Source organism: Lissotriton helveticus, chromosome 5_1 (genome assembly GCF_964261635.1).
Source record: "Lissotriton helveticus chromosome 5_1, aLisHel1.1, whole genome shotgun sequence".
NCBI classification, from domain to species: domain Eukaryota; kingdom Metazoa; phylum Chordata; class Amphibia; order Caudata; family Salamandridae; genus Lissotriton; species Lissotriton helveticus.
In genome coordinates, this window is record NC_136065.1 from 1,734,517,843 (window position 1) to 1,734,589,931 (window position 72,089).

Sequence of the window (72,089 nt, forward strand, 5' to 3'; positions counted from 1 at the left end):
GGTATCTCACCAGCTCCACTGATCGGTTCAGGCTCCAGGAGTTAAACCAATGGCCGTTCGGGTGCATTTCCTCCGCATTAGCCCTTCCTCCTTGCGAGCCTCAACACCCATGATGCTTATTTTCATTAGGGGGTAATACAGATGACGGGGTGTCATCAACACTGTCTTGCTCCCCCCCCAGGTTCCTGACCTTTACGTGCAGGTCCCACTGGAGCAGACTGCGGGGCATCTCACGATCTCCCTTAGGGTAAGATCTCTTACATTGCCCCCCCTGCTTATGAATTTGAGTGTTCCTTAGCCACTCACTCTATATCTTCTTTGTGCGTGACATGTGACTGTGCGCCCAACCAGTAGACACAGCTTGATGTCAATGCAACCACTGTTCTAACCAATTGGTTGACTCTTTCTCTTTGTAAATACGAGTATGTCTTTTCTATGTGTGTCGTGTGAGATTACCAGAATAACAGTTAACGTTCACGATGTTCTGTTATGTTTTATCCCTCCAGGTCACTCATACTGAGCAGGATTTCCTTGCCTGCCCCTTTATGACCTGTTGGCATAAGGTTGTATGACTACAGATTTTTAACCTTTGCATTTATATTATTTTTCACTGTGTAGTACGTCCCACTTTGGGTCCTGATGAAATGCCGCGTAGGCATGAAACATGTTGACCACACCAGGGGGTTGTAGATATCTTGCCTAACATAATCAGTAGCAACTATCTCCCCTCCCACCTTTTTACTAAGGGCGCCAGCCACTCCAATAAATTCTATTGTGGACTGACCCACCTTTTTTATCTTCACCTCACCTCCTACGACTACACCCCTTTTCTTCCCCGCACACCCACATGCACCATATGGCAGGGATTAAAGATCTCCGTTAAAGAGCCCCCTTGAGGGTGCCCGCTGAACATTGCAGCGCCAGTTCAGCGAGGAGCAAACCCATATGATGAAGCATGACATCTAGCTTGCTAGGTGTGTGAGGGTTTTAGTCCCAACAAGGGGATTCCCCCCTCTTTGGCTTTTCTTTCTTTCTCTCTATACACACTACATATCGACATACTCTACCTCCTCTCTACCCAGTCTGGGGAACTTTGTACTTTACATTGTGGCTAATCTTTCGGACACGTACACTGGACCCCTTTAAATATTGTCCGTTCTGGTTCCCCCTTTTTGTTACATGGTCAGTGACATCACTGATGACATCACTGATGACATCTCAAATGACATCACTGATGACATCAATGATGACATCTCATTTGACATCATTCTTGTGCTAATACGATAAACCTCTTCAGACTCTAATATAACCTTAGATACACTCAGTGTATACAGACACTCACACACTGTCACTCATCCATGGAGTTACTCACACACCTAGTCAGTCATGCAAATAAACAATCTCACCTCCATTTCTTCAACTATACAGTTATACACACCTTACTTATTCAAACATATACTAACACATATTTACTCTCTTATACAATCCCTGATACAAGTTCACAATGATCCATACAACCACTCACACATTCAGTGGCTCTCATGCACAGTTATTTATATATGCCAACTCTCACATGTACTGTGTTTTACATATGTACTTACTATGACATGTAGCATTGAGATATCCATTCACTCATCAATACACTCATGCACACAGTCAACTGCCCATGTAGCTGTTTCCACATGCACTCTTGAACTCATACACCTAGTGAATCAACTGCTCACACATCTATGCACAGAGTCACACACCTCCCAGCCACCCCTACACAAACTCAATCTCCCATACAAATATTTGGGCAACCAATCAATAACACATATAGCCTCTCGTATAGCTAATGATCAACACATGCAGCAGTTTACATCACAACAGACATTATGATGCACAAATTAAGACAGTTTAGTCACTAACCCATGCATTCAGTGAGACACATTTAATCACTCACTCATACAGTCAGTCACGCACCTACTAAATCCTTCATCCAGACACTTATACATCCACTCATTCTTCAATATGTAAGACATATTTTAACTTTACAGAAACATACAGTCACTGGATGTTGTCATCAGTGATGTCATCAGTGATGTCATTTGAGATGTCATCAGTGATGTCATCAGTGATGTCACTGACCATGTCATGAATGATGTAATATGTGACATGATCAGCAGTGGATTGCGGGTGCGCGATATATAGTTAGTGCAACTAACTATATATGGAATTTCAATGGTTTTGTGTGAGTAAAATAAGGTTTTTTAAATGCTAATTCCTAACTATATATGGTCTATAACCTATGGTTTTTTCAGTGAATATATATATATATATTTCCACAGACGTCTCCCCCACAGGAAGAAGACTTGAGGCAGCACTCGAGGTCCGTTCAATCCTTTATTTTCAATTAACACCATGGGCATTAACGCGTTTCGGGGGTTTACTTTCCTTTGTCAAAATGCCCCCCTGGTGAGTAAGTCGCCACTGCTGCTTGCAATCCCTTCATCAAAGAAGTGTGTCCTTCCCACCACTTGAAGTAGCGTGGGTTGCCTCCAAAACACGGTATGGAGTCGCCTCTGTGTTCGCAGGTGAACCACATTTCCCAGCATGCAACATCATTCCCAGGCTGGCGGCGATCCCATCCATCGGTGCGTTTATTTGGTGAGTGACCGATGGGTTGTGTGAGCAGGCAGGGAGTGTAGCTAGTTTTCGGGGCATTTAAAAAGTCAATCACGGTCCTCTCCCCCTCCCATGCACTTCCATCCGTCGTGGCGCCGAGAACACCGTTAAAGTAAGGGTGTAGTCCCATAAAGTATGGACTGCGCATCCGCAGCCGTGTCCACTCCAGATTTCGTGCGGGGCAGTCAGGGGATCTTCCATATAGCGACCCCCTTAACACTTGCGGGGGGTGCCAGCCTTAGCGCGCAGCAACACTCCAAGTCGCGTCGCTAACCACGCCATATGTTTCCACAGACGTCTCCCCCACAGGAAGAAGACTTGAGGCAGCACTCGAGGTCCGTTCAATCCTTTATTTTCAATTAACACCATGGGCATTAACGCGTTTCGGGGGTTTACTTTCCTTTGTCAAAATGCCCCCCTGGTGAGTAAGTCGCCACTGCTGCTTGCAATCCCTTCATCAAAGAAGTGTGTCCTTCCCACCACTTGAAGTAGCGTGGGTTGCCTCCAAAACACGGTATGGAGTCGCCTCTGTGTTCGCAGGTGAACCACATTTCCCAGCATGCAACATCATTCCCAGGCTGGCGGCGATCCCATCCATCGGTGCGTTTATTTGGTGAGTGACCGATGGGTTGTGTGAGCAGGCAGGGAGTGTAGCTAGTTTTCGGGGCATTTAAAAAGTCAATCACGGTCCTCTCCCCCTCCCATGCACTTCCATCCGTCGTGGCGCCGAGAACACCGTTAAAGTAAGGGTGTAGTCCCATAAAGTATGGACTGCGCATCCGCAGCCGTGTCCACTCCAGATTTCGTGCGGGGCAGTCAGGGGATCTTCCATATAGCGACCCCCTTAACACTTGCGGGGGGTGCCAGCCTTAGCGCGCAGCAACACTCCAAGTCGCGTCGCTAACCACGCCATATGTTTCCACAGACGTCTCCCCCACAGGAAGAAGACTTGAGGCAGCACTCGAGGTCCGTTCAATCCTTTATTTTCAATTAACACCATGGGCATTAACGCGTTTCGGGGGTTTACTTTCCTTTGTCAAAATGCCCCCCTGGTGAGTAAGTCGCCACTGCTGCTTGCAATCCCTTCATCAAAGAAGTGTGTCCTTCCCACCACTTGAAGTAGCGTGGGTTGCCTCCAAAACACGGTATGGAGTCGCCTCTGTGTTCGCAGGTGAACCACATTTCCCAGCATGCAACATCATTCCCAGGCTGGCGGCGATCCCATCCATCGGTGCGTTTATTTGGTGAGTGACCGATGGGTTGTGTGAGCAGGCAGGGAGTGTAGCTAGTTTTCGGGGCATTTAAAAAGTCAATCACGGTCCTCTCCCCCTCCCCTGCACTTCCATCCGTCGTGGCGCCGAGAACACCGTTAAAGTAAGGGTGTAGTCCCATAAAGTATGGACTGCGCATCCGCAGCCGTGTCCACTCCAGATTTCGTGCGGGGCAGTCAGGGGATCTTCCATATAGCGACCCCCTTAACACTTGCGGGGGGTGCCAGCCTTAGCGCGCAGCAACACTCCAAGTCGCGTCGCTAACCACGCCATATGTTTCCACAGACGTCTCCCCCACAGGAAGAAGACTTGAGGCAGCACTCGAGGTCCGTTCAATCCTTTATTTTCAATTAACACCATGGGCATTAACGCGTTTCGGGGGTTTACTTTCCTTTGTCAAAATGCCCCCCTGGTGAGTAAGTCGCCACTGCTGCTTGCAATCCCTTCATCAAAGAAGTGTGTCCTTCCCACCACTTGAAGTAGCGTGGGTTGCCTCCAAAACACGGTATGGAGTCGCCTCTGTGTTCGCAGGTGAACCACATTTCCCAGCATGCAACATCATTCCCAGGCTGGCGGCGATCCCATCCATCGGTGCGTTTATTTGGTGAGTGACCGATGGGTTGTGTGAGCAGGCAGGGAGTGTAGCTAGTTTTCGGGGCATTTAAAAAGTCAATCACGGTCCTCTCCCCCTCCCATGCACTTCCATCCGTCGTGGCGCCGAGAACACCGTTAAAGTAAGGGTGTAGTCCCATAAAGTATGGACTGCGCATCCGCAGCCGTGTCCACTCCAGATTTCGTGCGGGGCAGTCAGGGGATCTTCCATATAGCGACCCCCTTAACACTTGCGGGGGGTGCCAGCCTTAGCGCGCAGCAACACTCCAAGTCGCGTCGATTACCACGCCATATGTTTCCACAGACGTCTCCCCCACAGGAAGAAGACTTGAGGCAGCACTCGAGGTCCGTTCAATCCTTTATTTTCAATTAACACCATGGGCATTAACGCGTTTCGGGGGTTTACTTTCCTTTGTCAAAATGCCCCCCTGGTGAGTAAGTCGCCACTGCTGCTTGCAATCCCTTCATCAAAGAAGTGTGTCCTTCCCACCACTTGAAGTAGCGTGGGTTGCCTCCAAAACACGGTATGGAGTCGCCTCTGTGTTCGCAGGTGAACCACATTTCCCAGCATGCAACATCATTCCCAGGCTGGCGGCGATCCCATCCATCGGTGCGTTTATTTGGTGAGTGACCGATGGGTTGTGTGAGCAGGCAGGGAGTGTAGCTAGTTTTCGGGGCATTTAAAAAGTCAATCACGGTCCTCTCCCCCTCCCATGCACTTCCATCCGTCGTGGCGCCGAGAACACCGTTAAAGTAAGGGTGTAGTCCCATAAAGTATGGACTGCGCATCCGCAGCCGTGTCCACTCCAGATTTCGTGCGGGGCAGTCAGGGGATCTTCCATATAGCGACCCCCTTAACACTTGCGGGGGGTGCCAGCCTTAGCGCGCAGCAACACTCCAAGTCGCGTCGCTAACCACGCCATATGTTTCCACAGACGTCTCCCCCACAGGAAGAAGACTTGAGGCAGCACTCGAGGTCCGTTCAATCCTTTATTTTCAATTAACACCATGGGCATTAACGCGTTTCGGGGGTTTACTTTCCTTTGTCAAAATGCCCCCCTGGTGAGTAAGTCGCCACTGCTGCTTGCAATCCCTTCATCAAAGAAGTGTGTCCTTCCCACCACTTGAAGTAGCGTGGGTTGCCTCCAAAACACGGTATGGAGTCGCCTCTGTGTTCGCAGGTGAACCACATTTCCCAGCATGCAACATCATTCCCAGGCTGGCGGCGATCCCATCCATCGGTGCGTTTATTTGGTGAGTGACCGATGGGTTGTGTGAGCAGGCAGGGAGTGTAGCTAGTTTTCGGGGCATTTAAAAAGTCAATCACGGTCCTCTCCCCCTCCCATGCACTTCCATCCGTCGTGGCGCCGAGAACACCGTTAAAGTAAGGGTGTAGTCCCATAAAGTATGGACTGCGCATCCGCAGCCGTGTCCACTCCAGATTTCGTGCGGGGCAGTCAGGGGATCTTCCATATAGCGACCCCCTTAACACTTGCGGGGGGTGCCAGCCTTAGCGCGCAGCAACACTCCAAGTCGCGTCGCTAACCACGCCATATGTTTCCACAGACGTCTCCCCCACAGGAAGAAGACTTGAGGCAGCACTCAAGGTCCGTTCAATCCTTTATTTTCAATTAACACCATGGGCATTAACGCGTTTCGGGGGTTTACTTTCCTTTGTCAAAATGCCCCCCTGGTGAGTAAGTCGCCACTGCTGCTTGCAATCCCTTCATCAAAGAAGTGTGTCCTTCCCACCACTTGAAGTAGCGTGGGTTGCCTCCAAAACACGGTATGGAGTCGCCTCTGTGTTCGCAGGTGAACCACATTTCCCAGCATGCAACATCATTCCCAGGCTGGCGGCGATCCCATCCATCGGTGCGTTTATTTGGTGAGTGACCGATGGGTTGTGTGAGCAGGCAGGGAGTGTAGCTAGTTTTCGGGGCATTTAAAAAGTCAATCACGGTCCTCTCCCCCTCCCATGCACTTCCATCCGTCGTGGCGCCGAGAACACCGTTAAAGTAAGGGTGTAGTCCCATAAAGTATGGACTGCGCATCCGCAGCCGTGTCCACTCCATATATATCAAAACAAAGCGCTTTCAGGCACAGAGTGACGCATGAATTATGCAAAAAAAAAGGAGAGCCCCTTTGTCCTTTTCTATCTCGGCGTGGATAGCACTGTGCTAATCCTATGCTTAAAAACTTTGATAGAAAACCAGACATTTGAGGTGAGCAGATCTAGAGTATTGTTGGTGTTGAGAGTGCTCTAACAGGAGCTGCTTTCCACCTAAACTTGAGAACTAGTTCTCTGAAGAGCTCTAATTAGAGCGAAATACTGTGTCAGGGGTTATACTGGGTGCTTCCTTGTGTCTGGACAAAGCTATACCTCTCTGAAGAGCTCTAATTAGAGCACAACACTGTGTGTCGTGTGAACAAGAGCACTTGATGCTTGAAACGCGTCAACAAAGAAGGTTGGAATGAAATAAATATTTCCTTGCCTCAGTCGTGGGGTCCGCTTCTTCTTTTCGCCCATGTGGAGGTTCTGAAGAATATTGCGCTGATATATATATATATATATATATATATATATATATATATATATATATATATATATATATATTACCTACTGGCGGTCGCCAGTAGGTATATATAGTTAGGATTTTTTCTCTATGGGTTTTTTGAAAATTCTATGTCTAATAACTTTGGCGTTTGTGGACGGAATTGGCTGAAATTTTCAGGAAAATGGCACATTTTGTTTCTGAGCAGCCCCTAAAAATTTTGGGGGGGTTCGTCAAGGGGGGGCCGAGAAAAAAGGGGGGTCCCAAAACGCATTTTTCCAATGTTAATTTCCATAGGGCGGTTGGCCTCACTTTTAGCCCGAACGGCTGAATGGATTTGCACGAAACTTGGCAAAATTGTAGGGACTGGTAGCCCGATGTGCCTTTTGTAGGTCTCAATATATGTGCTCCAGTGGATTTTGAGAAATTAACGTTTAAAAAAAGATATATATCTGTAACAGCGGACCGGGCAGCGCTCTGGTTCGCGGACTTTTCGCGCAACGGAGCTTTGTGAAGCGAAGCTGATTGGTTCTCCGGCGTCTGTCAACATTCCAAACAGTCCGTAGCGGCCGCCATCTTGTCTCTCGGTAGGATCGAGAGACAAGAGGAGGTCAAAACAAAGGGGGAAATAACTATAAGGGGGCATAGTAGATCCTCGCTGACCCCCTAGGTTTGATGTGGAGGTTTTAAAAGGGCCCCGCGGGGCAAAAAATAATAATAATAATAATAATCGAACGGCTGAATGGATTTGCACGAAACTTGGCAAAATTGTAGGGACTGGTAGCCCGATGTGCCTTTGCTAGGTCTCAATATATGTGCTTCAGTGGATTTTGAGAAATTAACGTTCAAAAAAAGATATATATCTGTAACAGCGCCCCGCTTCGCGTACTTTTCGCGTTACGGAGCTTTGCGAAGCGAAGCTGATTGGCTCTCCGGTGTCTGTAAACATTCCAAACAGTACGTAGCGGCCGCCATCTTGTCTCTCGGTAGGATCGAGAGACAAGAGGAGGCCAAAGCAAAGGGGCAAATGACCATAAGGGGGCATATTAGATCCTCGCTGACCCCCTAGGTTTGATGTGGAGGTTTTAAAAGGGCCCCGCGGGGCAAAAAAAAAAAATAATAATAATAATCGAACGGCTGAATGGATTTGCACGAAACTTGGTAAAATATTAGGGACTGGTAGCCCGATGTGCCTTTGCTATGTCTCAATATATGTGCTTCAGTGCATTTTGAGAAATTAACGTTCAAAAACAAGATATATATCTGTAACAGCGCTCCGCTTCGCGGAGATAAAATTATATCTGTATTACCTAGCTGTTGCTAACACCAGTTAGCGACGGCTAGTAGGAGATAGCGACCATCTTGGGTCCCACTTTGCATGTGAGTGATATTTATCACTAATGACATGCAAAGTGGGCATGCCAAGATGTTAGCGACTGGAAACAGTCGCTAACATCGCTATCTCCTATTATCAACTTTTGGAAATATTCGAGATAAGCGCGAATATCTCCAAAAAGTAACAGCTGCCCTGAGCAGTTCTTAGCCATGTTATCCAATGGGAGGTGGATAACATGGCTAAGAGCATTAGCTCGGTAATGCATGAATATCGCGGAGTTTTCAGCGATATTAATGCATTGCGCTCGTTTTTTATCGTATTTGCGATAAACCTTGATAATAGCAAGGTTTATCTGCGATAATTTCTGACGGTAAAAAAATCTTTGCAATGCATCGTTAGGGATAAATATCGCTTAACTTTGGTAATATGCCCCAACGTCTGTTAACGTTCGATTCGAAGGAAATCAGGAATTGTTGAAAAACATTGTGTGCGCCATCTTGTCTTTTTTCAAATGCCACACTTTTGTCGTGCACGGCAGCCATTTTAGATGCCTTGACCAGACCCACTCTGTGCACGCTGTCGATCCTTAGCATGGCTCCCCACCCTCGCAAGCATCTCACCCAGGCAGTGGTCACCCCCGCTCTCTGTCTTATGCATGGGTAATAAACCTCCCCCCATCTGCGCTGCTCTTCCCTGAGAATCACACCCTGTGCCCGCCCGACACCTCCCTTTCGCCCTATTCACTACCGCACCCTCTGACACTCCTTTTCCTCTGTGTCCGATTGTCCAGGCCGGTCCTAGGCTATCAGCTAGCCCTGCAGATGTAGTTTATGGCCACAGCTGTAAAGAATCACCCCTCTTCAAAGGAGTTATAGTAGATCAAGGCCCACACTCGATGAGATCCGTCACAGCAGAAGCGTTGCTATTATCTGAAAACCATCCTGTATTGTGATTGGGGAGGGGACCGAGCGTGAAGCGGAAGATTCCAGGGATGACTCTTTGTACATCAAAGTTTTTACAATTATGTGTCACATTAAAAATATATAGCACTCCGACAAAGTAGTAAGATTATAAAACTTTAATAATTTATAAATATATACAAGAAAACAAAAATAGTAATAACATATAAACATTTTTAGAGAAAAACAACGAAGTAGCGGTCGGCTGTGCGAATAGTCCCAACGCAGCACAACGTCCAGATTTCCGGCGTGGGGCGTCGCGGGGGGTGGGTCATCAGTAGCAAACTGTTGTGCGAATAGTTCCAAGGCAGCAGAACGCGCCGAAATCTAGATGACACGAAAGTGATGTCTAGTAAGTTGCCACCCAGCAAATAACGGCGTGGGGCGTCGCGGGGGGTGGGTCATCAGTAGCAAACTGTTGTGCGAATAGTTCCAAGGCAGCAGAACGATGGCACCAAGGTGATGTCCAGTAAGTTGCCGCACTGGTTTTGGTATCCTACAATGCTGCTCCGAATAACGGCGTGGAGCGCCCCGGGGGAGGCGGCGTGAACGGGCCTCTCCAGGTGGAGTCTCATCTGTTTTAGTGGGGCGCCCCTTTACCGTTTCAGTTGCCATTCCGTCCGCTTTTGGTCCACTGTGTCAAAATCCGCCATTCAGCTGAGTTGCACCCACTCTTGCGGTGCAGCGATAGGCGGCTGCCACAGGACTCTCAAAATGGCGGCAGGCTCTTTCCTTTTTGGGCGTGGTCCACTGAAATGGCCCTGGGACACCTTGGAAATCGGACGCTTGTCTGCTAGGTCTTGGACCCCATTCTCAAAAGCGTCCCCTCCGCCTTGAGAATTCATCAAAAGTTTTGGGGGCCCCGACTCCTGCAGGCTTCTGGTGGGGAGCGGCTGCCATGATTGCTCGCGGAATGACCACGACGGAGCTACGAGATGGTGGTGCTCTCATGCTGACGCCAGTTTAGTCTGAAACATCCAGAAACAAGGTGGGGCTTTCATCGTTTGGGGGAAAAAAAAAGTTTTCATCCAATGAAAAGTGTTGTTTTTAGGTCATATGATCAAGCCTTCCATCATTCGGAAACCAAAAGTAAAATGAACCAATGAAAAGTTTTATAAACAAGTCACATGACCTGTTATGCGGCATAGGGTATAAAATGCGGAGAAAATACGTTGGCACGTGAGGCGGCGTCAGTAGCGGACCGATGTGCGAATAGGCCGAAGGCAATACAACGCGCCAAGATCCGGATGGCACCGAGGTGGTGTCATAGTTGAGAGTTCTGAGCAGCGGTTGTAACACTGTCTGAAGCTTATTTGCAGCTGCTGCAGCTTCACTACGCGCCAAGATCCGGATGGCACCGAGGTGGTGTGTAGCAAGTTGCCGCACTGGTGTGGCCATCCTACAATGCTGAAAGTCGGCGTGGGGCGCCCCGTTGGCCTGTGAGTTTGCGTCAGTAGCGGACCGATGTGCGAATAGGCCGAAGGCAGCACAACAATATTTTCTGACTGACACCACAAGGCGCTGAGATGCCAAGATCCGGATGGCACCGAGGTGATGTCTAAGTTGCGGACTGATGTGCGAATGGGGCCAAAGGCAGCGTAACAATATTTTTTGTATGGAAGATACCACTAGGCGTTGAGATGCCAAGATTCGGATGGCACTGAGGTGATGTCTAGCAAGTTGGTGTGGTCATCCTACAATGCTGAAACTCGGCGTGGGTCGCCCCATTAGCCTGTGAGATGGCGTCAGTAGCGGACCGATGTGCGAATAGGCCGAAGGCAGCACAACGCGCCAAGATCCGGATGTCACCGTGGTGGTTTCATAGTTGAGAGGCACTTCATCTGCAGTGGGGCGCCGAGATCCGGATGGCACCGAGGTGATGTCTAGCAAGTTGCTGTACTGGTGTGGTCATCCTACAATGCTGAAACTCGGCGTGGGTCGCCCCATTAGCCTGTGAGATGGCGTCAGTAGCGGACCGATGTGCGAATAGGCCGAAGGCAGCACAACGCGCCAAGATCCGGATGTCACCGTGGTGGTTTCATAGTTGAGAGGCACTTCATCTGCAGTGGGGCGCCGAGATCCGGATGGCACCGAGGTGATGTCTAGCAAGTTGCTGTACTGGTGTGGTCATCCTACAATGCTGAAACTCGGCGTGGGTCGCCCCATTAGCCTGTGAGATGGCGTCAGTAGCGGACCGATGTGCGAATAGGCCGAAGGCAGCACAACGCGCCAAGATCCGGATGTCACCGTGGTGGTTTCATAGTTGAGAGGCACTTCATCTGCAGTGGGGCGCCGAGATCCGGATGGCACCGAGGTGATGTCTAGCAAGTTGCTGTACTTGTGTGGTCATCCTACAATGCTGAAACTCGGCGTGGGTCGCCCCATTAGCCTGTGAGATGGCTGTTCTTTGGATTTGGGCCTGGTCCACCAAAATGGCCCTGGGACACCTTAGAACTCGGACGCTCGATTTTTTTTTCCTTTCCTGTACATGCAAAAAAAGGTAAATGCCCGGTACGTTACACGCTTCATCTGCCACGATGAACTCTCCAGAGGAACCGAAAAAAAATATAGTTGTGGTAACTATACCATGCATCGTCATATGGAGAGGTGGCACCAATTAATTATAGTGCTGCATAAAAGAGAGATTTGGAGGAGAACCCCTGACCTGCTAGTACATTCATCAAAGAAGTGGCACTGAGAGCTTCAGAGGCAAGGGAAACGGTCCCAAATATTTAGAAGAACTTTGGAAAGATTAAAATGACATGTTTAGATTGTGGCAAATTAATTTCATGTGGACAGATGAGTGTTACTCTAATAAATACAGCATATGAACATCATCATAGTCGATGGTTGGTAGAGACATTTTGACTATATCCTGGACCTGCCCGTCCTCGCCCAAAATGGCGCCGGAATAAATGGGACTCGTAACTCCTTGTTGTGTACTGGTTGCAGAACCTTGAAATCACGAGATACGTATGCAGTTTTGAAGCACATGGCGGGCGGGGACGAGAATTGATTGAATATTTCGACATCCCTATTGATATTAAGTTCTGATGCGTTATTGATTACTGTACTGTTGAAAGTTCGAATTAACGTCACCCATGGTACTTGCCCGCAAATGTATATCTAGATAATTTTATTGTAACTGGCCCTGTCGTATTTTAATTATAAAATGTACGTCCACCGATTCCGTAACTGTTAGACACCTTAGTTCTTGCAACCTAATGGCCCGCCCGTTACGTTCCTCTACAGTGTAAATGTCTATTCATCATATACGATTACAGTTTGCTCTGTGGCAGGCCCACGTGGTTATAGGCTCGTATTTGTATAATGAAATTTTCACAATAAAGGTTTTTAAAAGAAAACATGGTAGTAGTATATACATTGGTAAAGTTTTTAATAATAGTGACTGTTTTAGAATCATTAAAAGGCAAGTGAAATAAAGCAGACCAATTACATGAAGGGTAAAAGGTATAATACGAAGGAACGCAGTAAAGATAAATGGTCAAGGGCTGTTGTGTTTTCTATTCCTGCAACATAAAGTGATCGATAAGAATCTCATATTCAGGCGTATCGGCGACTAAGACAGCAGGTCGACCCTCTTTTGCTCAACGGCTCCGTCATGGGACGAAGAAACGCTCTTTTTCTCGAAAAAAGAATATATTTTACTTGCAGGACAGTTGTAAAATTTCCGGGAAAGTACATTAGCCTGGAACATTATAACATATATTTAAGAAAAAATAATGTTCGGAAGTAATGAAAAGCGTAATTTTTAGGTCATATGACCAAGCCTTTCATCATTACAATAAGAAAAGTAAAATGAACCAATGAAAAGTTTTATTAACAAGTCACATGACTTGTTATGCTTACGTTACGCGCTGCGCGCCCCGGATGACTTACGGATGCGCTAACGCGGCGCGTCATATGACGCATTACGCGACAACGCAGGTACAGAATATAGTCAAAATGTCTCCACCAACCAGCGGTCGGAACACAACCCCTTTCAGCAGGCTAAATAGTTCTGTTAAATGACAACAGAAGGGACAGGCAACAAGAACCATCAGTCAAAGAGGGGAGAGCTAGTTCTTCTCTACCGGGTTACATTGGGGCGCTACCGGAACTGATCGAATTGGTAGTCTACAGTGTTTCTGGATGTTTCAGACTGAAGCTGGGGTTAGCATGAGAGCAGCACCATTTCGTAGCTCCGTCGTGGTCATTCCGCAACCAATCATGGCAGCCGTTCTTTATCGTTATTTTGGGCGGGGTGGGTGGCGGAGCCGAGCTGTTTTGCAGCCATCATTGTGTGGAGTTCAGTTCATCTCACTAGTTTTGTATTTGTCATGAGGGGTTGTTCCTAATGTTTCTATTTTAGCGAGGTCAAAAAGAGATCCCATTAGTGGCCTACTGATTTTGCTCGATTCCTTTTCTTTTTTTTTTACACGATTTTTCGTTATCTGCAAAGACTAAACAGAGTATTGCGACTCTGTGTTTGTTTGTAAATAGAGAATGAACCAAAGAGAACTAATTCTAAAACAGTAAATACTTGGATAACAATCAATCAAATGGAGAGAGAAGCAGGCACGACGGATTACAATGGGGGCAAAGACCTGCGTTAACTACCTTTCACTATCTGCAAAGAGAGAGTACTCCTAATAGAAATGAGGGGGGGGGGGGCACCATTCAAAGCAGATCAGTGTGCATAAACACGAAAATGTTTTCACTTACCACGTACTTGACATTCGACAGCTTATGATATTTGCTATTAAAAAACCATTGAAATTCACTGAAAAAACCATAGGTTATAGACCATATATAGTTAGGAATTAGCATTTACAAAACCTTGAAAATTCACTGAAAAAACCATAGGTTATAGACCATATATAGTTAGGAATTAGCATTTAAAAAACCTTATTTTACTCACACAAAACCATTGAAATTCCATATATAGTTAGTTGCACTAACTATATATCGCGCACCTGCAATCCACTGCTGATCATGTCACATATTACATCATTCATGACATGGTCAGTGACATCACTGATGACATCACTGATGACATCTCAAATGACATCACTGATGACATCACTGATGACATCTCAAATGACATCACTGATGAGATCACTGATGACATCTCATTTGACATCAATGACCACATCACTGATGATATCATTCATGTGACAATACAATGCATCTCCTCACATTTTAATATAACCTCTGTTTCACCCAGTGTTAAATACAGAGTATAATTTTTGAAACCATTGACACACCAATACTAGTTACTACATACGTACTCACTGATTCCTACGTCTACACACACATTCACTCATTCACCCATACAATCATTCATACATACAATCACTCATCTTTACAACACTATCATATGCACTCATACACCTATACAGACACTCACACTCTGCCACTCATCCATGGAGTTACTCACACACCTAGTCAGTCCTGTAAAGAATCAATCACACTTCCATTTTTTTTGTCTATACAGTTAAACATAGAGCACCTTACATTTTCAAACATATACTAACACATACTTACTTTCTTATACAATCATTGATACAAGTACACATTGATCTGCACAGAGTCACACACCTCCCAGCCAGCCACACACACACTCAGTCTCCCATACAAATACTTAGACAATCAATCAATAACCCATATAGTTAATCATATAGCTACTGATCAACACATGCAGCAGTTTACAGAACAACAGACATAATGATGCACAAATTAAGACAGTTTAGTCACTAACCCATGCACTCAGTGAGACACATTTAATCACTCACTCATACATTCAGTCATGCACCTACTAAATCCTTCGTCCAGACACTTATACATCTACTCATTCTTCAATATGTAAAACATATTTAAACTTTACAGAAACACACAGTCACTGGATGATGTCATCAGTGATCTCATCAGTGATGTCATTTGAGATGTCATCAGTGATGTCATCAGTGATGTCATTTGAGATGTCATCAGTGATGTCATCAGTGATGTCACTGACCATGTCATGAATGATGTAATATGTGACATGATCAGCAGTGGATTGCAGGTGCGCGATATATAGTTAGTGCAACTAACTATATATGGAATTTCAATGGTTTTGTGTGAGTAAAATAAGGTTTTTTAAATGCTAATTCCTAACTATATATGGTCTATAACCTATGGTTTTTTCAGTGAATTTTCAAGGTTTTGTAAATGCTAATTCCTAACTATATATGGTCTATAACCTATGGTTTTTTCAGTGAATATATATATATATATATATATATATATATATATATATATATATATATATATATATATATATATATATATATATATATATATATATATATATCAAGGTCCACAAGTTACCCAAAGGGCGGGGCTCACTCCCTGATCAGCGCGTTCCACACTGGAGGAGAGAAAGGCATAACCAGCGTCAGCAGAGCCTGACGCGTTTCGGGATCCTCCCTTCTTCAAAGGCTTCTCTGCTACTGAATGGCAGCCGACAAAAAGACATCGGTGTTTGCCCCTCTTTTATTTCAACAATTGCACTCAGGTGAGTAAACATATTCATGCTGCATTGTGGGACCGGTAGTCTTTACACTCATACCCCAGTGGGCTGAAGGCTGCAATTCAGAAAAAATGTAATGTCATCACGGGTGTGCCTCTCGTATTCTCCCCGTTCAAATTTGCGCCAGATAGGTCTGATCCGCTGTCGTTTCCATCAGCAGCAGAACCGCTAGGCATCCGCGGCGGTGCGCCCCCGGCTGGGTCAGCCGTATACATCAAGGTCCACAAGTTACCCAAAGGGCGGGGCTCACTCCCTGATCAGCGCGTTCCACACTGGAGGAGAGAAAGGCATAACCAGCGTCAGCAGAGCCTGACGCGTTTCGGGATCCTCCCTTCTTCAAAGGCTTCTCTGCTACTGAATGGCAGCCGACAAAAAGACATCGGTGTTTGCCCCTCTTTTATTTCAACAATTGCACTCAGGTGAGTAAACATATTCATGCTGCATTGTGGGACCGGTAGTCTTTACACTCATACCCCAGTGGGCTGAAGGCTGCAATTCAGAAAAAATGTAATGTCATCACGGGTGTGCCTCTCGTATTCTCCCCGTTCAAATTTGCGCCAGATAGGTCTGATCCGCTGTCGTTTCCATCAGCAGCAGAACCGCTAGGCATCCGCGGCGGTGCGCCCCCGGCTGGGTCAGCCGTATACATCAAGGTCCACAAGTTACCCAAAGGGCGGGGCTCACTCCCTGATCAGCGCGTTCCACACTGGAGGAGAGAAAGGCATAACCAGCGTCAGCAGAGCCTGACGCGTTTCGGGATCCTCCCTTCTTCAAAGGCTTCTCTGCTACTGAATGGCAGCCGACAAAAAGACATCGGTGTTTGCCCCTCTTTTATTTCAACAATTGCACTCAGGTGAGTAAACATATTCATGCTGCATTGTGGGACCGGTAGTCTTTACACTCATACCCCAGTGGGCTGAAGGCTGCAATTCAGAAAAAATGTAATGTCATCACGGGTGTGCCTCTCGTATTCTCCCCGTTCAAATTTGCGCCAGATAGGTCTGATCCGCTGTCGTTTCCATCAGCAGCAGAACCGCTAGGCATCCGCGGCGGTGCGCCCCCGGCTGGGTCAGCCGTATACATCAAGGTCCACAAGTTACCCAAAGGGCGGGGCTCACTCCCTGATCAGCGCGTTCCACACTGGAGGAGAGAAAGGCATAACCAGCGTCAGCAGAGCCTGACGCGTTTCGGGATCCTCCCTTCTTCAAAGGCTTCTCTGCTACTGAATGGCAGCCGACAAAAAGACATCGGTGTTTGCCCCTCTTTTATTTCAACAATTGCACTCAGGTGAGTAAACATATTCATGCTGCATTGTGGGACCGGTAGTCTTTACACTCATACCCCAGTGGGCTGAAGGCTGCAATTCAGAAAAAATGTAATGTCATCACGGGTGTGCCTCTCGTATTCTCCCCGTTCAAATTTGCGCCAGATAGGTCTGATCCGCTGTCGTTTCCATCAGCAGCAGAACCGCTAGGCATCCGCGGCGGTGCGCCCCCGGCTGGGTCAGCCGTATACATCAAGGTCCACAAGTTACCCAAAGGGCGGGGCTCACTCCCTGATCAGCGCGTTCCACACTGGAGGAGAGAAAGGCATAACCAGCGTCAGCAGAGCCTGACGCGTTTCGGGATCCTCCCTTCTTCAAAGGCTTCTCTGCTACTGAATGGCAGCCGACAAAAAGACATCGGTGTTTGCCCCTCTTTTATTTCAACAATTGCACTCAGGTGAGTAAACATATTCATGCTGCATTGTGGGACCGGTAGTCTTTACACTCATACCCCAGTGGGCTGAAGGCTGCAATTCAGAAAAAATGTAATGTCATCACGGGTGTGCCTCTCGTATTCTCCCCGTTCAAATTTGCGCCAGATAGGTCTGATCCGCTGTCGTTTCCATCAGCAGCAGAACCGCTAGGCATCCGCGGCGGTGCGCCCCCGGCTGGGTCAGCCGTATACATCAAGGTCCACAAGTTACCCAAAGGGCGGGGCTCACTCCCTGATCAGCGCGTTCCACACTGGAGGAGAGAAAGGCATAACCAGCGTCAGCAGAGCCTGACGCGTTTCGGGATCCTCCCTTCTTCAAAGGCTTCTCTGCTACTGAATGGCAGCCGACAAAAAGACATCGGTGTTTGCCCCTCTTTTATTTCAACAATTGCACTCAGGTGAGTAAACATATTCATGCTGCATTGTGGGACCGGTAGTCTTTACACTCATACCCCAGTGGGCTGAAGGCTGCAATTCAGAAAAAATGTAATGTCATCACGGGTGTGCCTCTCGTATTCTCCCCGTTCAAATTTGCGCCAGATAGGTCTGATCCGCTGTCGTTTCCATCAGCAGCAGAACCGCTAGGCATCCGCGGCGGTGCGCCCCCGGCTGGGTCAGCCGTATACATCAAGGTCCACAAGTTACCCAAAGGGCGGGGCTCACTCCCTGATCAGCGCGTTCCACACTGGAGGAGAGAAAGGCATAACCAGCGTCAGCAGAGCCTGACGCGTTTCGGGATCCTCCCTTCTTCAAAGGCTTCTCTGCTACTGAATGGCAGCCGACAAAAAGACATCGGTGTTTGCCCCTCTTTTATTTCAACAATTGCACTCAGGTGACTTGTGGACCTTGATGTATACGGCTGACCCAGCCGGGGGCGCACCGCCGCGGATGCCTAGCGGTTCTGCTGCTGATGGAAACGACAGCGGATCAGACCTATCTGGCGCAAATTTGAACGGGGAGAATACGAGAGGCACACCCGTGATGACATTACATTTTTTCTGAATTGCAGCCTTCAGCCCACTGGGGTATGAGTGTAAAGACTACCGGTCCCACAATGCAGCATGAATATGTTTACTCACCTGAGTGCAATTGTTGAAATAAAAGAGGGGCAAACACCGATGTCTTTTTGTCGGCTGCCATTCAGTAGCAGAGAAGCCTTTGAAGAAGGGAGGATCCCGAAACGCGTCAGGCTCTGCTGACGCTGGTTATGCCTTTCTCTCCTCCAGTGTGGAACGCGCTGATCAGGGAGTGAGCCCCGCCCTTTGGGTAACTTGTGGACCTTGATGTATACGGCTGACCCAGCCGGGGGCGCACCGCCGCGGATGCCTAGCGGTTCTGCTGCTGATGGAAACGACAGCGGATCAGACCTATCTGGCGCAAATTTGAACGGGGAGAATACGAGAGGCACACCCGTGATGACATTACATTTTTTCTGAATTGCAGCCTTCAGCCCACTGGGGTATGAGTGTAAAGACTACCGGTCCCACAATGCAGCATGAATATGTTTACTCACCTGAGTGCAATTGTTGAAATAAAAGAGGGGCAAACACCGATGTCTTTTTGTCGGCTGCCATTCAGTAGCAGAGAAGCCTTTGAAGAAGGGAGGATCCCGAAACGCGTCAGGCTCTGCTGACGCTGGTTATGCCTTTCTCTCCTCCAGTGTGGAACGCGCTGATCAGGGAGTGAGCCCCGCCCTTTGGGTAACTTGTGGACCTTGATATATATATATATATATATATATATATATATATATATATATATATATAGGGGAACATCCATTACGACGCGGTGTTTACACCGCACTACCATTACCACGCTGGTTTTACAACGCAAGTCGTTACCACGACTTGCGCTGGAGGGCGCTCTAGGCTAAGGAATAGTAGATTTACTATTCCAACACCTTCCCTACTGTACGTAGGCTGGTGTTGGAATAGTAAATATTACTATTCCAAAGTCCTGCACCCTACAGCGCAAGTCGTGGTAACGACTTGCGTTGTAAAACCAGCGTTGTAATGGTAGTGCAGTGTAAACACTGCGTTGTATTGACATACAACCATATATATATATATATCCACCACCAGCCCCGCCTCTTCCTAAAGAACGGGTCAGACACATGCATTGGAACCACACCAGGGGAGTTTTATTGCCACCATCCGGACATCACAGTTCAATAAAAACACCTGGCAGACGCGTTTCGGCATTTGCCTTCCTCATTGCCAGCATCGTGTTCCTAGATTCGATGGTTCTGTGTGGGGTGTGGGGTATATACTGCTCATTATACTCCCATTGGAGACAAGTGTGTCGAATCAGAGGCTCCGTTCTTCATACCTCTGCAGCAGTCCTCGCTGTGCATGCTGGTAGATTGAGTCCCCACACTGATCAGTAGTCCGTCCAGATCTCACAGGTAGGACATGTAGGCGCTTCCTCAAAACGTGGACTCAAGGTGCAGTGACCGGTCCGTGCACTCAGTAATGCCCCAACAATTGTCGGCCGTATGAGTTTGCCCCCTTTCCGCTGCGAGATCACATCCTGACGGCAATCGTCTCCCGGTGGTGTCCCTGTCAGCTGGAATCACGCTGCTCTCTCCCCGGTACCGAAACAAAGTCTAGGGCGGGGGGACCCGCCACTGTGTGCATTCAGCACGCAACACAACACAGAAATGCCGGCTTCAGTGGAGCACCAGAACGAGAGGCGTGTCGGATTTGCAGCGCCGACCGCTGCATACACATCCACCACCAGCCCCGCCTCTTCCTAAAGAACGGGTCCGACACATGCATTGGAACCACACCAGGGGAGTTTTATTGCCACCATCCGGACATCATAGTTCAATAAAAACACCTGGCAGAGGCGTTTCGGCATTTGCCTTCCTCATTGCCAGCATCGTGTTTCTAGATTCGATGGTTCTGTGTGGGGTGTGGGGTATATACTGCTCATTATACTCCCATTGGAGACAAGTGTGTCGAATCAGAGGCTCCGTTCTTCATACCTCTGCAGCAGTCCTTGCTGTGCATGCTGGTAGATTGAGTCCCCACACTGATCAGTAGTCCGTCCTGATCTCACAGGCAGGACATGTAGGCGCTTCCTCAAAACGTGGACTCAAGGTGCAGTGACCGGTCCGTGCACTCAGTAATGCCCCAACAATTGTCGGCCGTATGAGTTTGCCCCCTTTCCATTGCGAGATCACATCCTGACGGCAATCGTCTCCCGGTGGTGTCCCAGTCAAATGGAATCACGCTGCTCTCTCCCCGGTACCAAAACAAAGTCTAGGGCGGGGGGCGCCACTGTGTGCATTCAGCACGCAACACAACACAGAAATGCCGGCTTCAGTGGAGCACCAGAACGAGAGGCGTGTCGGATTTGCAGCGCCGACCGCTGCATACACATCCACCACCAGCCCCGCCTCTTCCTAAAGAACGGGTCCGACACATGCATTGGAACCACACCAGGGGAGTTTTATTGTCACCATCCGGACATCACAGTTCAATAAAAACACCTGGCAGACGCGTTTCGGCATTTGCCTTCCTCATTGCCAGCATTGTGTTCCTAGATTCGATGGTTCTGTGTGGGTGTGGGGTATATACTGCTCATTATACTCCCATTGGAGACAAGTGTGTCGAATCAGAGGCTCCGTTCTTCATACCTCTGCAGCAGTCCTCTCTGTGCATGCTGGTAGATTGAGTCCCCACACTGATCAGTAGTTCGTCCAGATCTCAAGGGCAGGACATGTAGGCGCTTCCTCAAAACGTGGACTCAAGGTGCAGTGACCGGTCCGTGCACTCAGTAATGCCCCAACAATTGTCGGCCGTATGAGTTTGCCCCCTTTCCGCTGCGAGATCACATCCTGACGGCAATCGTCTCCCGGTGGTGTCCCAGTCAGCTGGAATCACGCTGCTCTCTCCCCGGTACCGAAACAAAGTCTAGGGCGGGGGGGTGCCACTGTGTGCATTCAGCGCGCAACACAACACAGAAATGCCGGCTTCAGTGAAGCACCAGACGAGAGGCGTGTCGGATTTGCAGCGCCGACCGCTGCATACACATCGACCACCAGCCCCGCCTCTTCCTAAAGAACGGGTCCGACACATGCATTGGAACCACACCAGGGGAGTTTTATTGCCACCATCCGGACATCACAGTTCAATAAAAACACTTGGCAGACGCGTTTCAGCGTTTGCCTTCCTCATTGCCAGCATCGTATATATATATATATATATATATATATATATATATATATATATATATATATCCATCCATTGCAGAACCCAAATTGGAAGAACCATACGGAGACCTTCGTGGCGCTTTAAGTATTTATTCACAGCATGCCAGCAGAGTGTTGTTCAAGAAGGCAGTGTAAAATTAGGCCAGACGCGTTTCAGGAGGTGAACTCCTTTCTTCAGTGGCTTTTGACAGACAGGGGGAAGCATAAACAGCGCAGACCGTTCCTTAAACATCATACCTGCCCCCAATGGGCGTGGCCACACGGCATTCTGGTCGATGCAGTCCGCGCTGATGTCAGCCTCAGTGGGTGCCACTCCCCGAGTCCAAATGTCACAGATTAAATGCACATACACTTGAAGTCTCTGCCTCGCTTTTCACTGCTGTAAATGAAAGCTCAAGCAAGTTCCCAACTGCAAAGGAGCAGGCTTGTCTCCGTCCCGAAATCGGCAGCAAAAGTTTGTCACCCGGGACCTTCTTAGTTGGAAGCGGCAGGTTCTTACCTCGACCTGGGTCAGGCCGATACACATCCATCCATTGCAGAACCCAAATTGGAAGAACCATACGGAGACCTTCGTGGCGCTTTAAGTATTTATTCACAGCATGCCAGCAGAGTGTTGTTCAAGAAGGCAGTGTCAGATTAGGCCAGATGCGTTTCAGGAGGTGAACTCCTTTCTTCAGTGGCTTTTGACAGACAGGGGGAAGCATAAACAGCGCAGACCGTTCCTTAAACATCATACCTGCCCCCAATGGGCGTGGCCACACGGCATTCTGGTCGATGCAGTCCGCGCTGATGTCAGCCTTGATATATATATCAAAGCTCCAGTTCCAAAGGTCAAATCTGCACACACGGGCCCCTTCAAAACATGCTTTATTCCAAGGACGCGTTTCGGCATTCAGCCTTCTTCTAGCTTGTTTAAATAAAACATGGATTAACGCAAGCTGTCGTGGTGTTATATTTAAACAGTTTGCCTGCACCTTATTGGATATCAAAAAATGAGCACAGAAAGAAGACTGCTTTCCTCGAGGAGCTGCACTCTCCCCATTGCTTCATCACGGGGTTTTTTCACAGTCTGTTCGTATTTACAAGAAACACACAATTTCACTCCTTCTCACTTTATGGCTCACATCGTTCGTAATAAAGCCTCCATATAGGCATGTTTCCTGAGTCCACAGTTCATCCTCACTGCTGGTAAGTATTTTTTGCCCCCTCTGTGTTCACAAATTCAGCAGGCTTTTTCCATACTTATTAGCGCTATCGATGATTCTTTGCAGGGCCCCTCGTCGAACCGTAAGGTCTGGTGGCATACAACACAGGAGCCGGTTAGATTGCCGTGTCTCCAACAGTTTTTGGATAACTGTCGACAAGCGTCGGTGACGATGCCCCAGATACCTGACTGGGGGTGCGAAACGCCAAATAATACTGCTCCAAATCCACCTTCAGGCGCCTTTTGCACTCTTCATGACGGGTGCAGATGTAAACGGATGTAAACGGAGGTGGGTCCGTTTTTTAAATCAAAGCTCCAGTTCCAAAGAACAAATCTGATTTGTTCTTTGGAACTGGAGCTTTGATTTAAAAAACGAACCCACCTCCGTTTACATCTGCACCCGTCATGAAGAGTGCAAAAGGCGCCTGAAGGTGGATTTGGCTGTACACTGAGACACACAAGGATACATACAGTCACACAGCCACTCACATGATATATATTAAAAGTAGTATCACTCAGTAGTAGTTCACCTAGTAAACTACATTAAGTTTTGTAGTACCTTAGTATATATGTTTAGCAATCATAAATTCTTACACAATACTTACACTCACTAGATGGTGTCATCTGTGATGGCATCAGTGATGTCATTTGAGATGCCATCAGTGATGTCATTGACCGTATAATGAGAGATTAATAAGTGAGGTCATAAGCAGTGCATGGCAGGGGAGTAAGTTATAGTTAGCTGGGCTAACTATAACTGCTGAATTTCTTTGGCTTTGTACGAGTGAAATCTGCACCTAACTATAACGTCCCTGTTACCTTTGTTTTTTTCAGTGAATGTATATATATATGTATAGAATATCTTTTAATTGGGGGAATCTCCCCAACCCCCACATTTTTGTAACCTAACCACCCAATTCTCTTACCCCCAGATGCTAAAAACACCCTTACTGGCCTGTAACCTTACTTACCCTAAGAACAACCTTACCACCTTATTCCTTTCCCCATCCCTAAACCCTAAAATCACCCAAAAGACCCAATTCCCTTACCCACTCCTAAACCCCGTAAAAACACCCTTATCACCCAATCCCCTCACTCACCTCTAAAACTAAACCCCAAAAACATCCTTACCACCCAATTCCCTTTCCCACCCCTAAGCCCTAAAAACATCCTACCATTCTATACCCTTACTCACCTCTAAACCCTTTAGAAACTCTTGCCACCCTATTCCCTTACCCACCTTTTAACTCCAAATTCACCCTTACCACCCTATACCATGAACCGTAAAAATATCCTTACTCTAATCCATATATATATATATATATAAATATATATATATATATATATATTGACACGCACACACTTAGCTTACATATACTTATCATGTAGTTGTATAAGCATGCGTGGTAAAGGCATATGTTTGGTAGAAACATGCATCGGTACCCTGGGAGTGTGAATTGACACAAATAATTAATTTTATTTCATGAAAATTATTTACGAAGGGAAGGGGCGACAAGCCAGAGAGGGAAACGGGGGGATTTTTTATTAGGTATAGCATGCAGTGAGGATGGTAGAGAATAGTGAGGAAGGTCATGTTGCCCCTGGCTCCTCCATGACACCTCTCTTTCCTGACACATGGGAGCAGTTTTTGGGAATCATTTCTCCGCACTCAAATTAAAATTGAGATTCAATCTCTTTGTCTATGTTGGGATTTAGAACCCCTCAGTTGAAGCAACTCCCTTCTTATAATATATGTATTATTATGCGTATGGAATTCCTTGTGGGCCCTCACTTTGGGCCACAATGTGTTCAGATGCCAAATGTTCTATACAAAGTTTCTGTAAATAGTTGTATGATAGAATCACGCATGGTTAAACCACGCACGCCTCTACCACCCAGCCCAAACCTTGAATGCGTCTTAACCACGCATTCCTTTATGAAATTTCGTGGTGTAGAAATGAATGGTAAATGGGTATGTGTGGCTAAGGTCGCTCCCCCACCCTGTGTTGTCCCTTAAACTACCCTAAGCCTTTTCCCTGCCCTGAAACCTATCCTGCCCCCAGCCCTGAAAACTACCCCAGGAACCTGTTCCCCTCCCACTACCATAAGGCCAAAAAACCTGCCCCTTTACATACACTACTGCGACCCTCTCCCACCCCTGAGCTGTCCCTTAAGCTACCCCAACCCATTCCACTGCCCTAAAACCTAACCCGACCCCCCCTAAAAACTATCCCAGCTACACATTCCCTTCCCACTGCTCTAGGGCCTAAAACCCTGCCCTTTATGTACACTACCCTGACCCCCGTGCTACCCCTTAAACTGTCCCAACCCTTTCTACTGCCCTAAAACCTCACGACCCCCTTACCCACCCTAAAAACTAACCCAACTACCCCAACCCCTTCCATTGCCCTAACACCTAACCCGACCTCTCCAGCCCTAAAACCCAACCCTACCCCCTCCCAGCCCTAAAAAACAACCCAACAGCCTACCAGCCCTAACAACCATCCCCCCTATCCCCACTTACCTCACCATGGCGTCTTACGGCTTCCTTCTTCCAGCAGCTACACTGTGCACTGCCTTAACCACACATATGCATGATTATGGCATATTTGTGGTTAAGGCAAGCATAATTGAGCCTGCGTAGTCAGAACACACTTGGTTTAGACCACGGTGTTCCGACTGTTTTACTCTGTAAATGGATGACAGCGATCAGGGCTTGACTAGCTGTAGCGGTGAGGGGTGAGGGCCGGGTTTGCAATGGTGGGGCCGGTTTTGTTACTCGGCCGGTTTTGCAGCGGGGCTGCAATATCGGCCCCCAGTAACAAAAGCAACAATGATTCACACTTGAACCCCAGTACCCCCGCCCTTCCTGGGGGCTGGTGCAACAAAATTTCCAGGGCTGCTTTGGGTTCCCAGTCTGGCTCTGACAGCGATGTAGATTGAAAGAACAAATGAACATGTGTGGCCTCAAATCATGCAGCTTGGCATTGCCCCCTCTGGGACAGCAAAATGAGAGCTCCTGAGTGTAAACGGATATTCTGTATCACTTGGATGCGACCCATTTTGGGATGAAACCTATGAATTTGAGCTGCAAAGTGAGTAAATGACTGCATGTAGTGTATGTTTTTGTTTTGTACTACTCACAACTTCTCAATTCTCCACCCGACGAACAAAAAACAACCAAAATATTTGTAGCTTTTTTAATTGTTAACAATGTTTTATTTAAAAATCAATTTTCAGTTTAAAAAAGTACCATTCAGTATTAAAAACTGAAGTGCTATTCTCAATTCGAACACCTTTCAGCAAAAATAAATATATAAATATTATATTAATATTAAATTAAAATAATAAATAACAATTCATATGACATCGTTTGTTACTGTTCAGAATGCGCAAGCCTTGAGTACCCATGGCTCTACTTAGGTAGATATGTTCTTGGTGACAATCCAGTGTCAGATGTAACAAAATTCCGGTGCAACTTTATCAGTCATGGTCCAAACGAGTCAAATAACCTTTAAACGGGGATCAGAGCCGGCTCTGCCCACGGTGGCGCTTTGGTCTTGTGAGTTTGCAAGTACTCATTTTGAGTTAAAAAATAGAAGTAAATGTACACATCTTTCCAGTTTGTGCAAATCATGCTTTTTTCTTCATTTCAGGTGGATCGCTGTTGTATTGCTCTTCAGTGCTCTAATCTTAACATCTCTGACGTGAGCTTGTCAACATTCATCAAACATAGTCTCAGCTGCTGTCGAATGTTCTCCCAAGCACACGAGCTGGACATCTGGAACAAACAGAAAGAGTGGTCAGTACACTGGAGAACCAGGGTTGCATTATCTGAACAATCTTTCTTGCTCACAGCATCGTTTTAAATGGAGGCAGCTAAAAACAATACAGAGAAGGAGCCCCAGTAATGGCTGGCAAAGAACTTCACTATAAATAGGGCGGATTTCTACTTGATATTTCGCCAGTGAATTACTGATACTTCAGGCAGTGCTTAATTTGTAAAAGAATATGTGCCTGGCCTAATGTTCTGCTCGAAAGCCAGAGGATAGCACTATCGAAGGATGTGGGAATTCAATTTCTTGGTGCATATCTTTGATTCCACCTCATACCTCTGTAATCCACCACCAGACACTACCTGTCTCTTTATCTAACACTCTGTGGTTTCTTTTTCACCCCTGCCCTCTCGCTTTGTCTCTGTTTTCCTTTCTTTCTCTTCAGCCTTCATTCCCGTCTATGTTTTTCTCATTCTTGCTCAGCATCAAAGTCTGTTCTAGAAAACAAAGGGGGATATGTACAAGGAAGGCTGCAACATATTTACAAGAATGTGGTGCAGCCTTGCGTTACCCCCTGCGATGGCGTTAAGTTTAGCAACTTAGCGCCAATGCAGGCACCCTTGCATGGTGCAAGGGTGTCTGCATACAGGAGAGGATTGTTTATGAGTAGGAACGTGTCCCTTCCTGCACATAAACAATCCTAAAATGCCATTCTGTCACTTTCATGTGTGCTGCTTCATGCAGCACGCATGAAAGTGACAAAGTGGCATTTTTTAAAAAGGTTTATTTATATACAGGAAGGGACTCTTTCCTGTACATAAATAAACCATGGTGTTCTGCTTTTTCCATGTCTGCTGCACAAGGCAGCACACATGGAAAAAGCAAAAATTAGGAGAAATAATGCATTTCTCCTCGTTTCGCCAACTTAAGACCAGGATTTACCTGGGCGTAATTTTGGCGCTGCCTCCTATGTACGCCACCCTTTTACATAGGGGGCAGCATAAAAATAAATGGGTGTTGCGGTGGAACGCCCACTTCAACACCCACTGACCACCCCTTTCACGCTAACCATAGCGTGAAAAGAGGCCTTATGTACAAGGCAGCGTTAAGCCCCATTAAGTGGCTTAACGCTGCCTTGAACATAAGGCGCAGCCCCTATCGCCACCACAACGTCGGTAAAAGTGAAGTTGTGGTGGCGATAGGGGCTTGTACATATGCCCCAAAGTCCCGATACTACAACCACAGACCCAAATTAAGTACTGATGGGATGATGGTAACTCTAGGTCTAGAATATGTGATGGTGGGGAATATTGTGTGGGAATCAACGTTTCTGCACTGATTTTCGCTATTTCACCGAAATGTTTCGATTCCATCAGGGTTACTGGGCCACTCAGAAGGTGGACCTGAGTCTGTTCACATGAACGTTCAATCCATTCTCTTCCTGTATAGCACCAAAGGTCCAACCCCCTTGGAACACCAACGGGAAGTGGCTGTGAAGTGAAGATCTGTGCTGAAAGCTTTGGCCACGAGGGCCAGGCTTTAGGGAATATATTGGGTCTTCTTGATAATATTTAAAGGTCTTGGCACCCAGGAGCTCTAGGGATGTGGTAAGTTAGCTGGGCACTGTCCACACATGGTGTAGCCGAAGTTCATGGATGATTAGCATTGTCCTACATCACTCCATAAGTCTACAGGCCATGAAGTTTGGTAGCCATGCATGGGGTGCTGTGGGAAATATTGAGGCCAATTTATTAAATGGTCACAATACTAGAAGCAGAATATCGAGGGACAAAATATCGAAGAGGTAAGTGCACAAAGGGAGGTAAGGATTTACTATATTTAGCGCCACACCTACATACCTTAAAGATATATACATCACCAATATATATGTGGAGTTAGGTATAGAAAATGTATACAAAAATACCTTTCAATATTTTGTCACTCGATATGCTGGTCACAATAGTGTGACCGTTCTGTCTTCAATATTCCTGACCTGCACCATTCCATGGATGACTTCCATAGGAAAGTTTATAAGACCTGTCCCTCTTTTAATAACAGCACTTACCTTTCCCTGAATGTAGTTTTGCATTTTTTTGAAGTACTTCTTTAATTTATTTTTCTTGAAGTTGTTTGGCTTCTTCTCCAAGTCCACCGACAGCTGAAACCAAAAAGAGAACGTGTTAATAGGCAATATATGGTACATATACTACAGAATTCCAAATGAAGAGGTTGAGAGCTGTTGTTCAGTCGACTTTACAGAGGATACAAATGATGCAACTAGCTGGGAATTCACTAGACGATTCCACTGCCCTCCAAAGTACTTTGCTTCATCTTGCATTAAAGATCTCAAAAGATCTCCTTTCCAGCACTAGTTAATGCCTCCCATTTTACTTCTGACATCATTACCTTTGAAGTATTTAATAACTGGGATTCATCACGAGTGGGTATAAATAAAAAACATAAAGAAATACTCGTCCAGCGGTATGCTCATTGTACAAGGTCATAACGCCATGAAGAGGGTTCTTCATTCATCAAAGAACCCACCCATTGGTCAATGACCCACTCACCCACTCATGCTTCAATTCATACATGTGGACGCATGCACAATCTAGAGCACAGCTCTAGCACCATTGTTATATATATAAATATATATAACTCAGCATAGCATACACATAGCGTTACGCATATATGTAAGCACATAACATACAGACCAACAGGACAGTCACATATATACAGTACACTCTCACTTACTTAGAGAACACCCAGGCTCACATTGACACATCCACACTATAGAAAGACAGGGCGTACAGTACGGACACACACCCCTCCTCCCCAGAGTGTCTTCCAGTTCTTTACTCACACATTTGGCCAGTACATCAGTTTGCCGCTGGAGCCCTTGGATGAACATGTCTGTACTTCTTGCGTCCCAGCCTGTCGTGTCCAGGTTTTTGCTCATAATTTCGTTGATTTTGTTGACTTCGTGCAAGATATTGAATATGGTCAGCTGGAGGCTCCGTTGGGTCTAAAAATAAAACAGAGGACTCATAAGTCACACCTTATGGCGAAAAAGCCTTGGCGAGCGCACACCTGATTGAGTAAGGAAGATAGGAAGTACAGTATCAGCTTAAAGGATAGAAACTACTCTGACACTCTGAATTGACAGTGGTAGATAAACGCATCCCTCTGTAGAGTTTGCCAGAACAAGACCAGGTCAGGAGTGTCAGGCCATGGTCAATGCACTTGTGTGACATGAAGAACTGACCTAGAGGGGCAGTGTTACATTTCTCAAAGTGCTGGTGCCTCGGGAAAGCATTAACTCAAAACGTCATTCATATATAAGCTTTTACTTAAAAAGACCCAAACAGCCACTATCCTTTAAGAGGATCTGGCCTATTAGGAAATCTGTGAAGAGTCAGGCATGTACATGTCTTATCCAATGGGAATCAGCAGGCAAACTTTCTAATGTTGGAAAATGTTACATTTACCTGTTGATGGTTTGCTTTCATCACCTTGGGAGGAAACTTCAGACTCATCTTCTCACTGAGACACTGGCGTGGGAAAATTCCACCCTAGAAAAACAAATCCATCAACATTTTTACACTGACAAAAATACGTTTATTTGGCTTAATATAAACCGTAATACGATTGATCAAAATCCACACTTACCACTATCACAGCAATGTTAACATTTTTCCAAGAACGATACTCCATTTAAATGTTTCTTTCTTTTATATATTATTAGACAATATAGCATCCTTACTTGAGTTGCAAATAAAGTAATTGAGGAGGGAGACACTATTTTTATTTCCATTTCTAGAGAGCAGCCACCAGGAAAACAAAATATATTTAAGGGACTCAGATTCCACTGTACAGAATCTGCATACTCTGGGGTATATTTACCAAAAGATCAACCAACGCAGGGCAACAAGTACGTTCAGTGCTGTGTTGCAGCAACAGGTGAGGGTTGAGTCTCACCATATTTACTGGTAAATGGAGCTCTTCAGATCTCTACCTGCACTGGAATACTTGAACCTAGCTAGCGTCAATGCAGGCACCCGTGTGCCATGCTGCAATGGTGCCTCAGTTACAGGCAGGATTGTTTTTGTCCAAGACAGGACACCTTCTATTACAAAAACAATTCTAAGAAGCAGTGTCCCCTTTCTACGTGTGATCGCGAATCCATCACACATAAAAAGAGTGAGCAACAAGGAGAAATAAACACATTTATCTGCAGAAAATGCAGGAGATGTGGTGTTGGACTTGGACCTCTCTGCATGAGCACCCCTGAACTTTTCGCTTTCACCACTCATGTTTTCTGAACCCGTTTTTGTTAACTCTAAGGACTCTGTGTACTTTACCCCTGCTAATCAGTACTAAAGTGCTTGTTCTCTCTCCTCAAAACATGGTAAAATTGACTTATACTCGATTGTCAAATTTTAATTTGCTTATACGTCTCTAGTAAAGTGGGACTGCATGTACCTAGGGCCTGTAAATGAAAGGCTACTAGTGGGTCTGTAGCACTTAATATGCCAGATACTTACGTAGCCTTGTTAAACATGTCTCAGGCCTGCCTTTGTAGCTTGTGTGCAGTTTTAAATTGCCACTGCAACCTGGCAAATATTTATTTTAGAAAGTTGCCATTTTCATGTCCTATTGGTGCTTGCAGCCTATTTCCTGGGTCACATGACTAGGTACAGTTGGCAGTTGGCCTTTGTGAATTCCTCCCAGACAGTATCACAAAGGGAATTATATGGTGGCAGGATGGGCCATCCTGACTTGATGGGAGGGGCAGAGTTGTCATCTACCACACTTGCACTTCGAAGGAGCTGTCTGAGCAAACAAACAAAGAACTTAAAACTAGCTTTTTCTGACTCCCGACATCCTGGGACCAGGACACAGAGGTAGGAAATTCCAGAATCAGCTGCGAAGGGAAGTCTAAATGCCTCTCTCACTTCATAGCTGGCACCAGGTATAAATGTTGGACCCTCAGACCAAGTTCTCAGTACACACCTGTGGATATTACAGATGAAGGACTGCCCCGATGGCAGAGGCCTGCCATGCTGCCTGAGAAGGAAGACTAAACCTGCTCCCTTCATCCTAGTCTACCTGAAGTGACCCCAAGGATCAACTAACAGACCTCATGTTCAGAGCTATAGGCACATAACAAGCTCCAGAGGCCTTCTGGCAACTGAAGCCCCAGCAATGACCGTCAGCGGTGCCTGACACGATCTTTATGCTACAGCAATGACCGTCCATGACATTCAGCCTGATCTTTGTACTATATCAAGGAAAATCCGCATACTCCCTGCTCCTCGCATCTTCCTCTGTCACAAACTGGACTCTTCACATCGGACTTGGAGAAGAAGGTAACTGTTTCAGCAGGACTAACCTAGTCCCTGTATATGGCTCATGCTCCATCGCATTCAGCCTGAACTTGTGACTTTCACCCATTCTAGCACGAACAGTTAAGGATAAGTGCCACTTTGTGCTTTTAGGCACTATACTTACCATAAATCTTTGAAATGTCATATCTCTGGTTCTACTGATTGGATTTTTGTTGTTTTGATGTCAAATAATTTGTACTCTATTTTCCTAAATTACTGTGGAAATGTTTAAGTGCTGGGTTTTCACTTTATTACTGTGTGTCTACTGTATAAATACTTTACAGATGGCCTCTAAGCTAAGCCTGACAGATTTTGTGTAGTATTGTAGTTCACCCTGATAAGGATTGTAGCTGTTGATTGAGAAGGGCTCACCCCCCTCTCAAACAACAACCCAATTGCAGTAATTACCACAAAACTTGCAATTCTGATCCCTGTGCAAGCAGGTGTTCAGCATAGGCACCGCAATTAACCGGGCCACACATTACGAGTGCCAAAGTGCCAATTTTCACAGGGTTCTTTAGAGCTGGACCAAGTCAAGCCCAGCCATACTCCATCACAGGGGACTATGAAATCATACTGGGTGATGTATTAGCACTTATTATGCAGTCAGTAATTAGGACGAAACGAGTCTTGGGTTGCTTGTGTTCTGGTTCAGTATGGACCTGGCCTGGTGCTCAGGCTGGACTGTTCCTATTGAAACCGGGTCAAGAATGATTTGCATATTGCTGGATCCAAACTGAGGTGGCACGGAGTGCAAAATAACGAGGGACTGGTATGCGGCCCGAGTAGTTACCAGTGGCTGAGATCAATTCAAGCATTACATCCATAAATGTTTCGCATAATTCAGTGAGACGCTCTAAGTGGGCCAGGTATGCCCAGACATGGGTCTTGTGCACACTGTCTCACTGAGTGAATGATAAGCCCTAATAAGGTTGACGTTGGTCTTGGGTTGCTTGTATTCCAGTTCAGTGAGAACCTGGCCAGGTCCATACAGCACTTTGGGCTGGGCTGCTCCTACTAGAGCAGGGCCAAGACTGATTAACATGCCGCTGGGTGCAAACTGTGATTACATGGAGTTCACACAAGATGCAGTTGGGATGCTGCCTCAAGTAGTTACCAATGGCTAAGAATAATTCAAGCATTCCTTTTGTCAGTTTTTGTATATTTCAGTACACACATTTTCTGACAAAAAAGAGGACTTAAGGGAAAGGTCAAGCCGAAGCGATATAGTTTGACAGGGTAATCAAGGCAATAATTATGTCTGAGGGCATGAGTATGCTCCAGCCTGTCATTCTCAGGACACAATGTAGATACACGGACCCCCTGCTACTACTTTTGGTTCCCAGGGCAGGGAAAAGACAATTCTCTGAGAGAAAATCCCTAGGCAACTTTTGGTCTATTAAATATACAAGACTATGACGGATACTATGAAGATCCATCATTAAATTTAAAAGCCACTTAATTGCACTTTGAATTTATTGTATTTTTGATTTTTAATTGGCCTATTATTATCTTCACAAATTTGTATATAGTTCACTTTATGATTGATTGTATCATTTTTCCTATATGGACTATATGTATAGAACATACAACTTTGTTTGTTGTCTGCAGCATTGTGAAAACATCTATCATTGTCATTATTGGTGTTTATGCTATGAGGTTATTGTTCCTTGTATGTTTTCCCAAGAAGTAATACAGAATTTACAATGGTCTTTTAAAATAATTTTGTATGAAAAAAAATATATTTTTATTACTGATATTTGTTGTATATTGAGTCATTACACAGTGTGTGGGAATTATGGTCTTGTATGTTTAATAGACCAATAGTGGTCTAGGGATTTTCTCTTCACAACTTATCAGGATATAGTCATACTGACTCTACGCTTCCTTCAGTACTCTATAATATGCTTTCCTGTAGGACATGAAGATGCTCTCCCAATCATCCTCTGAATGCTATCTTATTATATACATATTACACTCAGGGGACCATCAATCAATCAATCAGGTGAATTGTAAGCGAGCTACTCACCCGTGAGGGTCTCAAGGCACTGGGGAGCTGGGGGTGGAGTAAGCAGCTCCGTTCAGCCTAATAGCCGGGTCTTGAGTGTCTTCCTGAAGATGTTCAGGAAGGGGGCGCGTCTGAGGTCGATCGGGAGCTCATTACATGTCTTGGCCGCGATGTAGGAGAAGGCCCTTCCACCTATTCTGGCTTTGCGTATTCGTGGGCTTTCCGCGAAGGCGAGGTCAGCGGATTGGAGGTTTCTCTTTGGTACGTGGAAGGAGATTCTCTTGTTGAGGTATTGGGTGCCGGAGTTGTGGAGGCATTTGTAGGCGTGGGTGAGTATCTTGAAAATGACTCTCTTCTCTATGGGGAGCCAGTGGAGGTTGAGCAAGGGCTGGGTGATGTGTTTGTGTCGGGTGATCACGAGGACAAGTCTAGCTGCTGTGTTTTGTATGGTCTGGAGCTTGCGGAGCAGCGACTTGTTGATACTGGTGTAAATAATAAGCTTTCCATGCCACCTTTGGATTACTGAGAGATACTGTCTCCATATGACATTCTGCATACCAGGATATCATTATAGTATGATACTATGCATGATTCCCAGCAAACAACAATATTGTCTCCCTGTAACCCTCCACAACCCATGATACACACCACTGTGTGTCTTTCTACCTCTCATACTGTAGATACTGTAAAACTGTATCACACGGAATCTGCAGAGCATGTCATCTGCTGCTGTCCAGTCTTGTTAAGCCCGAGGCGCCTTTACCTAAGAACAATGTTCATCCAAAACAAAGTAAGAACATGCAAGGAGGCTCTAATATTTATCTATACCACCACAGTGCCAATGGAGCTGGGACCTGTCGGGATGTTTTTTGCTCTAGCTGGAAAGACTTTATGCCAAACGCAAGAATAAAAATTAACAACAAAATAACACACTAGCCACACTTCCTGTCAGCAGGCAATATCATCACTGTATCATCTTACATCATGTCTTATCTATTATATGCACTAAAAACATTGCACTGGTTTATGAAATAAAACCCAGCAGCTGTTTTTATAACTTTTAGATGCTATTTTAACCAACCAAATGTTTTTTTAAATAATGAAAGTAATACGTACTGTATTTTTAAATGATTTTAGGTAATCATACAATAAAGAATATTTGCACTTTGCACCCTAAAACTGTAGGTTAAACAGATATGCATACATCAAAAGATTGATTTTGAATAATTTTGGTGTTTTTGTTATAGGAGTTTAAGGTTTTATTTTCTATTCTTTTTGACTTCCAGGAATGAATTACAGAGATAGCTGCATCTACACTTGCATTTGGTAATAACCCTTTTCTGAACTGGGACACTTATACTACTAAAGAACATTTTCCTCGTGTATATATGATAGTGATCTGGGCAAATGTCAGAATCCAGCGTTCCGTGGAAGAGAGATGACACTGCTTGAGCATAACTTGTTCACAAGCCTTGTCATTAAGCCTGCTTTCACTGTCGCAAACTCGCCAGAGCTCCATGGGCGTCCTACCCACTGGTTTCACAAAAATGGGAGGAATTCCAATGCTTTCTTGACCTTAGCGTTGTTTTCAGTGAATGGAGTGAGGGGTGGTTTAGGCTGAAAAGCTATTTTCCAGTAAGGCTACCTTCTGCCATTTTTATTTTTACCAGGAGCCCTTTGAGTCTTATCTGACCTCAAAGAAAATCCCAAAAGACCAATATTACCTCATACTGTATAAAGAGTGGGAGCATTGAGCATTGGGGCTAGTATAGTTCAGTGTTAAATGTTACCAGTGGTGTACATCAAGGGTGTCCAACATAGTTCAAGGAGAGCTGAGTCGGTGTCTCATTTCAAGGAAAAACACTGTTGTGTAAATTACTTCAAATTAAAATATTTCTATCTTAACCTGTAATATGAGAAATAAGCATGGAACTTGGAGGAAATAGCTTGTGTCCAACTTTTTTTTAAGAGAGGATGCTTTTGCAGCCCATGGCACACCAATGGTATACGAAAGTCCTGCATATTGGTCTATAATGAATACGAGAAATGCCTTTCATTCTGTTGGACTCTCTTTCCCCTAACAGCAAAGCAGTATGTACTGCTATTTATTGCAACTTGGCGCCCCCATTTGGCCGTTTGTCATGGTACATTGAGACAGCTAGTTGTAATGGCCTTAATGTGGCACTAGGCTCACTCCTAGAGAAACAGCATGCACCAATAAAACTCAGCAAAATGGAGACCGGAAGCAGCACCCATGAAATGAACCTTTAACTCTGAACATTCTTGGCCTGGGATTTTCTAGTGAACATTGTTGGTGAACTGCTGCCCAATAACAGCCATTTTAATCACCATCTATTTTAGTGGTGCTTTATCTTCTATCATTGACATTCACCTGATGAGTAAGTAAAAGCAGAGGGAACCCGTTACACTCGAAACACTTTTCTGAGCATAGCTTTTGAACGGTAAACAACCTTTACAACGCAACTTTTACCACGCAGTGCCTTTACAACGCAACTTTTACAACGCAAACTATTACAAGGCATTGCGCTGGGGGGCGCTCTAGGATAGGGAATAGGTTTAATGTACTATCCAACACCTTCCCTACTATCCACGGGGACTGGAGTTGGAATAGTAAATTAAACAATTCACTATCCAGCGCCTAAAAGCACTATGCGTTGTAATGGTATGCGTTGTAAAAATCGCGTTGTAAAAGCATGCGATGTAAAAGCATGCGTTGTAATGTCATACATCCCTTTAGAACATGTTTGCATTATATTTAAACATAAGCCCCTTCAAAGGTCCAAGTTTCCTCATTTTCTCCACTTAATATTGGTGCAGACGTGTTTTGATTGGGTGGCTTGTTAAACTTAACACCTGTCTTATCTGTGGGTTGCCTTGCTGCTCAGACCAGGCTACCAAAGGTGAGCCGCAGTTGCACTCAGTGAGGCATGTGTCCCACAGGAGCTCGGCCACAGCTCATATTGAGGCTGTGGCCTTTTGTCCCTGTAACGGTACTGGGTACCCATGATTGCACTCTCTCCCTCTCACCCTCTCAAGAAATGATGATACTCCTGCAATTATGTCCCCCCTCATTCATCCTCTCAAGTCCATCATACTCTCTCCATGCCCCCCTTGGGATAAAATGATACTCACCCCCCCCCACACACACACACCCCGAACCTCTCTCTCTATAACACTTATATGCTGGTCCACTCTCCCTGTTACTCCTAGGATATAACGAGGGGTCATTTCCTATCATCGTTAAGATGACAGTACTCTTGTTTAGTCAATTTTAAATTAAATTTGATTCTGGCCTTTTCGCCCTGCGAATCCTATAAACACCAACTGCACCATGTGCTGTGTCCCCGTGGCTCTCAGGAGAGGGGTATGCTCTGTCCCTCTCACCCGTGGGCCACCGGTACACTCTCTTGCTAGTGCTGTTGAGATACCGGGGTATGGTGGCGTAACTCACAATGATGGGGGCCCCCTGCATAACGCGAGGAGGGGTCCCCACTCTCCCATGTCTCAGAGATATTCATTGGCCTTGGGCTGGATGGTACCCTCCTTGAAGCGTGGGGACCCCCTGGAACGTTGGGAGCCGCGCCCTGCGCCACAGGGGCCTACCCCTGCCGGGTACACTATCACTACCTCTCTTAGGGCACTCTGACACTTCCTCTTTGTCATATTGTGAGACCAGTGACCCTTTATGCCCCTCTAACAGTATGCAGTCCTTCTCTGCCCATCTAAGGGCTCTTTCATTTCTCACCTCAGCATACTGTGGCAATCTTACCTCACACCCTCTGGTTACCGGACCCCCTCCCTGCCTCCCTCTAGCATACTTTGCTACTTACGTCCAGGTAGTGTTAGGGTACGTTGGCACTCGCTCCCAGAATGCAACAGAATTCTTGCCCAGTGCCCTCAGTGCTGTTACCTGACAAACCATTCTGTTCTGTACTGTACTCTACAATCTGTGGGATGCCTGGCCCCTGCAGGGATGGTACCAGTACCCCACTCTGCCTCTCATCCCAGAAAGAAACGTCTTTTGCGAATCCCGGTCTCATTACTTAGAAATCCTGAACTGACCAATCTAAGACGTCTTGAGAGGTCAAAGGTCAGAAATAGACATACTTGTTTAATGGGGTGGTTGAAAGGGAGGCGAGGACTGGGATTGACGAGTGTTGGGGAGAGGAAACGAGAGTGGATCACACATCTAAACGTTATGCCCTGGGTAGCAGTTTGTGGCAAGATAGCAATAGCTAGGAGTAAATAAATAAATAAATAAATTAGCGACTTACCATCTTTTCCATAAGTTGCAAGCTATCCTCGTTGAGCTTCTTTTGCTGGTGACGGGAGAATCCACACTTCTGGCAGAAGACATGGCCCCCACAGAGAAGAAGAAGGACCCCTGTCACTACTGTGAAGCGTGCCATGGTGTTGGATGCCATCTACAAAACAATTAAGAATTTATTGTCAAAAATCTGTATTCCGATATGAATTTCAAAAGTTATTTCTGAAAAAATTGTCTGCTGTATTCTCTCTATTCCATTGTAGAAAAAGCTGTGCTACTGATAAGAATAGTCGTTTGCTTTAACCAGACCCCCCAGGATATAGCGGCATGGATTAGCAAATTTAGCGGCACAAAAATGGAAATTTAGCGGCACAAATATGGAAATTTAGCGGCAATTTTGCGGCATTTTATTTGCCCATTCTTCCTACAACAAACACAGATATCTTAGTTTTTTTAGTTATTTAACAACATGAAGCTATGTATATTTGATTTATTTACAATGTAGACACAGTGAATTAATTATTATGGTCTGTGGAAGAAAAAGTCACCTCTGGAGGGTCTCAGACACTCCCATTCTCACTTCCCCCCATTTTCCTCTGCAATATCTCACTGTTAGACACCTATTTCTTTCCACACTTTTCTGAATTCCTCCATCTGCAAATCTCATGTCATAAAGCACCATCTTCACTTTCTCATGCTTACTCTACTTCCTTTTATCACCACTCCCATCATTCCCACAAGCATAAACTCACCCACTCATCTACAAGCATTGCACTTTCATTTGTTGGCACTGTATATATTTTGACAGCTGTGGAACTCGCTGACACACTTACCAACAATTACAACTGACAGATATGAAACTACTGCTCCGTGCTTGCTCTGCAGAGGTCAAGGACTGGTTGTGAATGTGGCCTTCACAACTGTATGCCCCGCTGATAGGCACTATGAGAAACGTGCTTCATTTAAAGCAACAGTGTGTCTGATCAGTGTGGGAGATGCTGTGCAAGTCGTCAGTCTAAGCAGTTCACTATTAAGTAATGACCTCGTGCTGATAGCGAGACTCATAGCACACAACGTTAATTCACAGTTTTAGCTTGGGGTCTGGCATATCCAGGCAACTGCAAGACAGATATCATGTGTCACTAATAAAATCAATATTGCGATTTTGGCACGGTCAACTGTCGATCCTACATAGAGTCTTAGGAGTTTTGGCTGCATTCTGGTTAGAATACTGCTTTAGCTCGAGGAAAAGTGGTAGGATAAACACAATACCTACAATGTTTAAATCCCGCCCACAGTGTCAATACTGATGATGCTTTCATCCAAGGAGAGCCTTAAATGCCATCCAGCCAAACCTGATGGACCGCAAGTCCGCCTCCCTTAAAGGTTACAGTTGGATGCTAGCAGTCGAGGCAAGGGATTTCTAACGGTTGACAGGTCGGTTAAGGGCTAGTATGTTAAGTAGCAGCTGGGTTTAAGCACGGTACTAAATGAAGGGACGCATGCTCGAAGAAACTGCTTCAACTGGAGCTTCACAGCTGACATCGGGAGAGTCAACGTGGATGTGCAGTGACGTCGCATCTATCCTGCTGGTTCGAGCGTACACGGTGTCCACTGTTGAGCTGCGGGGACCCTTAGGGTTAGTCAGGGACGCAACTAGACGAAAACATTCCGGGGCGTGGGGCTAGCACCTTGAACTGTGGAGGAGAAGCCATCTTCAGAGACAATAACAGGCGTCAGTGGCTGCTGAAGATGGGGCAAGGATCTCCATTTCCGGCTTCCTCGAGCCAGGTGTACACAGCAAGCCATGAGGGCTGCGCAGGAGCAGAAAACAAATCATGGTGCACCGAGAGGGGCAAGAAGGATAATCAGTCAGACCCCCCAGGATATAGCGGCTTTGGTAAAAATGCCGCGATTTCAACAAAAGTGCCGATTTCGCGGGCACTTTTGTAAAAATCGCGGCATTTTTACGAAAGTGCCGATTTCGCGGCAAACCGCGAAATCGCGAAATCGCGATATCCTGGAGGGTCTGTTTAACGCTAGTTAGGACCAAACAAATGTTAATGCCACCAGTAGAGGGCAGACTTTGCTTTACCCTAAACCACAAATAAGTAAAGAAACAGATGCAAAAAAACAAATGCAACATCTGCATTAAAAGTCAAACCTTCGAAAACAATTGCAGAAAAAAATAAGAGTACATTAATAAGTTTATGTTGTAATTTGAGACAAACTTCGAAAAATTCAAATTTAAATGAACTTTCAAAATACCGCTAATAAAAAAGCAGGAGCAACTAAGTTTGTTAAAAAATAGTTCAACATCTCAGAAAGGTTGCTATAGGAAAGCATTTTTAATTCCCAAGTAAAGTTTCCAAGATGTACAAAAATGCATTGCCTGCCCAGTAATCTGTGGCTGATGCCACAATAAAGTGCACATATCAGTAAAGTTCTTTCACTGACACTATACTAACGTGCAGTACTCCCACTCATTCAGAGAGAAAGACTCCTACCTTCTCGGGTGTAGGTCTGCAGGTTTCTCCTGGCCTTGCGCATCTTCGAATAAATATATTGCCTAGTGAATGGTTACATCACGAAAATGAAAAGCTGACATCTTGGACGGGAGTTTTTACAGGTTTCACTTTCCTTTTAGCGTCCTCAGATTCAGGCTGCGCGATTTTTTCAGGGGTTCCTGTTTTGGGTGTTTGAGAAGAGCAGTGGACGTCACGTGGCAGCAACTATGTGTTTCTCCTTGAAAGTGAATATTTTACATGCCTTTTTCCTTTAAATAATTTAGCCAGTTGCATCACTACTGTAGACAACGCAATACCCGTGCAGCAAAAAAGAAATGCAGTTTGCAGCGGTGTATTCTGTGGTAATATGCCAGAAGATTTAAAATAACTTTAAAAGGAAGTATTTTATTTCATTTCCAAATTCGTATTGCATTTTCACAACCACTATTCAAGGTAAAACATTTCCAGAGATAAAACGATACATTCCGAGGGTGCCCATTACTTTAATGAGTTCGCACTATAAAACCAAACATTGGCACAGCCAATATGTATTGCATAGTATTTTTGTTGTATGTCGTAACAGTTCTGTTTTATATTTTTTATTTGGTTATGCAGTATTTTGAAACTATAATAAATACATATATGTACTTACAGCCGTTCAATATAATTAGCAGAATTGCATTGTAAAACTTTTACAGGAAATTGACAGCAAATGAAGTAGTATTTATTTTAAAAGAAGTATTACTTAGGTATGGATTTGTTTAGAAAACCAGGGCAAATCTTGTAATGATTCAGTGGTATAAAGTTGGTTAAGCAGAAGGAGAGTAGTGAAATAGTGTTAATAGAGATGTTCGCTGTTTTTCATTAAATCTTTCGATATTTCATGTTATGTTATGGTGTGTTACGGTATGTTATGTGAAGTGATGGTATGTTATGCTATGGCATGCCATGTTATGTTATGTAGATTTGCGTTAGCATGGATTATCACCCAGTGTGGTATCCATGCGTTGGAGCAGGCGTCGAGGGGATAGGTTAAGGGTGGAGTGAGTGAGTCAGCCTCAGAGAACTAGTTGAAGAACCCGGTCAGCTTCTTGTGGAATTCAAGAAGCGAGGAAGATACCCTGATGTGTAGAGGGAGGTCATTCTAGGTTTTGGGAGTGATGTAAGAGAATGCTAAGCCTCCAGTTCTGCTTTTGCATATATGGAAGGGTGTGAGTGAGAGTGAGGCTGAGCACAGGGGGCTGGTGGGTAGGTGGAAGTGAAGTCGGTTGTTAAGGTATGTTGGTCCTAAGCTGTGCAATGTTGTGCAATGCCTTGTATGTATGTGGGGTGTCCAAGATCTTGCGAAGCATGCAGAGTACTTGGAAGCAGGAGGAGCTGATAATGTTGACCTGTGCTGTCATGCTGAGTTTGTCTTTAAAGATGAGGGCAAGGTTTCTTGCTTAGTTGGTTGGTGTGGGACCAAGTTCTGTTGGCCATCAGGTGGAGTCCCAGGGGTGACCTCTTGTTCCCGAAGAATAACACTTCCGTCTTGTCGGAATCGAGCTTCAGGCATTTGTCTTACATCCAATCTGCCATGTTGATCATGCAGTTGGAGAAGTTGATTCTGGAAGTGGTGGACTTGCCGATAGTGCTTAATTTGAGCCAGTGGTTTCCGGTGCTCAGCACCAGCACTTAATTATCAACACAGGCCCTAATGCCAGTACACTACATTGTAGTTCTGTCTGTCTAATATTTAGATGAGCACAATAAGAATGTTTAATGAGTCTATATACATTGAAAAAAGAATAATACTTGCCACTCAAGCCATTATTATAGCTTTTGGGTGGCTTGGAATAGTCTGAACTCTCAAACTTGTAGAAGAGTGAGGAATTCTTGAGTGGTGGGTACTGTCATTGGCAGCGCTAGTGGGGGCATTGGGTGGCGCAGGCTGCAGTGGTCCCAGATGAAGAGCCCTGGCACTCACTTTTTCACAAATTAAGTACCGCTTGTTTGACAGCGATAGAATGAGTTGGGTGCCATCAGTGTAAGAAATGATAGATATCCATGTGATCTGATGATGTTGGTGAACGGAGTCATGTAAGTATTAAATAAGGTTGGTCTGAGTGATGAACCCTTGGGGACTCCACTGATCCGATTCCTTTGGTTACAGTGTGTTTGGTAGAAGTGTAATTCACTATGTTCTTTCGGTGAGGAAGGAGCATATCCAGTTGATGGTTGGTCCTTTCATGCCTTTGTCATGCAGTTTTGTGATGAAGCAGTAGTGTGATTGTGTATTGCGGCATAGAGGTTGAGTAGGATGAGGGCAGCAATTTCTCCATGGTCCAGTATTATGCGGATTTCGGCTGTGGCCACGATGAGAGCTGTTTCTGTGTTATGATTGCTCCGAAAACCTGATTGTGCGTGGTCGAGTAGGTTGTGGAGTTCCGGGTGGTTGGTGAGTTGTTTGTTGATTACCTTCTCTATATTTTTGACTGGGTAAGGGAGCAGGGAGAGGGGTCGGAAGTTGCTCAGCTCGCTGGGGTTGGCCGATGGTTTTTTGAGGAGGACATTGACTATTGCATTTTATATTTGGCTATGCAGTATTGTTAAACTATAATAGAAACATATATGGATATGTTCAATGAAGGCGGTGTCGGTGTCCGTTGATGTGATGCATTTGATGGTGAGTTTGTAAATAATTGCGAGTCCACCTGCTGGTTTGTGAAGGAGTTCTTGGGGTTCTATTTTGCAGCCTTCCAGGATGGCCATTGTGATGTCAGGATTTAATGCTGAGTTGAACTAGGCTTCTGTGAGAAAGAGGAGATCTGGTGCGCTGTTGCTGATGAGATCAATGATTTCGGTGGCATGCTTGTGGCGTGAGCAGGTGTTGAGAAGCATGCATGCAAGCGGTTGTTGAGATGCTGGTGTGGTGTTTTGTGTGGAGATGGCCCGGAAGGGCAGTGGGGGTGTTGGTGCATGGGGGGCATGTGCGGTGTGACACTGTAAGTGAAGCGGAAGTGAGTGTTGGTGAATGGTCCTACCATGGTGTGGGGTGCGGTACAGATGGGAAGAAGACGATGGAAGAAGAAAGAAGACGCAGGGAGCTGGTAAGGAGGGGATGTGGTAGGGGAAAAAGAGCATATGGGGTTGGGGGCTGAGGAGACCTGTAACGGCAATCAGGGAAAGAGAAAAAGTGGCCGCCGGCCTCCGGCAAACGGTCTGGGCCTCGCCAGATTCCGCCGCGATGCCGCCTTTGGGAGTCGGGGTCCCACAGGGCTCTATTTTGAGCCCAACCCTTTTTAACATCTTCATGACTCCTTTGGCGGCGTTGGCGGAGTCGTATGGGGCCCAGATCGTATCCTACGCCGACGACACCCAGCTCCTCTTCTCGTGCAAGAGAGGAGGAGACTTTGACGGGGAGAGTATCCGGGATTGCCTTGGGGCTGTTTTCCAATGGTTCCATCTGAACAGCCTCAAGTGCAATTCCGATAAGTCAGAGGTACTCTTCTTTGGGTGTGATACATAGCCAGACTGGCAGGCTTGGTGGCCCCTCAATATGTTCCCTCCGTCTTGTTCTTCCAAAGTTGCTAAGAATTTGGGGGTCAAGATGGATAAGGAACTAACGTTGAAATCCCAGATCCTCGGGGTGTCGGGCATGTGCTTTGGCCTATGGAGGATGCTGCGGAGGTTCCTTCCCCTGTTGTCTGAGGATCATAGGAAGCTGACGGTGCAGGCTCTAATCGGGTCCAGGTTAGATTATGCCAACATTCTTTACCTGGGCCTGCCAGAGTATCTGCTGCAGCGGCTCCAAGTGGTGCAAAATGCTGCCGCGAGAGCTATCTTTGGTTTTAACAGACGGACCAGTGCAGTGGGTCTGTTGAAGACCCTGCACTGGCTTCCAATCTGGAAGCGGATTGCCTTTAAGGCTTTGACTCTGGCCTATAAGGCCCTCCACGCGGTGGGAGCAAAGTATCTCCAAAAGAGACTGGCCTTTTATCATCCGACTCGCTCTTTGAGGTCGGAATCTCTGTTCTTGGCGGTTGTCCCGCGAGTGAAGAGAGCTCGCCTGGGTGGCCGCTCTTTTGGATTAATAGCGCCACAGTTGTGGAACTCTCTGCCGCTCACTCTGCGGGGTGCTACCAGCCTTCTTGCCTTTAGAAAAGGCCTTAAAACCTGGCTGTTCTCCCAGTAGCCCGCTTTTTGTGTGTTCGCTCAGCCTTCTGTCTTTTATCTATTTTAACTGAGTTATGTTATTATGATGCAGCCCTCCTTACTAAAAGCGCCGGGACACTCTTTTTGAGTAGCCGTGTGCTATACAAAAGATAAATAACATAACATAACATAACATAACAAAAACAAAAGGAGGATAAAAATTCAGAAAATGAAAGAAAGGAGCAAGCAGGGTAAGAAAAAAAGTAGCACAGAAGCAAAAAGAGGCTGAAAAAGCAGCAAATTAAGAAAAGGTGCATGTTGGGGTAGCAGCAACAAAAGAGAGAAACAAAAATAGAGGGAAAGAGGTGGTGAAAAAAGAGAAAAATGAAGGAAAGGTATTAAAGAGGTGGTGAAAAAGAGCAGAAAGCAGAAAAAGTGTAAATGATGTGGTGAAAAAGGCAGAAAGCAAAAGCAGCGTTAAAAAGACAGAAGAGAGAGGCACTAAAGTGAGAATAGAGAGTAGAAATCATATAAAGAGGTGAAAAAAAGAGAGAGAGACCCTAAAAAGAGAGAGGGCACAAGAAGTGGAGTGAAGAAGAAAACAGACATGAGAAAAACAATGAGAGGCAAGCGTGTGCAAGAGAGAGGTGGCAGTAGAAGGAGTGAGGCGGGGACCTCGTGGCGCAAGGCCGAGTACAAAAGGGTCTAGACTGGTTGCAGGACAAGTCCCAGGTAACTGGGTGGAGAGCTGGGCTTAAGCACCTGTGCAATAGGGTTGTGCAGTGGCTGCTATTAAGTAGGTCCGGGCTGGGGAGGAGGGTGGGCGGGCTATTCTGAGCAGAAAGATGATACAAGAAGAATAATGAGGATGCAGGAAGCAGGTGAGAAGGGTTGACGTATTGCGCTAATAGATGATAACATCAAAAGAACCTGTAGTTTAATGTGTTTAAAGTTAATGGTTAGAGATAGAGAGGAGCTGTTGTGAGTGTGCTGATATACCATTAGATCTGCATATAATAAAGTGCATTATGAGGGTTAGGCCTGGTGTTTGTTAATTTGTAAGATGTTGTGTGAAAGTTAGTTTGTGTTATATTGCAACAGTTTAGGATGTGAGAAGTATGGGCCAGGAAAAGATTTTGTGATTGAAGCCCAGTTTTCAACAAACTACCATCTCAGCCCAGGCTGTATTGGATTGGATGGATTGGACTGGACTGGATTGGTATGGATTGGATGGGATTGGGTTATATAAATATATAGCTGCTCTTCTGTTTGTGTTTGGTGGCTGCTGGTTAGATTGGTTTCCTGATGAAGCTCTCAAGATGGGTTAGGCATGGTAGCTGTGGAAGGTTAGGTATAGTAGTCTAAGTAGGTAGGTTACACGTGGTAGGTATGTATAGTCATTACACAGGTATGCTAGGTTAGATATGGTAGTTTTGGTATGGTTGATATGCTAGGTAGTTTAAAGAAAAAGGGGTAACCCTGTGTCCCCTAGAACCTGGGTGATTGTGGTTAAATGCAAAAGTGGTTCTGTTTGGTAAGGCAAATCACTTTGACAATGCTAATTAATGCAAAACAAAAGTTTGAAACCTCTCTGAAACACATATGCAATGAGGCAATAAATGAATACTCAAACAATCTAATAATCAACTTCATATAACCAAGGTAGTGATTTGAAACAAATTTATATTAGAATTCAATCATGTTACATTTGAATTGATTCATTCAATGATGGCATTTGATACTATTGAAAAGACCGTCAAACAGAGGTGAAAAGTATGTGACAATTGGTGACAAGTGCTTGGTGCATGAAGCAATGTACAGTGAAATCGAAAAAATACATATATACAATTATGTACAGGGGTTTAGTTGGCCAGAATCTATTTCACATCCAAGGAGTCCTAGCATTCATTTCAAGGATCCTGGAGTTTCTGGACCATAGGTGAGCGTCGACGTTTCGACCCTAATGCGCCTCAATTGGTGGTCGCGTCGGGTCTTTTTCAAGACAGGAGGGATGGGGGTGGACAGTATGGTAATCAGGAGGAAGAAACTCTGGCTGATCTGGAGCCACACGGTCGTTGCAGCCGTGCATGCTACTCTTTAAACGCCACTTGTATCCTTAGCAAGCAGCCATTCCCCCGTAAGCAGAGAGAGATGAGACAGCGACTCTCCAGCGATTGACCGTGTATTTATCTCCACCACGATCGGATCGTAGTAACACTTGTTGTTTATAGTACTTAGGGATGGCTAAAGTGTGGTGAATAGGACTACTTAAAAACAATATGATTATTGAATGAGCTGGTATTGACAGACGAGTTCTCTCTTTATAATCATTTTCCCAGTTTGAAAGAAGAATGTTTTTCAACTAAAGTAACAGAGCAAAAAGAACAAGAAGAGTCAAAGAAGGAGCATTATCTTTGTTGGGGTAGAAATCTGTTCAGGGATATGAAGAAAATATTTTGACAGTGGAAAGTCAGTGGTACGGGTCCAATTTCGGAAATACACAAGTGTTCAATATTAGCAAATGTGTTGCTTAATTGTGAATTTTGTATCAACGACATGTAAGGTGCATTATGGTTTCAGCTACTGATTCAAAGGCAGGATGGTCTTGAAAAGTTAGTTTTTCTTTTTGTCAGTGCAAAACAAAAGTAATGCCTTTTTAATGACATTGAAAGTATTTTGAAATGCTGATTGCTGATGTGTTGGATGTTTTTAATATAACATGAATCTGTCCCAACTTTGTAATGGAAGTCAGCAGTACTTGGCTTGCGTAACACTGATAATGTAAATAGTAATCAGCCTCACTTTCCATGCGGGACAATGAACCTTTGCCTCTAGAATTTTCGACTGGGGCCTTGTAAGACCCTTGATAGAGACTGGACTTCAGCCCTTCCTCTTTTCTGCTTCCTATGGGCCGTTGTCAACTGCAGGAAGCAGCTATAGTGAAATCTGGAAATGTAAGTGAGCAAGCTTTTGTTGATTGTATTTGCACCTGTAACTATGTACTGTAGTTTTTCAAGCTTTTTTAACTTGTCTCAATGTTTATACTTTTAAAATCACTTTTTATGGATGTAATAATGTAGCTTTTATAATTCATGTGTGAAGTCGAATAAAGTTTATTTGACTGACAGTGTCTTTAGTTTTGTGTTGGCTGTTCTGATTGGTACCTGTTGATGACTTCCAAACTGGATTATGTGACTGCTTTCATCATGGCGATCTGAGGCTGGTTTTCTAATTGGGTCTTGGCAATCTCTCCTTATGGGTTTTTGGGGCTGTTCTTATTGGGTTCAAGAGTACTTGCAATGATGGGGTTGAGAACTGCTCTTCTAATTGAGGTCAGCGTCTCCTTTTCTTAAGCTACTCTAGGGCTGTTCTACTGATGGTATCAGAGAGCTGTGCTTCTGATTGTATTTGATTGGATTGGTTTGGATTGGATTGGATTGGATTGGACTGGACTGGACTGGACTGGAATGGATTGGATATGATTGTATTATGTAAATATATAGCTGCTCTTTTGATTGTGTTTGGTGGCTGCCAGTTATATTGGTTTTCTAATAAAGCTCTCAAGATGCTCAAGACTTCCTTTCTAATTGTTTTTTTTCATAAAGCTTTAACTTAAACCATGTGGTTTTCTGAGCACTATACTTCTCATGAGAAGATGCCTTTCCAGGTACAATTTAAAGCCTTGTAGGCAGATTGTACATGTAATGTATTTCTATTTTAGAAAGCATGGCATTTCAGATTCTATTTAGATACATGCTTAAATCTTTTGTTGTCATATCTTTGATAGGGCCTTATTTAACCTTCGGAAGATGTTATTTAGTCTGTCAGTAAAATACTCTGTCCCCCTAACAGAGTTCCCATCTTTCGAATTTAGAGTTGTCCCCCAGCCCAGAGGACAACTCTAGTCATTGGCAGGAACTGCCATTAAGGCGGTTCCTCATAATTATTTAAAAGTTTGATGGACAGCTCCATCAAACATGCTGGCCAACCGTCAAATTTTGAACATGTTTTTGTTTCTTCAAGATCTAATGACCCCCACACCATGGGAGTGTGATACTATGCTGTAGGGGGCACTTAAACATATTTACTGTCCCTTACTGTTTTTACTGCCCATTTTTCACAGGCGTAAGAGAGAGGGAAAACTGGCCTTTCACCAGCCCACTCTAAATTTGGTGGACGTGGAATGGCACAACGTCTGATGGCCTTACTCCATCGGAGGAGAATGTTAGTGATGGAGAGAGACTAGGGAGTCTCCATTGCTGACATACTTGAGGTCTGCCCAACTGCAAATCAAGCGGGCATACCTTCATTTTGGCAGAGAGGCTACTCCAACATTGCAATTAACCTCTCTGCCAAACTAAATCCACCCCTAACAATTTAGATTTACAGTTTCCAGATTATTCAAAAGAAGTCTGTCTTTTTCCACAAGCTGATTGATTCTAGTTTAATACAGTGGTGTTGTCTTTTATTAGCAACATCGTCTATGTGATATTACTCGATTTCTGTTATATTTACCCATACACACACGTATATCTCAAGGACTACATCACCCTAATCTTGATAAGGTTATTCTTGTCTTGAAAGATGGGAGGCTCTAGACTGGATGTGGACATTCAGATATTTGTTTTTCTGATGTGGACTAGGATGGCATTCCAGATTTTGGAAGCTAATCCTGAGAAGGACATGGACAGCATAGCACAGGAGGTATTTCTAATTTAAAGTATTATGATACTTTGAGTTTTTGTTTTACATAATTCAGGGTATTCAGATGAAGGGCAGTCTAGGTCAAACACACTTTTTTGACTGAGCACCTGGTGTCGAAAGGCAGCTAATTTAGGCTTGGTCAAGCAGAGTGACTTGTTCACTTTTCGTGTTAAATGGAAAGTGGCCTTGCGTTGCTGCAGGTAAAACGTCTTCATCTGGCGAGATACTTCGGGAGATCAGTTGGAATGCATCCATCAGGAAGCTGTGAATGATGTTTTAAGATCTTATTGGGAGAGGGTGTACTGGAGGTGTTTGCAGATGGGACGGTGCTGAGGTTCCCACGGCAGGCATGTTGTATTTCAGGTGGAGGTTCTCGTGGAGTCCGAAGCCCGGGGATTTTCATATCTGGGTTGTAAGCTCTCGAGGCCGCTCTTTTTTTTTAATTTTTTAATTTCGAATATTTTTATTGAAAATAAATTTTACATATACAAAAACATACAGTTGTCTTGCTTGGGCTGCTCTTACAGTGTGTACTTTTGGCCTAGTGGAGCCAGAGAGAGAGAAAGAAATAAAAGAGAGAAGGGGGGGGTTGCCGTGGGTCACTGCTTTAGATAGGCATCGAGGGCTTCCCACATGTCCTCCTTGCCTGTGTAGTTTGCCGCCTTGTGTTTGGCGGTAATGTTGTCTGCCCCTCGAAAGAATGTTACCTAGTTGAACCAGCGTTTGAAGTTGGCTTTGCTGGTGTTCTTCAAGTTCCCCAGGATGGTTTTCACTACAGCCGTTAGCAGAACGTTGACTAGATCGCGTACTTCTTTGGATTGAAGCTGTGTCTCTAGGAAGCTGGTGGCAATCCCTGCTTGACCTCGTTGTATCTGGCATCCCGTGATTGTGTTTATGAGGTTATATACTTTGTTCCAGAATGCTTTAACTTTGGGACATTAGTATATCATGTGGGCTAGATCCCCCCTTGCTTTATGGCAGTTCCAGCAGGTGCTGCTGCCGCTTGCCCCCACTGTTTCTAGTTTTGCAGGTGTCCAGTGTAGTCTGTGTAGTATCCAGTATTTTGTTTGTGCCAACTGCGGTGTGATTTTGTTTTTGGACACCGATGTCCATAATCTGGCCCTCTCCTCTTCATTTAGTGGTCTCTGTATGGTCTCTTCCCAGAAGGCTATTGTTTTGTTGTTAAGAGTTGTGGTGCGTGGTGTGATTAGTTTGTAGATCTGCGCTGTTTGGTGGCCTGTCTTGTTTAGATTCTGTGCATGCTGTATGATGGTGGGTTTCAGTTTGGAGAGGTTTGTTTTGGTGATGGCTGCTTTGATTCCTAGGAATTCATAGAATTCCTTGTCTGGTAGCCTGGTTATCTGCTGCAGTGCCTTGTAGGTGAGTGGGTTGTTTCCTACTTCTAGTTGTGCCGGCGTTGTGATTCCTCTGCTGAGCCATTCTCTGCTCTCTAGAGCCTTACCTTTGTATGTGATTTTAGTGTTGTACCATATTGACTCCCATTTGGTGCCTCTGATGCTTACTTCTAGTTCCCTGTGTACTCTCAGTAGCGCTGTTTTTGTGTTGCCTAGTATCGCGTTTTTGGCTTCTGGGTGTCTGTTTGCCGTGAGCGCCATGATCGGGTCTGCTCCTCCTAGAATGCCCCTTTCCAGGTCCAGCCATACTGGCATGTAGTCTGGTATTGGGGCTACCCAGTGTAGTCCCTGCTTGGTGAGGCATGCCGTTTGGAAGGCCTTGTAGTTTGTGAGGTTCAGTCCACCCTGTTCTCTTCTAAGCCTGAGTTTCGCTAGGCTTATTCTTGGCTTTTTCCCTCCCCATAGGAACGTGTTAATGGCTTTGTCCATGTGTTTATGGAAGTCCGTGGTTAGAGTTAGTGGCAGCATGGACAGCAGGTAGTTTAGCATGGGGGTGATCATCATCTTGATTGTCTCAATTCTTCTCCACCAGCTAACGAATTTGGGGCCCCATGTGTCTAGCTTCGTCTTGATCTTTTTCAGCATCGCCTCCTCGTTATGGTCTAAGGTTGATCTGAGGTCCCTCCGGAAGAGAAGGCCCAGATATTTTAGGGGTTTTGTTTGCCACCCCAAACCGGACGTGCCTAGGACTGTTCTGGTGGTGTGGCAGTTCATCGGTTTGCACTCAGATTTCTCCCTGTTAAGTTTGTACCCTGAGACTTGTGCATATTCCTCTATTGTATGTACGAGTGCCTCTATTGACTCTTGTGGGTTGCTTGTGGTGATCAGGATGTCATCCGCGTATGCTGCAAGTTTGAAGGCTTGACCCTCTACTTGCACCCCTGTGATCTGCGGGTTTGTCCTGATCATATGGAGGAGTGGCTCTAGTGCCAGCAGGAATAGCCCCGGTGATAGAGGGCATCCTTGTCTTGTCCCTCTACTTAGGGTGAGTGTTTCTGATTTGGCTGCGTTGACCACCACTCGAGCCCATGGGTTTTTGTACAGAGACATAATCATGCCTCTGTATCTTTCTCCAAGTCCGAATTTGCGCATACATTGGTTTAGGAATGGCCACGAGACTCTATCGAAGGCTTTTTCCGCGTCTAGTTCGATCATGACGGCCTTCTCCGTGCTGTTTGCAGTGCGGTTTATTAGGTGGCAGAGTAGTCTGGTGTTATCTTGTGAGAGTCTGTTTTTCAGGTAGCCCACTTGTGTTTTGTGTATGAGAAAGGGAAGGTATGCATTTAATCTTGCTGCCATTACTTTTGCGTAGATTTTGCAATCAACGTTTATTAAGGAGATTGGCCTGTACACGAAATACTTTATTTAGATATATAAAACATATCTTTAAAAGATTCTTCCAGCACATTGATTCAATCTTACAACTTAAAGAAATAAAAAATAAAAAAATAAAAATATAAGAGCAAAATAAAATGTGGCCTGCTTAACAGTGCTTACAGCAACGTGTCAATTTAGAAATTAGCACTCCCTGAAAATGCAGATGGAGTTAAATACATTTTTCTGCACAATGGTCCAATTTTCCTAGAAGACTATAAGCATGCTGAACGAATTTGGCCAAATTTATGTTTAAAACAGTGTTCTCTGAGGACAGAGCAGCAATAATGGCGTGTCTGCAAGACCGAACTCCCAACCTGTTCCATTCCGGCCTGAGTAGGCGTCTGCGTTGGAGGATAAAACAGGGGCATATACAAAGCACGTGCAAAAAAGTTTCGTTTGCTGACCCACACCCTCTGCACGTTTGATCAACCCTTTTTTGACGCCATACAGGGAGATTTTGAAGGAAGCAGTCTTAGGGCGGTCAGGCATCGCTTTAGATGATAGGAGAATGTAATTGAAAGATAATTTGCCGGGGATAGTCGTTTGTAGCAGTTGATTACTGCCCAAGCATGGCTACGTTTCATAAGGAGAGCTTTGTCCATGATCAGGGATTTCAGTCTTGTAGCTTTTTTGATAGTAGTTTTGAAGGCGGTCTGGCTTGGGTTAAGGGCCCAAAGATCCGCAGCAGACATTTGTTGAATGTAATCATTTAGGAGGCGGCCGAATGTCCCCCCCGGATTGCTCATACTGATTTCTTTCCAGATCAAGAGTTCCAAAGTACCAGCTTCTGCCTGTCTTAGTTTGTGGATCAAGTTAAGATATGAGCCAACATTAGAGGATTCATAGTTAATTAAGCCCAGCTCTAATCTGACCTGTGCTGGCGAGGAGGAACTCGGCAGGCAAAGCAGTTTCTTATAAAGTTTAGTTGTCAGTTTATTTAAGGATTTATTCATTTTTCCCTTAAAGATCTCTGTGCCATACGAAAGTGTGGGCCCGATCTTTGCTCTGAGCACTTCCAATAGGGGCAAGACCGTGGGGCCTGAGAGTCTCCTCGAGAGCTTAGCCAAGGATATCATTAACGCTGTTGCCTTGGCTGCAATCACAGTGCTCTGTTTGGTGAAACTGCCCCTGGAGTCCAAATGGACCCCTAAGTATTTGTACGATTTGACAATTGAGATACTTTCTTTGTTTATTGTCCAGCCTCCACCGCTGTAGCGTTTTTTGCCAAACGGAACAACCATAGTTTTTTTCATGTTAATTTCTAACTGATTGTTAACCGTGTATTGCGTTAAGACATCCAGGAGTCTCTGTAGCCCTACTCTGGTGAGACTGAACAGTGCCAAGTCGTTGGCATATAAGAGATTGCATAATGCCGTGCCTCCTACTTTTGGTGGATGGCTAATTAGTTTTGTGGGAACTGAGGGTCCTTCCCTTCTTTGGGGATGACAATAATGTTTGCCTCCGCCATTGAGTCTGTCATGTTCCCCTTCTCCGCACATGTCTGGAAGACTCTGACAAGTATGTCTTTGAGCAGCGGTTGGAATTGTTTGTAAAATGTTGCTGTGAAGCCGTCTGGCCCTGGGGCTTTGTTGGGTTTTAGCGAGTCTATGGCTATCCCTATTTCTGCTCTGGTTATGTTTTGGTCTAGCGCCTCTCTTTGTTCGCTGCTTAGTCTGGGTAGGTCTAGTTTCTATAGCAGGCTAGCCCCCCCGTCTGCCTCCAGTGATGTGTCTGCGGTGTATAGGTCCTTGTAGAACCTCCTGAAAGTTTCGAGAATTTGTTTGTTTCCCGTGTGCGTTATGTTGTCTGTATCGGTGATTGCCGCAACTGAGTGTTGCCTCTGTTTGGCTTTAAGTATCCTGCTAGGGCCCTTCCTGCTTTGTTTGCTGAGCATAAGTTAATGGATTTGTATTTGTTGATCCATGTGGAGGCCCTCTCGCTTAGTAATCTGTTGAGTTCGTACTTTTTCTTTGTGAGTGTTGTGAGTGTGTTTCTGTCCTGTAGGTTTGCAGTATGGTTACTTTCTAGCTCCTTTATCTGTTCCTCCAGCTCTCTAATTTTTTTGTTCCTCCCTCTGTTCATTTGTGCCTTAATGCTTAGGAGTTTCCCTCTTATTGTGGCTTTAAGTGAATCCCATAGTGTCATTACCTCTGTCTCTCCTGTGTCATTGTATTGGAGATATTCTTTGATAGCCTCTTCTATTTCGGTGATCTTAGCGGGGTGTTCTAGTATGTCACTATTGAGACGCCATCTTCTGCTTGGTGATTCATTGTGTTTCCCGCTTACGGAGAGGGAGATGTGGGCGTGGTCTGAGACTGTTATGGGTCCTATCTCTGTTGTGTCAGTCAGGTGTGTTTGTGTGTTTGACATGAGTATATAGTCTATTCTACTGTACGAGTTATGAGGGTTTGAGTAGAAAGTGTATTCTCTGGCGCTTGGGTGCTGTAGTCTCCATGGGTCTGATAATGCAAGTTTGGTGCATAGGTTTTCAAGTGTGTTCTGTTCTTGTATAGCGTGGCTAGGCCTGTGCGGGTGCCTGTCTATGGCGTTGTCCATCGTCTGGTTCATGTCTCCCGCCGTGATTAGTAGTTCTCCCAATGGGATCTTGCTGAGCTCGCTTTCTACCTCCTCCCAGAACTTTTTGTCTGTTGCGTTCGGTCCGTAGATGTTTGCTAGGTGCATGGTTTCCTCGCCTCTTTTGATGCACGTGACTAGCCTTCTACCTTTCGTGTCTGCTACGTTGTCGTGAACCCTGAACTTCCCTTTCTTGCTGATAATGGTGATCACCCCTCCCTTTTTGTTGACTGCTGGTGAGCATCGACCTCACTTATCCAGTTTGCCTTAAGCTTGTTTGCGTCCTCTGTGGACACTCTGGTTTCTTGGAGGACGTATACATCTGCTTTAAGTCTGTTTAGGTAGTCTAATGTCTTCCGTCTCTTGATGGGGTGGTTGAGGCCTTTGACGTTTAGTGATACGATCTTGATGTCTGCGGCTATCTGCGCTAGGCCCTGAGTGTCGGGTGTGGTCATGGTGTCTTAGTTAGGTCGCTGCTAACTGGGGTGCGTCCTGTGTTCAACCTCTGTAGTCGGTGTATGCCTGCTGCTCGCCACCAGTCTTGGGGCCCCCCCGGGGGTGTGTAAAGGGATGGGGATGTGTGTGTAAGTAGAAGAAAGAGAGAAAAAAAGAATAGATAGCTCCACCAAGTTGTGATTGTCCTTGCTGTATGGCCTCCCCCCCGCCTTCTCCCCCCCACCTCCCCCCTGTCAACATACTGTAAACGTGCGACAGCAACGGTTCTCGCCCTCCGCCCCCCCGGGTACATTAAATCTTCCCCTGCTCCCTTCCGTGCTGTGCATTGATAAAAGGATATTTGCCGATCAGTGGGCCAGCCCATCAATGATCACGTTCTGAGAGTTCTGTAATACTTTTCTGGTAGTCTTTTAGTTCTTCATACCGTTTTCCATGAGGTAGGTGTCGTTCAGTAGTCTCTTAGTTCTCCGTTCCATTTATCGTGAGGTAGGTGTCATTTTTCAATTGAGGTAGATGTTGTTCTTTTGAGGTAGTTGTCCATCCGTTCCTCTGTGGTCCCATGACATGACAGAGTCTTTTATCGGCGACCAGCTGTTCCCTTTTCTCCTGTCTCCGAACCATCCGATGAGGCTCTTCTTTTTGCCGTTCCCGGGCTTTTTTGTTCCATCTTCTCCTGATCTGGCTCCTGAAGGTATTTACGTAGCTCTGCCGGGTCTTCGAACAAGCGTGTGCCTTTCCTGTCTGATATCTTCATATTTGCCGGTCCTACAAAGCTACACGTTATCTTGGCCCTCTTCATAGTGTCTCTTAGCGCCAGGAATCCCTTCCTTGTTTCTACCGTGCCCTTTGAGAAGTCTTGGGTGATGATTATCTTTTTGCCCTTCCAGTTGAGAGTTTGGCCTTTACGTGCGAAGGCGAAAATGGCGACGGTGTGGTTTGCTCTCAGGGGTTTGCAAATGATCTTCTTGGGCCTTTCATGTGCAGTTGTCTTGTGGCCGGGACTGTGTACGCTTTGTCGATCTCGAAGGTTCTTTCAAAGTTTAGGCCAGTCAGCTTGGGTATCAGTGTTTCAAGTAGTGCTGCGCATGAGCCCGCCGCTTCTTCCTCATCTTCTGGTACTCCTAGGATCCTGATGTTCCCTTTCCTGTTTTTGTCTTCTTGTTCTGCGAGCATTCTCTGCATGTCGCTAGAAATCTTGGAGATGTAGCGTATATCTTTGTCCATGGTGTCTGATTTGTCTTCTATTTCACTGATTCTTTTTTCCGCCTCCCCTACTCTGCTCGCTATTTTGTTCTGGTCTGCACGTATGGCTGTGAGCTCTAACTGGACGTTGTCCATGGAGATCTTTGTGGCTTTGGCCAGGTGATTGGCTTCAGTTATTTTTTTGACGAGCAGGTCCATCGCTGTCTCCGTATTTTGCATGCTTTTCAGTTTGACTGGTGACTCCAGGTCTTTCCTGATTTTTTTGTTGTCACTGGTCGACATCCTACCTAAACCTCTTCTTTCTTGGTATATGGACAGCCTTTCCTTTTTCTGCTGGTCAGCCTGTTGTGCTCCTTGTGGTGGGCTGTTGTTTATGTGGTCCGTATCCTTGTTGGTCTTTGTGGTGCCCCCGAATGTGAACCTGCTAGGCCACCTTATCGTCCTTGTTCTGGTCTTCCCGGACGCCAGGGCTTCCGTCCCTGAGCGGAGGAATTCCTTGTAGATGTGCCCGGTGCCCCCTTTTTTGGTTACTATGTCTCTTGGTTTTGACAGGCTCCTTGGGCTTCCGTGTTGCTGTCCCTTTCCTTCTGCTTTTCTTCTTTATGCACTGCAGGCTACTCCCTTTGCCGCCACACTTTCTGCTTCAGTGCTGATAGCTCCCGCCTTCAGTCTGCCCCCATTAATGTGTCTGCCACCTTCCGTTTTCTGTGGGTGCGTCGCCTGTCTCTTTTGGCAGTCTGTGGGGGCTATTGGGGGGATTCGCTCTTTTCCAGGACCTTTCTGATGCTCGTTTCGTTTCATTTTACTCACTCTGCCGTTTCTCCGTGAGACTGGTGGCGTTCGTTAGGTTTCTGCCACCACAGGATGTTTCTAGGACCGTTCTAAGATGGCCGCCGTGTTGTTTTTGCAAGAGGTTCCTGAGCGCTTGATCGCGTTATGATTGGCACTTGCAAGAACCCGTTCGCCGTTTTATAACCTGCGCTCCCTTGTCTCTTGCCACCTTACTTAAGATGGCTGCCTTCGTCGCCTTGACCCGTTTAGGGCGCCTGGGTCCGGTAGGGGTCTGGTAGGGGAGATTGCTCGTTTCGCTTTCTCTGCCGTCCTGTCGGTGAGACTGCCCCAACTATGATGGCCGCCGCTGTTTGTCCCTTCTAAGATGGCCGCCACTGTTTTGTTTGCCCCATTCTAAGGTGGACGCCGCGTTCTGTTTGCGGGCCGTTTCCTTGGTGCTTGATCGAGTAGAGATCGGCACTTGCACTTTGCAAAAACCAAACAACCAAACAGCGCTCCGTTATACCCAGCCTTCCTTGCGTGGCGCGCTCGGCTTGGCCTCTTTTGCCCGGTTTTCGCCACTCTACTTATGGTGGCTGTCCCGCTGCCTTGCGCTTTTGCCTTGCCTTGTTCCGCTCCTCAGTGTGTGGCTATTCGCTTTTTGGGTTGCGGATGCTAGTCCACCAGCCAGTGCTTCGCTTTACCGCACTGTGCTCCCGTGTATTTCCCCTCTCGGCTGTACTCTGGTTGGTGTGTTCATGCAGAGAGGTGATTAAGATGGCCGCCACGCGATTGGCTTCGGTTTCGTTTCCCTTTCTTTGCGTGATCTGACCTCTCGCCTGCTCGGGGCTTGCCCTCCGCGAAACGCCGCAGACTCCGTCCTACCTTCGCTCTTATCGTCAGCGTTTCCTCCGGTTCCGGACGAGCCTGGTGTCTATTTTCAAAGTCGTGGCGGCCGTTCCTTGTCTTCCCTGTACTTTTTATTGGTCTGCCTTACTCCGCTCTCTTAGTCTCGGGGATCTTGGCCTTTTTCTGCCTTTTATTTGCTGTTTCGCTCGCTCAGGCTTCCTTCCTCTGCTGCTCCATGTGTTCCCACACACTTTGCTCTGCTTGTGTGGGAGTTCGAGGTCTTTTCGTCGTTTTTCTCGCCGTTCTTTTCCCATGGGTCACAGAGCTCTTGAACTTAGGCAACCACCTGCGTTGCCATCCAAGCCACGCCCCCTCGAGGCCGCTCTATAGATTGTATTCTTCAGATGCACCTGAAATCCCTCGCTGCTAAAGCGCTGGAGACCCCAGGTTTGTTTATTGCATACGGCCTTCTTCTCTCTCACCCTGTCCGAGCTTCCTCGAGCTTCACTGGAATCCATTGCCCCCAGTTCTGGATTTATCTTCCTGGCTCAACCTACAGGAAAGAACAATATTAGATTAATAGAGTGCACATGTGTTTGTGCCCTGCCACTTTCTGCGCGGCATTTTGTGCTTTTACGTTCTGCTTCACACTTTTTTCCCATGCATGGAAGAGACTTAAGCTTAACTGATGCAGGTGCACCCAAGTAACAATCCACAAAAATAGAAACATCTACAAGACGCATGCAGAGCTATTACATAAGACTGTTAATAAGTAATACTTATTAATAAGTAATACTGTTAATAAGTAATACTTAAATAATTCATCAGTTTTATATTTGTACAATTCTCTTCAATGTCTATTAGTGGGTATTTGTAAAACTACTAATCGCTCCCACTGTGCAGGCCTCTCTCCTGTAAACGGTGTCATTCGTCCCGCCTTGGTTAGGGTGCAGTCTGGGGGCACTCTCTGAGCGCGAGGGCTCAGATAGGAGTGACCTAGCGCTTGCCGCCTGCCATCGACAAGTCAGTCCCACAGTGGAGTAGTGTGGCTCACTGGTTAGAGGCGGCAGGTTCGAGAGCAGAAGTCGGCCCGGGACCAGGGTTCAATTCCCGACGCGGCAGGGTCGTGGACCCTGGTCAGTGGACTCGATAATTCTCGCTTCGGTGCTAACTCGAATCAGGGGTTCCACTCGGCAACTCTGGGCATTAGCTTGCCTAATCTCCACAACGGCCTCACCAATTCCGGGGATGCCTGGCTCCACCTTGGGGAGTCCCAGCAAGGGACCATCCCACAGGGAAAGCCAGGACGGGTTCCCCAGAGTTATACAGCGCCAGGAGACCTATGGACGGGTAGCAGTGCGCTTTACACGCTCAAAAACATTTACATTTACATTTACAGATGCACAGCTTAATCACAGCCAAACTGCTCGATACATTTCAATCCAGTTAGAGGAATTAGTTTTCAAACCTACTTTGTTGAAAAAATGTTTTGAAATTGAATCGTCATACAGTTGCTATCATGAATTCTCTTCAAAATGGGTAGTAGAGTTCATTTCGCAAAAAAACAAATGTCTCTTTATGACGTCATTCTTCATCATATTCCATCCACAAACCCCAGTGCATTTTCGACATGAGTCTTTCATCGGGGAGTTTAACAATCTTGGGTACAAAACACAGCGAGTGCACAGCCACAAAGTCACAGTGGCCAGACCACAGATGTACATTGTTACAACGCATGCTTTTACCACACATGCTGTAACAACGCAAGTTTTAAAACGCATTCCATTACAACGCATTACACTGGGGGTGCTGGATAGTGAATAGTTTAATTTACTATTCCAACACCAGTCCCCGTGGACACTAGGGAAGGTGTTGGATAGTAAATTAAAACTATTCCCTATCCTAGAGCGCCCCCCAGTGTAATGCGTTGTAATGGTTTTCGTTTTAAAGTCTGCGTTGTAATAGCACTGCGTGCTAAAAGTTACGTTATAAAGGTTGTTCCCCCCAGACCACACCAGCATGCCAGGTAAAACTACAGTTAGAGTAGGATCACGTTGCAAACAATCGTATAGATGAGATTACATATCATATTATCCTTAACGCTTGGAAAAAGATTACTGAAGGTATCTCTATTTATTGGTTTAAATAGGTTTTATTTACTGGTATAAATATTTTGATATCATAAGCATTACATTTGATGTTACAGGTGCCTGGCTGAGGTGCTCTTTATGAACTGAAAAAAAGATAACATCAATTTTAATTTCAGTCGGTTTTTTGTTACAGTATTTTAACCAAGCGAACCATAAGGTTTTTCAGTATATGTATTTGTTTTTTCTCATCATATATTACACCCAACTTCTGTGAAAGTGCACCTTACCACACTGTACGCAATGTACATACGAGGTTGGCCGAAGGACCTGAACTATGGCTAGGCCCTGCAACTAACCCTTCAAAGGGGACAAACTTCTGCTAAGCATATCCATAGGATGTGCGCATCAGGGGATGCCCAAAAGGCCTGACCTGTTTCCAGGTCATTGGCCAACCTGCTGCACATTTCCAACCTTTGCTGACCATGGTCAATTACAGTCCATGACAGAAATATGTAGTTGCATGCCTGTTACGACTCTCAATGTAGCCCTACCTAAGTCAAAGTCTAGCACCATATTAATGCCCTCATTAGTTATCCAGTGGGGTTGGAAGAAACTGCAGATTGGATGTGCTGCCATCTCTGTTACAACATGGAATTCCAAGGGATTGCAAAAAATCCAAGCTTCACAAAATGTCTAGCAAATGAGCCACAAGCCACATAAACGTATTTTGTGTGGCTTGTGGCTGCACTTGTCATAATTGGCTAGTGCTACTGCCCGGCGAGAAAGAACAAAGATTTTGGAAGGGAAAGATTTACCCACATTGTTGTACATGCTTAATCATTGCTTAGTTCATCCTACTGTAGTAAGATACTACCACTGTGGCCTTCTCATCCTCAGAAGGAGGAGGAACAGAATAAATGGTGCTTGATATATGTGGGATCCAAAGAAAAAAGAAAAGCTATGCACATTACACAAAAAAGTGGTAAGGGTGTAGTTTGTAGCTAGTGGAGCATTTTGGAGCACACTGTTGTAAATATATTACTAAATGATGGTGTGGTAGCGCACTGTAATTTACAGACAGCACACTCTACATCGAAATGGGCAATACGTTTCCACAGATGTACTTTTACTGATAACAATATACAGTGCGCAAATGATAATGTGTGGAAATCAGGTTTCAGCAAATATTTGCCATGTGTGTATCACCAAGTAAAAGTTTCGAGATTTGTTTTGACCCTATTAAAATCTTTGTTTCCATCACACTTCAGAATGACAAAAAAATAAGTGCTTCATTAGAGGTTTCCTAACTACAGCTATATTTTGAACTGTTAATACAGTTCATTTTCAGGTATTTAAATTTTGGTGTGTGTTCATTTTACAAAATCATCTAATTTTGCAGTCAGAGAAAAAAGTAAACACCAATTTCCATGTTAAAAGAAGAAGCAGCAATTTGTCAGAAGACATGCTCTAACATATGACCTCTGTCTTTGAACGCACAAAACATTTATAAAACAAAATTTACAGGCATCCTTTTCACTCAATCATCATAACACCAGCATGGGTTTTTGTGGGTGCTGCAGCACCCCCACAAAACTACTTCCAGACCATATGCAATTATACAAGTTTCACCAAGTGTTCCATGACATATTTTTATTCTCTTCTCCGTAAAACCTCTCCTTACTCCAATCAACTACCCCTCCTTCACCTTGTCTCTCAATACTTTCCACTTGCAAAAAGCCGCTTCCAACAATCTCACCTCCTCATGCCTCTCTGCATAAACCTCATTACTTCCTCATTTATTTTAGTGTTTATTTCACAATTTTTTAGCACATCAGCATTGTACTCGTCTTTAGTTCTGATGTATATTTTCTGCAAGTTAGTGAATAAGTGATTAATTTACATATTTTCAGTTACAACACTTGGGGGCGGATTGCCCCCGCCAGGCTGACGGTAGCCACCTCCGGCCTGGCGGGGGCAATCCGCCCGACATCCACTCCCAAATGCCCCCCCCGCCATATTAGTATGGCGGGAGGGACCGCGGCGTACGGAAAGACCGTCCGCCGATTTTCCTCCCCGGTCGCCTTGCGGCCGGGGCGAAAAAGGATTAATATGGTGGCGGTGTCTAATAGACACCGCCAGCCATATTAATAATCCACATTTGTAATAATAATAATCCACATTTGTAAAGCGCACAATCACCCGTAAGGGTCTCTAGGCGCTGGGGGCCGTCGGGAAGATTAAGCAAGCTATTGCCCAGAGTCACATGGTGCTGGGCTAATCTGCCGCCGGTGCCGGGGATCGAACCGTGATCCCCAGATTCCGGAGTCAGTCGCCCTAGCCGCGGCGCCACACCTCTTCCATGATGGGCCAAATCGGTGCCCCGCCACGGAAAGGCATGCGGTCTTCACTCTGGTGCCCCCCTGCTTGCCCCCAGAGTAAAGGAGGGGTGGGGGATGCACACGGGGGATACCTGTGGTAACCCCAGCATTTGCATAAACAAAGCGGGAGACATCGCACGGTGCCTGCCGCTTTGTTTATGCAAATGCACGCATACATTTTTAACATTGTGGCGGACGGTGCAGTGAGCACCGCCCGCCACAATGTTAAAAATGGGGGATGCATACATCGGGACCCCCGCCCTTGAGGCGGGGGTCCCGTTTTCTGCAAGGGTGGATGGGGGCCTTGGTGTTTATGATTCTGCGGTAGATAAATTCGAGTTTTCAGTGGGGAAGGAAGTTGCATTATGGGAGTTGGAGTTCTCAGTGGAGTTCCGGCTAAGATTGTGCGGAGCCAGTGGGGGATGCAGTTCACGTGGTATTAGTTCATGATTACGCTTTTTAGGTATTTAAGAGCATGTGAGTGAAAGCAGCTGCAAACATGGATCGGCCTCAAGGAAGAACGAGGAATTAATGAGGTTTACGCAGAGAGGCACGAGGATGTGAGATTGTTGCAGGTGGCTTTTTGCAAGTGGAAAGTATTGAGAGACATGGTGAAGGGGGAGTAGATTGGAGTAAGAAGAGGTTTTACGGACAAGAGAATGAGGGTTGAGATTGTTACAGGCGGTTACGTTTTTGAGAATACAACGGGGGAGATGATGAGGGCGAGGGAGTTGATTAAGCAAGAGGGAAGGGGAGATAAATGAGAGTAGAGATGAGTTTTTGTTGGAAAGGGTGAGCACGAGTTTTTTTAGGAATAGTCGCAAGGTTTGATTTGTTATAGGTTGGGTAATAGACATTTAGTAGGGGAAAAGAAGGGTGAGGTATATGGATTATAATTTGGATAATTGTGGGATAGATGAGTGGGCACGTAGTGGATTATGAGTTTACAGTATCACTGTTTATTTAATCACTGCTTTTCTTTGATAACTTACATGTAGCACTATGGATCAGTCAGTTAAGTTGCTTTATTTTGTCTGTTTTAGAATCCCCCGATGAAGAGCCTTGCACGCTTGAAACGCATTTGGAAATAACTGACGTCATACCTATTTCTTATTTTGTTTTCAATCTGTACGTACCGTTGTACGAAGCCTAGAACGGCATACAGCTGTATAAAAAATGTTGAATAAAGATTACAGATTGAATCTCACTGTCTCCGTTGTATTGAAGAGTACTGAGGATGAATGACAGATACAGAATGGTGAAAGTAATGGAAGAAGAGATTACCATGGAATACCTGGATGAACTGGATACTTTGGCGGGACTAGTTCCCGATCTTTGCATTGCGACAGGAATGAGCACGACAAGAGTGCCCTGGTTTTGAATACAACTTTCTAACAGTGGCATTTTCAAAATGATAACTTAAAATCTGACTTCAGTATGAAAGAGGTTTTTAAATTACAGTTAATTTGAGTATAAACAGCATATCTCTATCTGCTTCCACTGTGAAGTTTGCACTTATTAAGTGCAATAAGGTAACCATGTGTTAGTCTATTGGAGAGATTAGCCTTACAGGGTGAAAAATCACTTCAGGAATGTTTGCACTGTCAGGACTTGTAAAACTTAAACATGCTTGCCCTGCCTTTTAAATACTATGCACCCTGCCCTACGAGTGGTTATGGCCTACGTTAGCGATGACTTATAAGTACTAAAAAGGAAGGTTTGGACCTGGCAAAAGGTTTATTTTTCCAGATCGAAATGGCAGTTTAAAACTGTACTACAGGCTGCAGTGGAAGGCCTGAGGCATGTGTTAAAGGGCTACTTTAGTCAGAAAAACCATGAGTGCTGCAGCACACTAGAAGCATTTAATGTACAGTCCCTGGGCACATGTAGTGCCATATACTAGGGAATTACAAGTAAGTTACATGTGTCAATCAGGTGTAGGCCAACTTTACAATGTTGTTTACTACTGATTAGCAGGAAAAAGTGCACAGCGTCCTAAAAACCAATGAAAATTAGCTCGGCAAAGGAATGAAAAAATCTGGGGTAACTCTGCAGAAGCGCCAGGTTCAACAATGAGGATATTGATTATTAACCTGTTGGTGCAGGCTATACTTTGTTTCACAGCAATAGGAAGACTGTTGGAAGTTCACAAAACATTTTAATCCAGTGAACCTGTAACAAGTGATTGGCATGTGTGCATTAATGCCAGCTGGCACATAGTCCATTTCATACTGTTTGATAGGGTGATGATGAAGAGGAAATTTCTGCTGTTACCACCCAAGACAAAAAAACATTGGCTTGATCAAAGTTATAACCAATCCCACCTACACATAGTTTTCAAATTAACTGGTGCATTTAAAGAGCTGTCTTCTCCACCAATGTACCTGGTGTTATTGATGTAACTAGCAACACCAGTCCTTGCTGCATGGGTTTCGTGGCCTAGAACACAGAAGACAATGGAATCATATGGAATAACTAGGGAAAATTTCCTATAACTGTTAAGTAATTATAGGTATGTTGCGGAGTGCCCACGGCTATGGTACGACAGTCCAAGCCCAGCCACACAATGGGCAACTCATCATTGACATAGTTCTATGGTACTAGTGATTTCAGCCAGGCACATTTTAAATATAGGGAGAGAACGTGGTAAAGTGGCTGTAATATTTCACTTAAGGCCTCATTACGGGTCAGGTTGACTAGTCCCTATTTTACAATTCACAGGATTGATCATTGTCAGGGGTCCTAGGAACTCAGGGAGTGGGGAAATAACAGGCCTTACAAGTATTTGGAGAATAGCACGTGGCAATTGGAATTTCAGCACCAATCACCACTTGTTTTTCCCTATGTTGCACATAGAAATGTTTACTGCACCTCAGCTTGCAATACCTAGAGACCAGTAACCCTCGTTACCAGTGCCACAGGGCGAACTAGGCACGCTCGTAATGAGACCCTTAAATGTAACCCATAACATTATCCATAGCCTCTGTGAGTCCTCTAAGGAGTCCCAAGACACCACCCAACCACATATCATAGGCACACATTGAAGTGAAGTCAATAAAGGCCCACAACCCTAACACTGTTCAAGAGGATCACTAGCCATAGCACTTTAAAGGCAGGGACACTTGTACAATACTTTAAAATTAATTTTCAATTAAAGTCTAGGGCACCCAAATATTGCAGCATGTAAGGGCTGACATCACCAAGTGAAGGGGGGAAATGTATAGACTATTAATGCACTGTTACTCATCCCTTGTTTCAAAGAACCCACTGTTAGAGCTATCACCAGGTCTGCACTTCAAAGATTGCAGAGCTGCCTGAGGATCAATATCCAACCAAAAGTCAAGGGACTGGCTTGGCCCTAAGAGCCAACACGATAGCCGAGCTGGTAAGAGAGTTAGCATGTAACTCATGCAACATACATTATTTAAAAATATAAAAACCTATAAAAGTGATTGCATCAAATGTTAAAGCATTTATTTCTTCAACATGTGTCAGTATAGCACATTAGTTTACATCAATGCTTCGTGTGACATTTATTCAAAACAATTTAGAAAAGGCCATGCAATTGTTTTATTGAGCAATTGTTTTATTTTTTAATAAAGTTTGGGAGGAATGTAGTGTCCTACTGGACACGTTCTAGTGTCCCTGCAGGTACTAGTTTTACAGCCACTCCAACGAGGACTGGCCACACACACACACCCCACATCCATCCACCACAGGTGTCATGAGTGACATGGGCCTGTTAATAAAAGGGCCCAAGTGCACGTGCTCCTGGTCAGTTAAGTAAGCATCACCACTGTGCCTGCGTCAGTTATTACTAAGTATGTGGGCCCATAGCCCACAATATTACAGAGGTCACACTCATAGCAAACCATGGCGATCCAGTGGAGTCTTCCCTGGCATTGCACACCTTCAATGGACACCTCAGACTTCACCTTCAGGCTCTGTCCGTACAATGTGTAGCCTGGTAACGGTTTATTCTTCGCTAGGCAGATTTAGCTTTCGATAGTATATGGTGGAAAGAAGGAGGAAGAGCCTGAGATGCAGGCTCTTGATAGGTCTGGCTGGACAGCACTGCTGTCTTCAACAGCACCGAGTGCTACTAATCCTTTGAGTTATACAATAAATGGTCATTGGCTTAATCCAGAGAATTAGTTCTTTCTCACCTCATATGTTATTTGCTGTTTGGTATGACATTCCACATCCTATATCGTGACATGAGAGGCTTATTTACATAATAAATGTGCACTGATTCGTTACATGCTAACCATACTAAAGTCTGTACCTCCGATATGCATGCTATGCAGAAAGAAATTGTGTTTTCTTTTTAGTGTTGCAGGCTTTTTTAGTGTTTTATTCAGGTTTCCGACAAACAGAGATCAGTCCAATTCAGAGATGTTTTAAGGCATGGGTAAAGTGGGATCTGGCCCAGGGCCCCAGCCTTTCAAGGGTCCCAATAGATCTGTATCTATCCTTCACACAGCCCTGCCCCATAGATTGTTTTAAATACCAGTTTCCTGTTCGGCAATGTGTGGGACTCTATTTCAGACATTTTGGAGAGAAATGCAGGGGCTTATTCACAAGCCACTTGCACTGCCAGTGTGTCACTTTTAATACGGGAAAAAGTGACATATCGGCGGTGCAAGGGGCTTGTAAATAAGCCCCATGGTGTTTATCTTTTTCAACACCATACACCATCCATAAAAAGGTTCATTTAATAAAAATGACAGTGGGCCTCAGAGATTATGCATAATAATGTTAGTGAGCTGCTGCAATATTACAATACTTAAAACACATCACTGTCCCTGAATATTAGAAGAAAACACATTTAGAATTTGGACCATGGTGCTATCTGCAGTGTCAGTAACCCGGCGAAAGAGGGCATGAAAGAGCTGAAATTGGATCATAAATGTATAGTTGTTCCGAATGGGCCCCCCAAAATATGCTTGGCACAGGACCCCCAAATTCCTTAAAATGTCCCTGGTCCTATTGGCTTCGCCTGCTTGTTGTGGCTCTGTTGCGTCAAGCTGCCCGTGAGCGAACAGGGTGACTTCACGCAACATTCCTGCTGGGCCCTTTCCTGGGAAACACCTGTCAAACGCTCGGATTTCACGAACGTGAAGAATGACGCAACGTGTTCATTTGCGTGATGCAATGTTGCCGGAGGGAATTCACTTTCCATTTTAGCCATCACTCTGGTTAGTGTGCCTTGGAAGCCACTAGAGGGCAGAGCATTCATATTACATTTGCTCTCCGACAAATGCTTTTCAGTTTTCGAACTTCGTTAGTGTTTTGCATTAAAATTAAGCAGACAAAATCGTCTTTCTCGCTTCCTTGCAGATATAATTTCAGAAAATTAATTCTAAATCTTTGGAAATCAGTAAAGGGAGGCCAGGGAAATTTGACAACTCGCTAACAATGTGAGTGAAATGTTACATTGCGTTTTTTTTAATAAACTCGGAGTAGCAGTGACTGGGCGATGAAAATATTCTAGCAGGGGAAGCCCAGCCGGCAGCTGCGGCCGGCAGTGGGAGTACCTGCAGGGCGGTGACGTGGGGAGAGGGAGGCAGGGTGGGGGGTAGTAATGTATGGATTACGGAGCTTCCCAGGTAAGTAAACATTTAAATAAATTAAGTGAATTTGAGTGCACTGCATCCCAAAATGTGATGCAGTGCGCGCAACAAAATTCGTTTTATTTATTTAAATGTTTATTTACCTGTAAAACTCCGTAACTCGTACATTACTTCCTCCCACCCTGCCCCTCCCCCTCCCCACGTCACCGCCCTGCAGGTACTCCCACTGCCGGCCGCGGCTGCCAGCTGGAGCCCCGCCAAGGGTCTTGCTTGGCTCTTAGCCACATGGGTGCTCATGACGATCTAAGCTCGTCATGAGGCACGGTGGCCGTGTACTCATGACGATCCGAGCTCGTCATAACGGCCGCAACGCTCGCACGTGGGGATAATTCCCCCGCTGTGCTGAGCGTTCTACAGAAACTGGTGTGGCCGTGACGAGCTCAGCTCGTCATGAGCACCGGGGCGCTGTGCGCACCCCCCCCTCCCCCAGCACAGCCGGGGAATTACCCCCGCTGCGAAGGGGTTAGAGTCCCTGCACGAGCCGAGCCCTCAAAATGTTTGCCATGTAAATCATAAACATATATCACCTGAAGTTTGATAAAGTCCCTTCACAATTCAAAAAATTGCATTTCTTTAACATGTGGAACCTTTGCCATTAAAATGTCACTTTACAGCACTGCACTGAGAAGTATATATTAAAAGTGATAACTTTTAAACATGAACCTAGATTCTTTCCTTCTCCTGTCCCAACTCCGGCGACATTGCCATTAGTCAACTAAGAGACAAGAGAGACACTATTTCAAAATATAAAAACATATAACAGAGATTGCATCAAATAGTGGCGGCTCCTCCGCTAAGGTGGAGGAGCGTCGCTCACTGCTTTTTAGCAGTGTAAATAAAGTCAAAATAAAATGATAACAATTCAATTGTATTATCATTTTATTTTTTTCCTGCTGCAGCCGCTTTGCGGGCAGGCTGCTTTGTTGACAGAGGAGCAGGTGGAGGAGTGGTTGGCACTTTGTGTGTGTGTATGAATGTATGGCCTGCCATCTTGGGCTGGCTAAAACAGCCATGCACACTTTGCATGTTCTCCACCCAAACTGCATTACAGCCTGGGTGGAGAACATGCCCAGGCTCCTAATCCCCCCCCCGTCTGATTGCTGAACCACAGTGCTCAGACCAATCACAAAAGCTGCATTGCAGCGTGGTGATTGGCTATGGGAAGCCTGCGTGCTTCCTGGTCGGGCCAGGGCAGAGGGGTGAGGAGGAGAGATGTGGTGAGGAGGTAAGTGACATTTTCTTTTTATTTATCCCTCACCCAAACCCCTCCACCCCCCACCCCCAATCCATGCCAGCCGCCACTGGCATCAAACAATACATAATTTATTTATTCAACATGTGTCAGTATAGCACATTAGTTTACATCAATACTTCATGTGACATGTACTCACAACAAATGAGAAAAGACCACCAATCTGTCTCCGTGTCCAGGTGTTAGTTTATGTAAATGTATTGTATGCTATATTCAGTAAAACAACTTACGTACACCTGTAACATGTAAATCAGTCCTACCTACAAGGAAGGAAAATAATATGCCTATGCAGCAAAAGGTGGACATGTTTCTGGGCTGTTTTTCATAATCCATGCTTTGAGGACAGGACAGCTACCACTGGTTTCCTCTGACCAGTGGCGTAACAAAGGCCCCTGCAGTGCAGTGGGACCCCGAGCTCCAGAGGGCCCCATCAGTGCAGTACCCTGGCCTTAGAACTCCTAAGTATATCCAGAAGGGGAACCCTCCATGCACTTTGCAGTGGGCTCTAGTTGCATTATGCTACAGCTTCTGTACTGTGTACACATCATGAGTTTTCACCATATTTTTTGCGGCTGTCTTGTTTTAGGTATTATGAAAACAAATGTCATTTTTTAGTATCAGGAGACTGCATTTCCTATGTTCACAGATTAATGTTCAGCCCCAGACAGCCCAGTGGAGGAACACACACAAAGCATGGTATACCTGTGTGGGAAGGTTCTGTTCAGGTTGCAACCTTGTGAGCCGTTGTGTTACTTTGAAGTGGGCGTCTTCATAACAATGTAATATTTAAGTGTTTATATAACATGCACTAGTTTAATTTTGGCTTCTGTAATATTTGTGTAATAGGGGTAAATACCTCATTAGTTATTGTTTCATCGGCCTCTTATGACGCAAGGAAGAACCTTCTATGAAGCCTATTTCCTGCAAATTTCACAGAGATTTCTGCAGTGTGCGTTCAATCAGCTGAGTTATCCTACTAACATGGGTTTTAATAATTTTCTAACGGACTCTATAGGGCACCTTGTTCTTACATCTTGATGTGGGGGCCATAAAATAAGGAGCTGGGCACCAACTTCTTCAGTGAATGGACCAGGTAATCCGTGGGACTGGACTGGGACATAAAAGGCAAGCACAGGCAGAGTGATGTCCTCGGCTTCATCCAAAAATGGGAACCGCTTCATACTAATTATGAAGCACTTCAGGGAAGGATTGTGGTGCTAACATGTACAGGTGCACATTTTTTACTTATTTAAAATGTTCTTTTACGGGGGATAGTCACACGTCAGGACCTAGATCCAATGGGCGGTGGAGCACTTGAGATCAAACACAGGATTCTGCTCATCACATGTTTATTACAGATGCAGGGTGGACATTCACAATGCAAGACATAATAAACCACCAGTTTGAATACCGTAATCTAAAGCTTCGGCACTACAGCGCTTTATAACTGTGTGTACCATCAGCAGAGTAGCCTTATAGTTCTAAGAATCATGAAGATCGGTTGCAGGAGATGTGAGAAGGGGTTAGTGAGTAATTGAACTGTTTGTCTGGATATTTGGCTTGCAACAGAGAGAATGTGTTGTGTTGCGGTTCAAGACCCTTTCCCCTCACGACAAGTCACGCGTCCAGGTCACCACCAGTAAAGGCGTAGAGTGCTTTAAAACAGTGGTGTAACAATAGCACCCGCAGCCCCCTCGGTGCAGGGGGCCCTAGGCCCCAATGGGCCCCCTCTGGCACTGTGCACAGGTGGGCCTGAGAATTCCTGACTTTGTCCGGTTCGTGAGGGCCCCCTCCATGCACTTTGCAGGGGGGGCCCCCTCAAGTTTTGTTACGCCACTGCCACTGACCAGAGATCGTTTAGTAGAGTCTGCACTCTTAGCAAACCATGGCAACCCTGTGGAGTCCTCTCTGGCGGTACACACCTTCAATGGACCACTAAGACTTGACCTACATGCTCGGCATGTACGATGTGTAGCCTAATTCTGAACTATTCTTCGTTAGGCAGATTTAGCTTTCAATAGTATATGGTGGAAAAAAAGAGGTAGAGCCTAGATGCAGGCTCTTAATAGGTCTGGCTGGACATCACTGCTGTCTTCAACAGCACCGGGTGCTACTAATGCCTTGAAGTATACAATGAATGGAGATTCG

General features: G+C 45.4%; 1 protein-coding gene across 1 annotated transcript; it reads right to left on the bottom strand.

Annotated features, from left to right (window-relative positions):
- Positions 1-26,597: 26,597 nt before the first annotated feature.
- On the bottom strand, positions 26,598-56,295 carry LOC144753807 (interferon beta-like). Its single transcript, XM_078641380.1, has 6 exons — positions 56,190-56,295; positions 38,606-38,755; positions 30,404-30,487; positions 29,779-29,940; positions 28,984-29,076; positions 26,598-26,923 (listed from the first exon to the last, which is right to left on the bottom strand). The coding sequence occupies exons 2-6, from the start codon at positions 38,753-38,755 to the stop codon at positions 26,822-26,824; spliced, it is 591 nt and encodes a 196-aa protein (XP_078497506.1). The 5' UTR covers positions 56,190-56,295; the 3' UTR covers positions 26,598-26,821.
- Between the last annotated feature and the right edge of the window lie 15,794 nt (positions 56,296-72,089).

Bases quoted from the DNA above. Each gene is read 5' to 3' on its own strand.
- LOC144753807 (XM_078641380.1), bottom strand. From the start codon at position 38,755: ATGGCATCCAACACCATGGCACGCTTCACAGTAGTGACAGGGGTCCTT. The intron at 29,941-30,403 runs GTAAATGTAACA...TTTTATTTTTAG, and splicing joins TGAAAGCAAACCATCAACAG to ACCCAACGGAGCCTCCAGCT. The intron at 26,924-28,983 runs GTAAGTGCTGTT...TGTTTGTTCCAG, and splicing joins AAAACTACATTCAGGGAAAG to ATGTCCAGCTCGTGTGCTTG.